Here is a 71,695-nt window from a genome sequence, read left to right as displayed (position 1 = left end):
TATGATTTGAATACTTTTAATTCTGTTCCAAGCACAAGAGATATAGCAGTAAACATAACAGAGCAAAATCACGGCTCCATGGGGCGTACGTTCCATTTGGTGAGTTTCTTCATACAAGCTGGACTGTTGTTTGTTTGTCTGAGAAAGCGTCCCTTTTCTGTCACATGCTACCCAGCATTTACCCCTGTTGAACTTAAGGATAGGGACCTTTTCTCACTCAAATTTGTTTCTCCAATGCCTAGGACAGTAGCTGGCATAGAAGTTGCATCAATTAGGAACTGTATTTGGTTATAAGTAACAGGGACCCCCTCTTCCCCAAAATACACTGGTTTAAATCAAATAATGATTCTTTTTTTCAATTATTTAATGCAGAAGTAGGAAGTGCAGGGTATCTCGTAGTATCTCCCCAAGACCATTAACGTGTGAGCCACCCCGGAAAACAACTTAGCTTTTATAAAGTTAATTATACATTTACCATATGACTCAGGAGTCCCAATCCTCGAGAAAAGAAAACTTCTGTTAACACAAAAGCCCAGAAACGAATGTTTCTAGCAACACTACTCATATTTGCCAAACACTAGAAACAACTCAAATGCCCTTCCGCAGGTGAATAAGTGGTACATCTACCCAATGGAAGACTACTCAGCAACGGAAAGGACAAAAGGATTGATGCACGCAACAACTCTGATGGCTCTTGCAGCCAATATGCCAAGTGGTAGAAGCCAGTCTCAAAAGTTTACATACCGTATGATTCTGTTTACATGACATTCTTGAAAAGACAAAGCTACAGAGATGGAAAACAAACCAGGGATTGCCAGAGGAAAGAGAGTCACCATAAAGGGACAGCACGAGAGAACACCTTGGGGTGAAGGAATTATTCTTTATCCTGATTATGGTGGTGGTTACACAAATCTATACATGCGTTAAAAGTTATACAACTGTGCATCCAAAAGAAAAAGCCAATTCTATTCTAGAAGCCTTTTTTAATGCAGAATCGCTGGGAAGGGTTTAACCTTCCATGTTAGCCCAGCTTGCAGTCCATTCAAGTGTACTGAATTAGGAAAAAATAAAGTTAAGTGGTTTCCTGCCTAGAAATCTTGTGTTCTCTCAAATGGGGAGTATTTACCTATGAAACACACACACTCTGTGTTGGTGGAACTTTGAGGGGTGACCGGCAGCAGACCAGAGGCCTGGGATGGACCTGGGACAAAGGGAAGTGGAGGCCGGCAGCAGTAAAGGGGGAAGGGACGAATATTTGGAGAGGGGAAATTTCCCTCTCCAAATATTTTAGAGGGAAATGACTTCTGCAAGAGGAGGGTAAAGGACTAGATCCTTCTGTTACCTGATGGGGGGGATGTCTGTTGACAGTTGTTTATACATATTTACCTGTCTGTCTACCCCACTAGGCTGTCAGCCCTCTGAGGGCAGGGACAGATCTCATTCACCTCTGAATCATCAATATGCCCAGCCTGGCACATAGCAGGTATCACCACTATTTGTTGGATTAAAAACAAAAAGAAGGAAGGAAGAAAAGGAGGGAGAGAGGGAGGGAAGGAAGAAATACACCTGATTCTTCCTTTGGTGATGAGGTCATATGAGGGAACCAACCAAAGCAGGGCAACCCCTGGGCAGACTATTACACAAGTCCACTTTAGACTTCACCAAGGCCCCACCCTAACTGCCCAAGGCACAGGAAGGCACTGCCATTTTAGCAGGAGAAACTGGGACACAGTGTAAATATTAACAGAAGAAGTGTTAAACACATTAGATATAATTTCTTTGGGATCCTTTCCAGTTCCAAAATTCTAGTAATAATAAAAAAAAATCCTTGGTTAGAACCCATTCTACACGTTCTAGATTGAATTCCTTATATTCACAACTGAATGCTTGGGGAATTCATAAAAGGAGAAATGGAAAACTTTATGTGTTCCTATGGTCTGTTCCCTCTGTCTCATCATCCCCTCTGATCATCACCCCCTCTCCGCCTCCACCTCCACCTCCGCCACTTCCCTCCTCTCCATCATTCTTTTTCTGCCTCCTATATGCCCTTCAAGGCTCATCTTAGCCATAATCTCCTTCAAGAAGCCTCTGCCTTCCTTCCCAGTTACCACTCTAAGATGACCCTCCTTTGTATTCTCAAAGCACAGCACAGACGTATCTGTATTGAAGTATTTTTCTTTCTGGACTGGAATTGTTGGTTTAGTTGCCTTTCTTTTGCCACATAAGTTGTACAGTTCATCGAGGTCACCTTTATTTCCAGTGCCTACCCTAAAACATGCCTGGCATATGACAGATCCACAGAAAATATTCGATGAAACGATGAATACACGAATCTTCTAAATTATTCATAAGCTAGAAAGTGATAATTCTTTCAGATTTTGAAACTGAGGAGACTACTTTCGGGAGATGGTATTTATCGGCAAGTATTGTGACGTTGACTTTTCCAACGTCAAGTTCAGTGTTAATTACCAGGCCAGAGGCCAATTGCTGGGCGAGGACTAATTGAACTTCAGATAGCAACACTACCTAAATCTCACCACTAGATGGCAGCCGCGCCCAAGGAGCAGGCAGCTCCTGCCCTCTGACCACACTCGGCCCCCCCACCCCCCGCCCCGCCCGTCCAGGTCCAGGTCCTGCTCCTTCCGGGGGTCTCAGACCCCCCCAAAAGGAGGGCAGGTCCTGGCAGGTATTGATGACCCTGGGAACCACACCCCAAAAAGATGTTCTTTCCTGCCCTGCTCCACTCCCACTTGTTCTCGTAAATGCCACCAATCACTTCCTCTTTCGTGTCCCCGGCTCCCCTACCCCCAGCCCCAATCAGGAAATTCCCAATGCCTCCAGGGCGTTCCGATTCCCCACGCAGGACCCGACCCGGCTGCCGTCTCCACACTGTCTGCTCAATTAATGCGTACTGAGAAAGAAAGGGGCAGTATCTCGAGTGTCCCCCAAGGAAATACGGCATCTCGAGAACTGTCATGCAGGAGAAACAGAAGCAGTCGAGGAAGAAGACCGACAGACAGACAAGGAACAAGAGCGTCTCAAGAGACAAGAAGAGAAAAGCAAAGATGCAGGTGCTTTAGGAAATGGCCTTGTGGCTTAGAGAGGGGGTGCTTGGCCAGCCAGAGAGATTGGTTAGGGAGACGCTTGACTTAACCGAATTTCTCAAGAAGACCAAGGGGTCAGACCAGGAGAGACTTAGGGCCAGAGTCCTATTTTCTTGGCCAGGGCACCCCCGACGGGAAAGGAAGGAAGGCAGAGGTTAACATAGGGGGCGGGGGAGCAGGTGGAAGGTGGTGGCTTAACCCTGGGGCTGCCCGATCTAAGCAATTGCTTGGCATGATTTCCCCAGGCCCTGGAAAGCTAAAAGGCTTCTCCCGTCTTGGTGGCCTGTCCCAGCAGTACAACTGAGAAGCATACACAAAATGCAGCCCTGCCTGTGTCACGGGTCTACTTTGAGGACCCAATAGCACGAGGCAAAAGGCCTCTGTACATTGTAAGATGCCTTGTGGATGTTCACTTGGCCATTTATTCCACATTGACTGACACCTCTTTGCCAAGGCCCTGTCCTAGGATCCCCGGCTGCAGCAGAAATCAAGACCCAGCCCTTGCAGAAAAGAGGAAAATGTTAAATGACACCATTTAAGATCTGTACTTTAGCTCAGTTTCCAATTTCCATTTCTCTTACAGGAAGTCTTCAGTTGTCTGAAGCAGCCAGCCAGGTCCGGAATGTGGGTTCTCCAACTCACACGACCTGGAATCTTCAGTAACTAAATGGTGTGAACAGAGGTGGGAGTGACTGCTACGGATGAGACGGAGCTTGGGAGTCACAGCACGGGCACTTGTGAGGACCCTGCTTTATGGAGACCTGACCATAAAAAGACGTTTCTGAGACCATCAGGGAAAGGCGAGTGAATGGTATTAACATTAAGGAACGTTTACATTTCAGGTGAGATTATGATGGCATTGTGGTTACTGTTTTAAATAAGAGGAAGAAAGGAAGGAAGAAGGTCCTTATCTGTTACAGAGATACACATCTCCAGTGGCAAGGATTCACTAAAGAAGAGATGTCTGAGATTTCCTTTAAAATACTTTTTAAGAAATGTAGAAGGGTGACAAATGAAAAAAAAAAAAAGAGATTGGTCACCCCGTCGTACCAGGGGTGATAGCTGGTCACCCCGTGCACCATGGGTGTGTGGACCACTAGGCTAGCCGGGTGAGGGGGGCAGAGCTAAGCCAGAGCAGCTGTGAGCGACAGGATGGGGAAGGGGGGTGCTGCCAGCCATCCCCCAGGCAGGGCCTGTGCCTGCTTTCTGCCCCCTCGATACCACAACTGCAGCAGCAGCCCTGCCCCCTGGGGACACTTGGTGTCGACTGTCCAGGGTCCAAGCTGGCTTCCCAAGCCCCCTCCTCTATCCTGCTAGGGAGGGGCCTGCAGACAGCACAGCTTCTACCTGGACACTTTCTCCTGGACCCAGATTCCCCCCTAATTTGCATAGGTACATATATACACTGATATCATATGCATACATACACTATATATAATATACACATTATGTCTAATATATATGTAATATATTAATCATATATCATGTATTATATGATTATATAATATGTGAATATATATCATACAGAATATATCAATATGTACATATATTCATTAAGCACTTGCTATGTGCATTTTCTTATACAATTCTTACAAAAACTCTCTAAGGTAGCAATGATCACATCCACTTAAATGAAAAAATTAAGGCTCAGGGAAGTTAAGTAATTTGTGCAAAGCCAAATATAAGAATAATAATATAGCTCACATCCCTAACTGATAGGAGTACGTGGGGGAGTACATGAACTACTGTATATATAAAGTACTTTACACTGGTGCCGGACATGGAGGAATGCTAAATACGGATTTGTCTTACTGATGGCTGTTACTACACTGCCTGCCACGCCCTGCAGAGGGTTGGGGGAAAGCACAGAAACCTGAACTGAGGGAAAAATAAATGATCTGATTATTTGCATTGCAAAATAATTCACCCCTGGGTTTCTTCACAAGCCAGGCCACTTAGTTTGACAGACCGATCTGAGTATGAAGGCAGAGCAAGCAACATCCTCAGAAGCCTTCAAGTCCAGTTCCCCTGGACACTCATCCCCTGAGCAGAGAAGGCTTAGCTTCCCCAGGAAGCCAGAGGAAAAGCCCCCTCAGCTCGACCCCCTCCAGCAGCTCGGTGGATGGCTGGCCCTCCCAGCCCTCTGCTTCTCTAGCCCTTTATCACCCATCAACCTCTGCAGAGCCTTCCCAGGCTGGAAACATCATGTTCATTTCACAAGCTACCAGGGATGGAAGATTCCCACTCCTGTCTTGGTCTTCGCTTCCTGGGGTCACTCCTGGGAGAGCCACCCCTACAGGACACATAGCCTCCCCTACAGGCCCCCCATGTACCGTTACCATAGCAGGGACCCCCCTTCACCCCGGAGCCCCCAACCAGCCAGAAGCAAGGCTTCTCATCCTTGAGTTGGTGTTAAGAATGGAGGGTCAGCCTGGCTTTCAGGATTTTAGGCAATCTTGTTGGCTTCAGGGTACAGACCCACATCTTGAGACTGGGCAACTCAACAGCTCACACCCAGCTTCCAAAAGCACAATGTGATGACTGTTAATAGAGTTGGAAACCCTGCCCCACCACTGCAGTGACGTTTCTCACTCGCTTCTTATCACCATGATCAGCAACACGAAAAATACAGGGGCACAGTCAGGAAAGCCGGGAGAAGCAAGGATGAACAAGCTACTTTGCCCCCAGTTCAGAGACGTCTGGGCCTGGGGTGGGGTAGGACCCTGTGTGCTCATCTGACCTTTGTCTGTGAGTTCCTGGTATTTTGTCACACAAGGCGCCCACCCATAGGCCTTGGGAATTTCCCAGAGGTATCCCTGCCATCTTGGAACCGAGGATGTTAAATAAGTCTACACATGCTTTCTCCAACATCCAGAACAAACAGGGCTCCCAGGTCTCATCGCCAAGGCCTGCACTGGACAGAGCTAGTGTAGACCCTGTGTAATCCACTCTTTGGCAACCTGTCACCACCGGCATCACCGTCACACACTCCACCATCCCCGGAACTCCAGGTCTCCCGATTTCTGAGCCTGGCTCAGGAGAAGCAGCCCTGGCCCAGACACCAGCCTCATGCACATCTCCCCGAAACTTGAAGACAGACTGCAGAGAAACTTCATTAATTTTTCACAAGATTCATCTAATAGAGGCTGAGCAGAGCTGAGCTAAAGCCCTATCGCAAGTACCTCTGCCAGCGGCCCGCCAAGGGTTAACCCATTAGCCCACATCCTGTGAGCTCATCATCCCCGCTGGAGCCGGTTCCTCGGCGGGGATTCGCTGCACAGCGGCTCCTGGATGGGGCCAGGGAGGCTTCCTCAGGCTGCGATGAGAACTTGAGCAGAAGCTCATTGCCGGCTTCCTCCTGGTGCAAGCTGTGTGCGAGCCCCAGGTCCCCCATCTTCCCCAGGGACGTCGAGGACAGTAAGTAAGGAGGGGACCTGTCCCTCTGCCCTTCCTTCCATTTCCCCAGAGGAACGAGCTGGTTTTAACTTTGCTTTAGAGTGTGTGTTGGGTCTGTGAACTGGAGTTAGGAGGCAGCTGTGCACGGCTGGCAAAGGGGAGGCGGCTGTGCCCTGGAAGGGCAGGGGGTGAGCCAGCCGCCAGCTGGCTGGAGGGGCTGCCCTGGGAGAACTGTGGCAGGGAGGAGGGTTTGTCCCGGCTCTGCACCTGGAGGAGGGGAAGCTGTGTGCAGGTGGCTGCTTCCGCCCTGCCGGACAGCATTTGGGCTTCACCCTTCACAGCCATCGGCGGAAAGGGCTGGGCAGGGACCACCCTCCCAAACCTCAACAGAGGCAGGAAGAAAAAAGCCAGACGTCGAGGTGCAAGGCCACCCTCAGTTCCCGGAGTGCACGGGCGGGACCTCACACCCAGACCGTCCTCCTGGGCATCCCACATCAGACCTCAGCATCTGCGGGTCCATCCCTCCCAGCTGCAGGTGTGGCAGGCAACCAGGGCAGGTGCCAGGAAAACAAGTCGCAGCATGCGGGCTGGGGCAGGCTCCATGTCGGAAAGGGGAAACGAGGCTGGTGCCTATAAACATGGACAAAACAGGTAGGGCAGACGTGTGCCACGGGGACCATACGCCCAGGTGAAAGCAGACGTTATCACCTGGCTATTTTTCCACCTCGTAACCGGGCAGGGCCCGGGCGCCGGCTGCGTGACGTGAAGAGCGAGGTGAGTGGCACTGTCTAGGTGGAGTGTGACCTTTAGAGAACTTCCCTTCCTAGAAGCACTGTGGGCAGGTGACAGACAGGGGCCCTGGTGACAGCAGCAGAAGATTCAGAAACACTCTGGCCTCTGCTTTACCAGCTCAGGCACTAGGCACCACTCACCTTACCAGAGGGATGGGGTCACCAACCGACTGTCTTGTTGGGGGGAGGGCAGCCACTCGCAGTGACAGCTGGGTGAGGCATTGTGGGGACTCCAGTGGGGAGAGAGCAAGACCCTCCACATCTCAGGAATTCCAAATACAAACCCATGCTTGGGGTCTTTCTCAGGAATCGTGTTACCTCTGTCACTTGTGTTTTGCAACCTGCCCCTTTTCTCCCACCAGACGACCCTTCCCTCTGGGCCCACCTCCTGGCTGTGAGACATGTGCCCGCTCTCCCCTGCTTTTGGTCCTTGTAATTCCCGGAATAGTCCAGCTCCTATCAGGGAGGAGAAGCTTGGGAAGGGAGAGATAACTCCAGACCCAAGCGCAGTGGGGCCTCTTATGATATCAGGGTTGCCAGATACATTACAAGGATTCCAGTTACCTTTGAATTTCTCATAAACAACAAATACATTTTGGTATAAGGATGTCCTGGGCAATATTTGGAACAGTCTTATAAGAAAAACCATTTGTTGCTTATCTGAAATGCAAATTTAACTGGGCATCTTGTCATTTTATTGGCTAAATCCGGCAAGCTATTAATATTGACGGTATTAAGTGAAGGGGAAGGGCAGGCTCCATCCTTGAGCAAGCAGAGTGCAGTATAAAGACCAGGATTTGGGGTCAGGCAGCTCTGAGCCTCAATTTCCTCATCTGTAAAATGGGAATGATAATCAGAGTACCATCGTAGTAGAGCTATTAAAAGAGATGCTCCAGGTGAAGAAGGTGGCAGGTACCAGGCACTTTGTGCTCCATTGGGATGATGGTGGTAGTGGCTTTGTGGCCTATGTCACAGGCCTCTTGCTGCTCTGCTGGCTGCAGCTCAAGGCCCCCAGCTTCAGCCCCCACGTCCTCAGCAGCTCCAGCCATCAGTGCCGGCCTAACCCCTCACCCAAAGCAGCCACCGCTGCAATTCTGTTCATGGCCAGTGCCCCCATTTCAAATATGCTCTCCATTCACTGTTCCTCCAGTTTAAAAAAAAAAAAACCAAAACCTCAAAACCGTCCCAAAGGGGAGCAGGATAGACTCGAACCCAGGCTCTGGAGCCAGACAGGCTCCAAAACTCCCCTTTCTAACCTGGTTCACTACTCGCCTGCTGAGTAACTTTGGGCAAGTCATTTAACCTCTCTGATCCTGTTTCCTCACCTGCAAAATGAGGTACCAACTGTCCCATCCTCAGTGACTTGTCAGGAGGGTTAAAGGACACAATGCAGATAAAGCACTCAGCCTGGTTCCCAGCCCATAATAAGAATCCGAGAAATGACAGTTATTGTTGCTGTATGAAAAGCGTCGGCCCTCCCCTAACGCACTGTGCGCTGCTTCTCCTTTGGAGAAGCTGCTTGGGGAACCGTGAAGACTTCAGGAAGGCCAGCCAGTGGAGAGCAACCAGGCTTGGTGAGGTGTGCATCCATCAGAGACCAGGGAGGGAGGGGAAGGGGACGGGGAACAGGTCAGAGGGGCGCCCTGCTCCTCACAGCTGCCTCTCCTGCTGCCTCATTAGCCAGTGCTGTCTGACCGCCCCCGCTCTAAGAACAAAGGGCATACATGACAGCTGGATGGGGAGGAACAGCAATGGCGACTTGACGCTGCCGTGCCGAACCTTCCTGCCGCAGCTCCCCTATTTATTGAATCATTTCACAAATGTTTGGCAAGTCCTAAGCCCCAGCCAGGCGCTGAGCTACCTGCTGGAGCGCATAGGTAGCTGAGGAAGCCCCAGGCCCAGCCCTGCAACTGCTGCCCCATTAAGTGGTACATTTCAGACACTCGAGAATCTACCGCAGGGAAAAGTGTTTGCTCCTTATTCTCCTGGACACTCACTGTTGCTTGCCAGCTTTCATGGTCCACACACCCCACCCAACCAGCTGTTGGCGGATGAATATATGAGTGCGTGAGAAACAGCCAGAAAGTTCCTGCTGTTCTCTCCCCTCTCATTTGAGATATCACTTTACCTTGTTTGTCAGAGACACCACTGAGCTGGGAAATGGGGACGCCTGGAGCTCCTCTTTGGAGAGGGACGTCGTCTCCTTAGTTGTGTCTGTAGCTCCGCGTCTAGCAGAGGGCAGACACGGGGGCTGCTCGGAGCGTGTCTGCTGCAGTGTTGGGGAGAGCTGTGAGCCGAGTGCTGTGTAGCAACCTGGGGAACACAAGGTCAAGGGGCAAACGCTCAATGGATATCTGCAGACAGGGTTTTCGAATACCTGGCTAATTACAAACACACGACAGATAAGGAGACCAGCTCTAACAAGATCAAGAGACGGTCCCTTCTGTATACACTTGTTTGGCCAACCAAACCCAGTCTTTGCTCTGCCCAGGGCCTCCTGGCTCCCTGAAAGTCTGTTTTCCTTCAAGGGATGGTATCTTTCCAGAGACAAGGTGAATATGGTGAAATTCTTGTTCTCTCTCTCTCCTCTCTCTCTCTCTCTCCCTCCATCTCCATCTCCACCTCCATCTCCACCTCCATCTTCATCTCCATCTCTACCTCTCATCTTCATCTCCACCTCCTTCTGAATCTCCATCTCCACCTCCATCTCTCACATCCATCTCCATCTTCATCTCCACCTCCATCTTCATCTCCACCTCCCCCTCCACCTCCCCCTCCATCTTCATCTCCACCGCCACTTCCATCTTCATCTCCACCTCCATCTTCATCTCCACCTCCATCTTCATCTCCCTCTCTACCTCTCATCTTCATCTCCACCTCCATCTTCATCTCCACCTCCCCCTCCACCTCCCCCTCCATCTTCATCTCCACCGCCACTTCCATCTTCATCTCCACCTCCATCTTCATCTCCACCTCCATCTTCATCTCCCTCTCTACCTTTCATCTTCATCTCCACCTCCATCTCTCATATCCATCTCCATCTCCACCTCCATCTCCATCTTCTGTCCCCAAATCCCAATTTCTCAAAGAAGCACCTTCTCTTTCTTTCAGGATCTCCTCTTCCTCAGAATCAGCACACAGTGTTTCCCATAAGGGCCAGGTGACTCTCTCACCTCACAGATTTCCCTTTAACATCTCTGCCCTATTCTGGGGTCACTCTGCCCCTGCCCACACCCCTACTTTCCTTTTCTGGGGTAATGTGTTTCCTGCCCTCACCTCTACTCTGGATCCCCAAGTTCCATCATATGACTTCAACCATTGTCAACATTCTGCTATTCTTGGTTTAACTATACTTTCACCTGCTCCCCAGCCTGACCCCCTTTATTATTATTATTACGATTTTTACAGTTCTTTTTTGCAGGGTATAATTTACACACATCACAATGCACAAATCTTAGTGTACTATATTGACAAATGGGTCCCCCATGTAACCCACACCGATATCAAGTGATAGAACATTTCCATCAACCCCAGAAGGTCCCAGTTAGTTCCTCCCCACCCCTACAACCACTGCTTTGAGATGTGTCACCTTAGCTTAGTTCCTAGAAGGTTCTAGAATGTCATATAAATGGAAACATACACTATATGTACTCGTTTATATCTGACTTCTTTCCCCCATCATGTCCATGAGACTCATCCATGCTGTGTGTGTATCAGAAGTTTGTTCCTTTTTATTGTTTAGTAGTATTCCATTGTGTGAATATACAAGATGTGGTCACCTTTCCTCCTGTTTATGGACATTGGGTTGTTTTGTGGTTTGGGCTATTATGAACAAAGCTGCTATGAATATTCTTAAACAAGTCTTTGGTGGACATAGCTTTTCATTTATCTTGGACAAAGAAATATCTAGGAGTGGAATTGCTGGTTCAAAGGGAAGGTGTATGTTTCACTTTGTAAGAAACTACTGGACCTTGTTCCCAAGCGGCTGTACCATATTACATTCCTACCAGCAGTACACAAGAGCTCCAGTTGTTCCCCGCTCTCACCAACATTTGTATTGTGAGATGTTTAAATTTTAGCCATTCTAGTGAGTGTGTGGCTGTATCTCCTTGTGGTTTTAATTTGTATTTCCTGTCGAATGTCAATCTCAAGCCCTTTTTCATGGGTTTCTTCTTCATCTATTTGTCTTCCTTTGTAAAGGGTCTGTCCAAATCATTTGCCCATTTTTAAAATTGGGCTGTTTGTGTTGTTATTAATCACATGTATTTCAGATGCAAATCTTTTGACAAACATGTATTTTGCTAAAATTTTCTCCCAGCCCATCGCTTGCCTGTTCATTTTCTTCCCAGTAGCTTTTAATGAGGCAGGAGTTTTAAATTATGATGAAATCTAATGTATTGATTTTCTTTTTCTTCCTCGCTTATTGCCTTCTCTGTCCTAAGAAATTTTGCCAACCTCCAGGTCACAAAGATATTCTCCTATATTTTGCCCTAAAACTTTATGGTTTTAGCTTTTATGTTCAGGTTACGTCCATGATCCATCTCGAATTCATTTTTTGTTGGTGGTATGAGGTGAAGACAAGTTTCATTTTTTTCCATATAAATATTCAGTTATTCCAGCACCATCTGTCGAAATGACTTTCTTTTCCCCATGGAACTGTTTTGGTGTATCTGTCAAAAATCAGTTGTCCTCAGTTACTGTTTGGCCTGTGGGGCTGGTTACTAGGGAAGGTGGTCTGACTTCCTGAAAGTCTTACTTACAGATTGTAGCCTGGCTCTCTGTGCCAGTTACTGTAGATAATGGGGTGACTACTTGGGCTGGTTGCTGCAGGTTGTGGGTCCGAGTTCTGTTCTTATACATGTCTGGTCATCGTCCATCTGTATATTCAGTGTCTCATTTATTACAAACATTTGCAAACATACATAAAAGTAGAGATCATGATATAATGAACTTCCATATATCCGTCACCCGCATTTTAGAACCTTTAACATTTTGTCGTATTTGAGCTGAAGTTCGGTGCTTTCATGTGAATCACGGCATCATGACCATTCATCTCTGTACCTGGTTTCAAGATGTATCTCCATATCTATAAAGACGTTTTCTTCTGTGTCCACAATATCGTCATCATACTGAATACAAATGTTAAATCCTTAGCGTCATCTAATATCCAATCCAAATTCAAACTTCCCTAAAATTATCCCGAAATGTACAACTGGTTTCTTCTAGTCAGAATCCAAATAATGAACATATTGCATTTAGTTGTATTTTAAATTTTTCTTTAGCAGTCATATCATGGTATACAGCTCAAATAGTACACACCCATGTAATTGGCTGTAGCCAGATCGATGGCACCCCGAAAGTCTCCATCACGTCCCCCTTCCAGCCACCACCCCCACTGAAGGTAACCACTGTCCTAACCTCTAATGGCATAGATGGTCTTACATGTTTTTGAACCTTCTGTAAATGGAAGAGGTGTCTGGCCTCTCTTGCTCAGTGTCATGTTTGGGGTCCTGCGTGGACAGGCGTGGGGTTCATTCTTTCCTCCTCGTGCTGTGTAGTCCCAGACCAGTGCTCCCTCATCGCGCCAGCCTGTGGCCTGTCTGTCCCTAGTTCTGTGCTACAAATACGTCTCTACCCACTACCTCTGCTTCCTGACACCCCAGACGTGGCCTCCGTGGGGAGAAGGACCCAATCTCCCTTCTCAAGTTGCTGCCCTGAGGGCTGAGCCGACAGGCAAATCTGCGTTTAGTCCAGGAGGCCCGAGCCCTGGGCCTTCCGCTGGCTCTTCTCAGCTCAGCCCCTCGGGCCCTCGGTCCTCGGCCACCCCTGAGGTGTGGGGACATTAACTGACAGTGAGTGTGTGCCTTTTTTAGGGTTTCCATAACAAAGTACCACAAACGTAGCCACTGAAAACAATGGGAGTTTGTTCTCTCACAAGGGAAAAAATCAAGGTGTCGTCTGAGTTGCTCCTTCCAGAGGCTCTGAGGAGAGTCCGTCCCATCCTCTCTCCCGCCGTGCGCCCTTGTCCTGTAGGGGGCATCACTTCACCATCGGCCTCCATCTGCACGTGGCCTCCCCTCTGTGTGCCACAGTTCCTCTCCTTTCTCTACAAGGACGCAGGTTCTTGGACTTGTCTGTTTGAGGATGAGCTCACCTGGAGATCCTTCCCTTAATTACAGCGGCAAAGACTCTTATTCCAAAGAAGGTTACTTTCTGAGGGTCTGAGTGGACAAGTCCACCCACTGCGGGAAGTGAGGGATCCTCTGAGACAGACAAACCAAACCCGCAGGAACTGAGGACCTGGAAGCGTGCTTCTTCTCGCTGAACCAGCTCCCCAGGGGTTACGTGCTCCCCACCCCCACAGAACTGCAGCATCAGGGCCACATCCTTTGAGCACCTGCTGAGTGCCAGTGGAGGGGGGCTGCTGGGTAGAGGAGGCGTATAAACCAGCAGAGGCCCTGAGGCAGTCTGCAAATTAGGAGGGATGGAAGAGCGCCAGGGAGCAGAGGTTCTCCACCAGATTGATTCTGCCCCCAGGAGACACTTGGCAAGCTCTAGAGACATTTTTGACTATCATGACTGGAGGGGTTTGCTACTGGCATCTAGTGGGTAGAGGTCAGGGATATTACTAAATATCCCACAACGCTCAGAACAGCCCCTGCAGCAAAAAATTATTGGCTCCCAAACGTCAATAGTGCCACTGTTGAGAAACCCTGGTATCAGAAAAAGAAATCGGATCTTTTAGGACTTTAATAAAATGTTATAAAACTCGTACTGCCCTGAGATGGTGATCTTCAGGAAACCTGGGTTCTCAGAATTTGAGTCTGATTCACCACCTATGGACCTATCCAGAATAGTTTTAGAAGTCCCTCAGCCTAACTTCTTTATTGTACAGATGAGAAAACAGGGACCGAGAAAGAAAATAACTATTGCAATAATAATAGCAACCAGGGCCATTTCTTAAATTCCTGTAACATATCACACAATGAAGTGGGGTCTTGTGAAATCTGACAGTCGCCGCTGCCCTATGAGGCAGATATGCCGTTATCCTTATTCTATATATGTGACTAGTGAGTCTCAGGTGGGTTCAGACAGCGGTCCCTCTGGTGTCAAAGACCTGGATCTTTCTGTCACACCAGACCCTGCAAGTAAGCTCAGTGACGTGCTGCAACCGTGAAGGAACCCAGCACGGCGTTCACTCCACAGCCAACCCCGCCTGCCCCTTGTGTTTAAAGTTGCCGCCACCTCCTGCCTGGTAGGGGCGGGGCTGGGGGGAGAAGGCACGGAGCTCAGCCTTGTTCAAGGGAGGAGAAGTGCTCTCCTTCAGTCACTGCCCAGAAGATGAACCCCCCGACCATTCACTATCCCAAGGCCCCGCCCTCTTCCTAAGTAAGTCCACTAAATGAAAGGTTCCCATTCTTTGGGATTTCGTGAGGTATTACAATTTACATAGATAGATAGATAGATAGATAGATAGATAGATAGATAGATAGATAGATAGATAGATAGATACATGATAGATAAAGTAGATAGACATCTACATAGGATGACTGACTTCTCATCTTGGCCAGTACAGATACCAACAAAACCAATGATCATCTTCCCTCACAGTCATTTCATAAAATGAATATTCCAATGCCAAAATAAAAGAAGGAAGGACATAATCTCAGAGTAAAAATAGTTCTTTAAATAAATAAATGTACCATTATGAAAAACTTAACATCAGTGTTATTTCTCCGTTGCAGAGTGAACCCTATACAGCTACTTATCTCTGTCAGTCCTTACTCAGTGAGAGGTTACTCTACTGCAGGATGGAGCCCTAAAGTGAAAAACTCAGGCCTTGTCACAGTGGAAGGACCCTCAGGGATCATCCTGACCAGCTCGGTCTAGTACAATGAGCTTTGAGTCCAAAGACCTTGGCCTGGATCCCAACACAGCCACCTATGAAGTTGGGGGGAGGCTTGGGCCACAATCCTAAATCTCACTGGGCCTCAGCCCCTGCCCTCCTAAGAGGGGAACAAACAAGCGACCTCCTGGCAGGGCCAAAGAGCGTGCGCGAGGTGCAGCCAGCAAGGCGCAGCTGGCCGCACCTCTCGCTCAGCATCCGGGAAGCCATCCTCCCTGCATCCGCCGTGGCTGCCTCGCACCCCAGGGGCAGCTCTCCCGGGGGCTGGTCCTTCCCCACCCAGCCCGGTGATCCTCAGGCACAGCTGAGCCTCGTGCCTTCCCACGAATACTCCTCCATCACAACACCCCGAACATGTGAAGGCAGCAGGCGCTTCTGCCCTGGGATTTGCTGCCAAGTGGGGGAAAGGGCCACCTGGAGAGACCATCCTACCAAAGACGGCAAAACCCCACAGGAGAAACCAGGTTGCGGTAACCAACGCCAGCTCCCCGGCTAGGATTTCACCACATGCATCGTAAGCCCTCCTCTCCCCACCGAGCCTGCAGGGGAAAAGGAGAGATCACTTTAAAAGTGATGACGTCACTTACGCAAATACTCCTCGGGATCCACAGGGCAGCAGCAGACACCTGTGAGCCCGTACTTATAAAAGCCCGTCGTCGTATTTGCCAAAGCCTTCAGAAGCAGAGATCCCAATATCCTCTCTCCAGAGGAGCACACACGAACGTAAATATCCACATTCTGAAGGCGTGGTGATTCTACAATTCCTATTCCCCCTGGGATGCAGGGAAGGGGTCTTGTTCGGCCAAGTGGGAGCGCTGGCCCAGTGGTCCAGGCCTGAGCTGCTGTGAGGGGTGAGGTTGGGGGGAGTTGAGGAAATTACTTGGAACTGAGCATTGCAGGAAGTGTGGAAGGAGAGTGCGCTCACTAAAGGACCCTTCCACGTTTAGAGGTGTCTTGATAGAGGGGAAGCAGCAGGTTCCAGAGTGCTGGGCTTGGGAGGCACCAGTTTCACACACCATCTCCTTTATCCTGATACCCTGATTTCCGAATGCAACCCCTCCCACCTCTCACGCCGTCTGGGGCGGGGAGGCGGAACCCACTGTGACGGGGATGAGTAGCCCACCTTCCCAGGAAACGTGCTGCTGTGGAAGGAAATCCCTCCCATCCCGCTCCCCAAAGAGGGATATTAGTAAATGCTGTTTGAGTGGGGCCTGAGGTGGCCAGACTGGAAAGAAGAGGAAGAACCTGGGGTCCCGGGAGGAGGGACTGGAGGGGAAGCCAAGGACCAAGGCCGTAACTCACGCAAGATCACACAGCAAGAAAGCGGCTGAGTCTGAAAATAAGATGCCATTTCATAAATTGTAGCTTTTGCCTGTTTTTTAAAAGGCCACCACTGTTCCCTGATTTAAATAATAAGAGTGGTTGATTAGAGTGATATAATATTTATCTCTCACAAGGAAAAAAAAATACCACCTTGAGTGGCTTCTTATTTATGTGGACCTCATCTGCTTTTCTTTTAGCTTCAGCACAAAAACCCTGTACTGCCCTCCACTGAGAGCCGGGCTGGAGACAGAAGCGGAGAACAGGAAGGCTGTGCGAGGGTTCCTCTGGCCTCGTCCTTGCTTCTAACCGTTGCTGGCACCAGGTGCCCAGTCCCGGGAGCCGTGACCATGGAGGCTCTCCCCAAGGCCCTGGAGGTCAACGAGAAGTCTCCAGAATCCAAGGACCTGCTGCCCAGCCAGACCGCCAGCTCCCTGTGCATCAGCTCCAGAAGTGAGTCTGTCTGGACCACCAACCCCCGGAGTAACTGGGAAATCTACCGCAAGCCCATCGTCATCATGTCCGTGGGCGGTGCCATCCTCCTCTTCGGTGTGGTCATCACCTGCTTGGCCTACACCCTGAACCTGGGTGACAAGAGCCTCAAGGTCCTTAAGATGATAGGGCCTGCCTTCCTGTCTCTGGGACTCATGATGCTGGTGTGCGGGCTGGTGTGGGTGCCCATCATCAAAAAGAAACAGAAGCAGAGACAGAAGTCAGTTTTCTTCCAGAGCCTCAAGTCCTTCTTCCTGAATCGCTGATGACGGTCTCGCCCTCTGTCCTCCCCACCACCCTGCCACCTCGACCAGCAGAAGATGTGATGACCAACATCCAACATCCCCGGCCCCTCGAGAGGTGGAGTCTTCCATGAAACTGATGCAGGCAAACACTCTTCTGGGCCCCGTGGGAAAGAGCGAGCTCGGGGCTGCGCCCTCCGAGCAGCTGGGAGGTACCGCTGGATGATCTCATTTAGTCTCTCTGTTATCACTGATGTTCCCTCAGATCCTGGCCGCGACCACCGCCTTTCATGGCTCTCATCCCAGCCTGTGCATCCAGGTGTCACTCATCTAACGCTCTCTGCCAAGTGCTGTGCATGTTGGGAAATTCCTTGAGGTGGGCTATGCCCCGAGAAGAACCTCCTGTTTACATATCTGAGTGCCTGAACTGGATTCTGCATTTGCTTCCTTCTAGAACCCAAACTGACCAACGGAGGTCCTTCGCAGAGGGAAGGGAAGTTCTGACCATTGGGTCTGCCCGCCCCAGCTCTCTCTGTGGGCAAGATGCTGGCTTGCATTTCAAGAGATTGGACAAGTCACAAGTATTAAACATTCCAAAGAGTGAGCAGTGAAAGGTGGCCGGGGAAAGACTTTCCAGGAAGGCACATTTCCCCTAGAAATGGCCCTGGGAGTCAGCCAGTGAAGAAATTTAACCCTTAGTTGTATAGAATTTACACCAGAGGCAGTGGGGTGCGCTAGGGGGTGTCACAGACTCCCCTTGACCTTCTAACTCCTTCTCTGTGACTACTCTCCCCTCTGAACTTGACACTTAGCCAAGGACAAGTGCATGTTGCCCTAACTCCCTCTTTCCCCCACCCCTGCCTCTACCCCATGACTCTAGCACAGCCAGGTGGAGAGTGGCTGCAGAGGGATGCTGTAAGATTTTTCTCTCCTTCTCCCCCATCGAGAATCAAAACCAAGAAGCTCGAATTCCACATCTGAGTGTCTGTAGGTTTCCAGCGATGGAATTTTCTTTAGAAAATCCCAACTTCTGCTCGCCCTGCCCCCACTCACCAACATGCAAACCTTCAGTGAGGGCCCTGCTCTGGGCCAGGCCCCGGGGTGAGAGCAAGACAGATGGTCCCTGGGCTCATCTTCTTTATAAAGTGAGAGACAGCCAGAGCACCAGGAGGCCAGAACACCCCAGGATGAGTACTTTCTGGGGAAACGAGGATGGGGGCAGGAACGCGGAGGGGACATCTGCCCCAGCCTTGGGAGAGAATAGAGGGCGTGCTGGAGGCTGTGCCATCCACACAGAACCAAAGGGAAGAGGAGAGCTGGCGAAGAGGGGAAAGGAAGGCACTCTAGGCGGGAATGGTGTGTGCAGAGCTGGGGCGGGAGGGGAGCGGGATACAGTTAGGAAACAGCATAGCAAGCTCCCTAACCTCCTGAATGGTCACCTGAGCCCCTCTCTCGGCCTGCCTCCCCCTGCTTCCCCAAGTGCCTTAGTGCGGCTTCATCGAGGGGCCTCCTGGGTCTGTGGCAAAGACTACAGACCTCCTGGGTCTGTGGGAGTTTCCAGGGGCCCACCACGCAGAGAGCACCCGTGAGGTTAAGTGCTCCCCAAATCTGGGGTTTCCTGCAGCATCCGGAGGCCCTTAGGTGACAGACCAGGAGGGTGCCTGCAAGAAAGCCACGCTGCCCTAGGTCTGAGGCCCAGTGGAGAGCATCTGATAACGAGGGGAAGGCTTCCTCGGCCTTCTGCCCCTGAGCCCGTCCCATCACTATGTCACCATGACAACCTTTCTTTCCCTCCTTCCCCCCCCCACCCCCACCCCCCACCCCCCCCCCGCCGTCTCTCTTTCTCTCTCTCTCCAACAGGCCTCCAGGTATCTCCATCCTACATGGTGGTTCCATATGCAAAGTCAGAACCCCACCTTGTTCCCTCTGCATCATGGGAAACTCCATGGAGGCAGGTACCTGTGACATGGGGACACCCCCTGCCCCACCCACCTAAGGAGCCAGAGTTTGGGGAGCTTCACCCAGAATGACCGTGTCTCTCATTCAGACAGCGTGGCCAGGTCCTCTAGCCCACCTGTCCCCTGCACACAGGCAGTCGGGACCAATCATGGGGGACGCTGCAAGTACTGTGTCACTAATTGTGGTCCCAGTGCCTCAAGTGACCGGGCTTGCAGAGGGTTTCCTTTTCTCCGACGTGAACGCAGATTCCATGTCAGCCCTAAAATGTCACTCTCACATTCCTCGATGCTTTCTTACGTGGGAGCGAACGGGGAGGACGCCCAGCTGGCTCTCTGGGAATCCACACTTCCAGGGTGTCATTTCCTCTCCCCACAAGCTTATCGAGTAGGCGCAGCTGGGGGAGGAGGGCCCAGGCTGATGCTGTACCACGCGTGTCCTGGCGGGGGGCAGTTTGGGGACGACACGACTCTAGAAAGTGTCCCAGGTCTGGACTCACCTTGGAGCCTCCAGCAATCCGGCCTGCATTCCCTGCTCCTTAACCCAGTGCTCAGCGAGAAAAAGGAGGAAAAACCCCCAAAGCATCATTCACCCCCGCCAGGATCCCTCACATGAATGTGGACCAAGGAACACGCCAGGGTCACACTGAGGGGCTTTTGCCAGAGACTATCGCCACACAGAAGCCTGAGGAATGGCTGTGCCCAGATCAGATGTCATGTTTCTGGAAAACAGCATCGCCACCACGACTCCTCCCATGCCGGGGATGGGAGGTCAGGACCAGCATCCGTGCGTTCGGCTACTGGACTGTATTATCCCACCCATGGCTGTTCTGTTTGGAAGGGTTCCATTTAATCTGAGTGCTAAAAGAATTGTTGGGATGTTGAATTGTATCTTGTCTGACAGTGTCTGCTGTGTTTTCATTCTGTTCCATCAGCAATTCCAGGCTCTACCACTGATTCATCCCTCTAAAATGCCTCCCAGCCCCGGCCCCATCACCATGTGCCCTTCCTCGAAACGCGCTGTCTGGGAGAAAGGGTTTCCCAGACACGTGTGGGTTGCACGCCTGGTTCCTCGGGTGCCTCATAGGAGCCGATGGCCCCACTCTGAGATGCTGACGGGGCAGACAGAGCAGGATCTCCTGACTCTTTTCCTCCCTACAAGCCCAGCACTGGGAGATGGAAAAAGAACCTTCCTGGATGAATCAGCGGTCCAGGGTGAGGCAGGCAGGTACCCCAGGGTCAGCCTGCCAATGTCCCCAGGAACCCAAGAGAACAAGCCCAAGAAGGGGTGGCAGTCCAGCCCCCAGGACCTCCATGGCCTCCCCCTTCCTTCCAAGCCCTTCTTCCTTCCCCTGGCCCAGCCTCTTCTGCTCCTCTAGGTCTGTAATCCTGACCCTCTCCTACTTGGCTCCCCACCAAGACTCCCCGTGTCCTTGACTTTCTGCTTGCTCTATCCTCAGAGGAAAAGAAAGCATCGTTCTGGATCTGGACAAGCCAGCTGTATTTCAGTCCTCCTCAGATTCCTGCAGCATTGCAGAGTCACGACGCCCCGCTCCCTCCCGTCCCCCACACCCATCACTTCGTCACCATCTCCAGCCCTTAGAGATCAGAGGTCCCTGGAAAACTAAAACTCAGAGCCCCAGATGTGTCTGATAGTAAATGGTGCCAGGGAATCGCCTGGGCACGTGCCCGGGGAAGCTTCTGGGCAACACCAGCTTGACGCCTTAACTCACTCAATCCTTTCCAGAAGCCTGCTGGAGGCGCTGTTATCAGCCTCCCCATTTTACAGATGAGGTAAGTGAGACACGGGGACACTGAGCTAGGACATCAAGCCACGATGAAAATCCAGGTGAGCTGGCTCCAGGGGCCACACGCATGACCCCCACCCGATTCACTCTTCGAAGGGGCTGAGGGGCAGCAGAAGGCACCAGGGTCGCCGTGCCGGGCTCCGGGCTGCAAGGCGGGGACAGCAGGAGTGGAGCTAGGGTCAGTAGACAGGCCAGGGGTGGGAGCACAAAACAAGTACGGACCCAGAATGCCAGTCAGGAAAGCGGCCAGGAGCCAGGAAGAAAGGCAGGAAAGAAGCCGGCATTCTGAGCACCTCCCTAGGTGCCTGGCGTTCGCGTAGTGAGTGTTCAGAGGCAGGAGTAGGGGTCTCCCCCAGCACAGGGTAGCTTTGTCGGAGCAGGTGGCCTTGGTAGAGTGAGCCTTCATCCCACAGGCCAGGCTCCTCTGCTGACCAGCAGGAGGATTTGGAATCAGCTGCCACTGGACTGAACTGACCTTTAGAATGAAGCCTAGCCAAGGGATAGCAAAGCAAGAAAGTCAGAAGATCCTACAACACTGATGACAACCGGGGAGCTACCGGACTGCCCCGCACCATCTCTTACAGGACATACAAATAACATCTTATTAAGTCACTATTTTTTAGGTCCGCTACTTGCAGCCGAATAAAATTCTTATCTACACAAGTGACAAGTCTGGGGAAAGAGTTCTTTTCCTCCTCTAAGCCCGAACACTATTTGATGAGATCAGAACAAAGACTATCATAAATAAGTTCCACATCAGTGCAGTGTATCTGTCCTCCAGATCCTTCAAAAGATTCTCTACGTCTCTAAGGAGAGAGAAGAGGGAGGGGTAAAGCAAGAGCGGAATGACCACGATGATGCCAGACAGGGACCTCCCTCAGACTGGGCATCGGGGTGGTGGGCGGGGAAAGAGTGGGGTTCATACAGGGCACCCGTCAGGCTCTGTGACCTGTCAGGCTGTCCCACCTACTCTAAGAGCTGAGGCAGGGGTGGGTGGGGGACGCAGGAAAGGACTGATTCTATAAAACTAGAACCACTCATGGGAGGAGACACCTAGACACGCAGTTCTCTTTCTCCCGGGTTTTAATCTCCTCATTTGTCAAAATTAAAGTAACCAAAATTCACAAACAGAGGATTCTGTATTGGTTGGGAGCACAGACTCTAGAAACAGTCCACCTGGGCTCACATCCCATCTGTTCTTCCCTGGTCTTCGACCCTAGACAACTTATTTCCTTTCTGTGTACCTCCATCTTTGTGCGTGTGTGCATGTATGTGTGTGTGTGTCCTAATTTTTTTATTCAGGTAACACTGATTTATAACATTATATTTCTATCTCTGCATACACTACAGTGCACTTAACACCAAAAATTTAAGTTTCTGTCCCTCACCATACAGTTGACCTCCTTTACCCATTTTTCTCTCCCACACGCCCCTTCCCCTCTGGTAACCACAACTGTGTTCTCTGTATCTACATGTTTGTTTTGCTTTGGTTTGGCTTGTTCATTTACTTTGTTTTTGTTTGCTTGTTTGCTTATGAGTTTTTTATATTCCACATATGAGTGTAAGCATACCATATCTGTCTTCCTCTGTCTGACTTACTTCACTCAGCAAAATACCCTCAAGGTCCATCCATGTTGCTGCAAATGGCAAGACATCATTTTTTTATGGCTGAGTAGTATTCCATTGTATATGTACCACATTTTCTTTATCTGTTCATCCAGTGATGGGCACTTAGGCTGTCTCCATATCTTGGTTATTGTAAATAATGCCTCGATGAACGTGGGGGTGTAGATATTTTGGGGGGGTTAGTGTTTTTGTCCATACTTCTATCTTCACAACTGCAAATGGGGTTAATAAAAGTGCCTGCTTCTTCCTCAGCATTAATTGGGATACTCCACATATGGCTTTTATGTATTAAGCCCTGAATATTAGTTATTACCAATGTTAAAGAACTACATAAGGCAGTATATTCTCCTGAATGGTTTTACATAAGGAAAGAATGCAAGTCTATACATCTAATGTGAGCTGATTGGAAAAAGAGAATTTGGGGGTGTGGGAGCTCACCATGCGCTGTGCTGTCTGGAGAATGGGGGCTTGGGGCCAGCCAACAGTTTCATTCCCACCCTTTTGACTCCTGCCTCCCCTCTGCCTCACCATCAGTCCCAATCCATCATCAAAGCCTATAATTTCTCTCTCTCAAGGATGGCCGTTCATCTTGAAGCCAAGGCAGCTCACTGTCGAGAAGAATTCATGTTTCCCCCTCATAGTGAGGAGTGAAGTAGCTGTCCCATCAGGTGCACATGTCGCAGGACCCCTGGTGTCCAGGTGTGACCACATGACAGGCTCACAGGGGCAGAAGTGGCACGTGACTCCGCTGGGCTGGGCCTTGTAGGAAGGGGGCTTTTCCTCCTGGCTCTGTGAGGGGGAGCCACTATGTGCCCGGAGCCTGGGCCTGAGTCACCAAGGGAAGTGGTATGGGCTGAATGTTTGTGTCTCTCCAAAATTTATATGTTGAAGCCCTAACCCTCAGTGTGATGGTATTTGGAAGCAGGGCCTTTGGCGGTAATTGGGTTCAGGTGAGGTCATGAGGGTGGCGCTCTCGTGATGGGATTATGAAAACAGGAAGAAACAGGAGAGCTCTCTCTCCACGCCCTCATACCCAGGAAAGGCCATATGAGTACACAGTGAGAAGGTGATCGTCTGCAAACCAGGAACCGAATCTGCCGGCACCTTGATCTTGGACTTCTCAGCCTCTAGAACGGTGCGAAATCAGTGTCTGTTGTTGAAGCCACCCAGTCTATGGTATTTCGTTACAGCAGCCTGAGCTGATGACGACAGTAAGGAAAGCCCCATGAAGACCAGGGACACCACATTGGACTGGTCTATAAAGTAGAAATAAACGTCTATTTTGTTTCGCTACCAAGATGTCGGGGTTTGTCACAGCAGCTAGTATTGCCCCACTAATACACCCACTGGAGCCAGTAATCCCGTCTTTCTGACTACTGGCAAACTCGTCTCCCCCTTCTGTCTTGTTCTCCTCTAATCCATTCTGCATCCTTCACCAGGGTGATCTTTTTCCCCAATGCAAAATCTTCGCAAGCCTCTTCCTTCCATATTCTCTCTTTGCAAAGGCTGAGCGTCTGTCAGACCCTCCTCCCCACCTTGCTCCTTCGTCTCTGCTCTTTGCTCAGGGCATTCTCTCTGCCTGGAAGATTCTCCCTCTGCCCCCCTCTCAGCTTGTCTGGCTTGCCCTCACTCACTCTTCTCTTTTTTCCCAGCACATTTTCTCCTTCCGCCAAACTGCTCAGGAGCCTGTATCACAATTGCCCAAGTCAAATCCAGCTTGGAAAGTAACCACTTATTTAGTAAGAAGCAGTTATGGTCACGGAAAACTTGGAGGCTTCGGCATTAAACAGACCTGAGTTTGAAATCTGAGTCCACAAGCGAGTTTCCATCCTCTGTGACTTTTTGCGTTTCTATCTCAGATTTCCAGTTATGTGTGAGGATGATAATTACCACGTTAGGTCCTTGTCAGGATTAAATGAGGCAAGAGGAAGTGTTAATATGGCACAATCACATACTAGGTGTTCAGTAAAAGGCAGATACTGTTATTATCTTTGTCACAGGAAGAGAGAATTTCAGGCTACAAACACAATGCAGGAATTCCCAAATCCTTGATTAGACTGGATTTATGCTTGAGCTTGTCAAGCCCTACAGAGTCTTGCAGGTGGGACTGAGGTATCTGATTTCAAACAAAGAAACACAGCATTTTGGCAACTGAGTGCAGGGCTCTCCCTGTAGCATTACTATAATTCCTAGAGAACCTTGTCCCAGACTAACACACAGGTGCACATTTTCACTTAGAATCCAGGTAAGAACCCCAAGTGAATAACTCTGAGAACAGCTGCCAGATATTCCACGGGTGCCCATTCACTGGGAGAGGGCAGAAGATCTCCATGTAACTGCCCTTCCTGGGGCAGAGGGCGTGTTCCCTGTCAGGCACTGTGCTGACTAATCGGACTAAAGAGCAGTGCCAAGTGTGCGTGGCCCACAGTCAAGGCCAGCGCAGCTGCTTTCAGGTCCAGCCCAACGAAAGAATGAAGGGAGCGCAGCCAGCTCCTGGGTGAGCAGAGACAGGCTGGAGTGGGTGCGGCTGCTGCTGGAGCCTGAACTGGGGGGAGGAAGGGGGCGCTGGACCAGGGAAGGGCAAGGGATGGCTCACAAAGCCCTTTGCCATATGGCCCGTGAAAGACAACATTGTCCCGTTCATCCATCCAACCAACAGCTACAGAGCAGCTCAGGAATGCTGCCCGGGCACTGGGGAGAAGGAAGTGAACAAAACAGACAAAATGTCCTGCTTTCTGGAGCCTTCCCCGGTTAGAGGCAGACGGGCCATAACAAGGACATTATCAAATGGACAAGATGGTGCCAAAGGGTCGTGAGGGCTGTGAAGTCAAGAAACAGGGCGAGGGGATAGTATGGTCACAGGAGGCTCCTCTGAGGGGGGACACCTGTGTTGAGACCTGAATGAAGAGAAGGAAGCAGCCATGTGAAGGCCTGGGGCAGAAGCTGCCAGCAGAAGGTGGGTGGTGGAGACGCCATGGCTCCTCTTCCCCACCCTCGATCTCTCCTCCCCACTGTGGTGTGACTTCCACACCGGTCCCATCCTGAAGGACCTGGTGGGGACACCATGCCTGGAGGCTTGCTGGGGGGTGGCTTGCATCTGCCTGTCGTCTGTTACTCTGGCTGCCCCTCCATCACACACAGCGTTTCTGGCATCCTCTTCCTCACGTGCCCGTTCAGCCCCCCATCCCTCTGTGCTAGTCACCCCTCCCCCAACCACCCCACTGCCCACACCCCACTCCCAGCTTCAATCAATGTCCCCCAAATCAGCGCTGCTGAAACGCATGCCAAGCTCTGGATGGACAACATATCCCAACCTGGATGGTCCTGGCATCTCCATCTGGATCATCCTCGCCTTGCATTCAACTGGTGTCAAAAGAAATTCCTTGCGTTTTCCCACAGTGCCTCCTCCAAATCCGGTCCCACGTCCCGTGTGTCAGTGATGGGTAACACCACCAATTAATCCAGAACACTGGGCTAACCTCCCTCTCCCATACCCTCTGTGTCCGGTCTAACCTCCCTCTCCCATACCCTCTGTGTCCAGTCTATCTCCTCAACACCTTGTGGAATCCTTCTCCTTTTCTCCATCCCCAGGGTCCCTGGGTTAGGTCACCAGCCTCCCCAGTGGTCTCCCTGCCTGCAGCCTTGTCCACTACAATCCATTCTCCATTTATTTCAAGCAGAGCATCTTTCTAAAAGGCACTTCTGATCATGTCACCACTCGTGGCCCTGCCCCTGAGTCGTTAGCTGCTCCCATCCCATGGCAGATGGAGCTCACACTCCTCCATCCAGCACAGGCCTCCCTAGGGAGGCCCACCTCTACCCCAGCTTCTCCACATTCCTGCCACCCACCCTTCACCCGAGACCTACAAATGAGGACAACCCAGTATATCATGCCTCTGCATCTTTCCACAGGCTCCTTCTTCAGCCTGAACTATGCTGATCTCTTCTTCTGTCTAGCTGACTCCTAGCTCAAGCACCACCTCTTCCAGGAAGTCTTCCTTGCAGCACCCTGTGGTCACCTTCTGGCACGGGCCTTTCTGATTCTCTCTGCTTTACATTTAGTGCATCCTCTCGCTGAAGAGCTCTGTGGTATATAGCGCTGGTTAAATGAAGGAATGAATGGTGACAGTGTGTCCTCACAGCTGTCCTGTGTGGGAGTAATAAGGGTAGGTACTACTCTCATTTTACAAGTGAAGAAATTGAGAATCAGAGATACTCAGCCATTTGCCCAAGGTTATAAGCAACTGTGTAAGAGGGAAAATGGGCACAGGGAGAAATCCGCTCCAACCTCCACCCTCATCCCATCCCTATTCCTCATCCTCCTTCTCCAGGGTAAAAGCAGCAGTTTGGCTTGGTGAGGACAAAGCTCTCAGGACATGGGAAGAGAGACTCCACAATTCCTTGTGGGTTTAGGAGAGCAGGTCCCAGAGAACTCAATGCAAGGCCAGGTGTTCTAAGCCTTGCCCAGGGCCTGGCACAGATGCCCAGGGAAGTTGAGGATCCACCCCTGGCAGGAAGCAGCCTGATCTGCAGATGCCACTATAGGCGGGTCTGAGCAAAGGTCCTGGTGCCCTTCTGCTTCCCACTGCTCCCTGCTCCTGTTTTCCCAACTTCCTCCTTGAGGCACTATCTGTCTGTCCTCAGACATCATCACTGGTGGAGAGCCCTACAGCTTCTCAGAGCCCACAGCACCAGTGTAGTGTGTAAGCCACAGGACTGGACACTGGGCCCTGGGCTGAGAGGGGGCAGAATTGGGCCAGAAGCTGGGTCTCTAGATCCTAATGCCAAGCACCCTCTCTGGAGGCCCAGGGCACTGAGGAGAGCCAGTTTGGACCCGGCCAAAGAGAGAAGGCCCAGCCCTTTCAAGAGACGGATGGTGCTGTCCAATATGGTAGCCACATCTGGCTACATACACTTAAACTTAAATTTAATAAAACTAAATATAACTAAATATTCAGTTCCTTGGCCACACTAGCCACATTTCAGATGCTCAATAGCCACAAGAGCCTACTTGCTACCATATTGAAGGAACAGATTATAAAGTATTTCCATCACTGCAGAAATTTCCACTGGACCGTGCTCGTCTATAATGACACAGTTGAGAACCCAGTGGAATTCTTCAGACTGACTATACTCCTATATTATACATATAGTATACTATATACTATATACGATACACTATATTTTATACACAGTTCCTATACTGTAGTCTTCTCATTGCCTTCTTGAATTTGGAAAAATAAAATTCTTTCTCCTTTCTATTTTTTTAAATTTCAGCATTTATCTTCTTAAAAATATTTATTTATTTATTTATTTATTTATTTATTTATTTATTTATTTGGTTGCACTGGGTCTTAGTTGCAGCTCTCGGGCTCCTTAGTTGCGGCTCACGGGCTCCTTAGTTGCAGCTTGCTGGATCTTTAGTTGTGTCATGCGAACTCTTAGTGGCGGCATGCATGTAGGATCTTAGTTCCCTGACCAGGGATCAAACCCCATCCTCCTGCATTGGGAGCGCAGAGTCCTACCCACTGGACCACCAGGGAAGTCCCTTCAGCATTTATCTTTATTTAGCTTTTCCTTTTCCCTACTTTCTCTGGTTCATGTTGCTTTTTTTTTTTTTTTGGCAATTTCTTATGATACATAGCAGCTTTTAAATAAAGTTTGTAAATTAAAATATTATAAAGTTTAGTCATGCGAGACGAATACGTTCTGGAGTCTGCTGTACAAAACGTGTTGCCTACCAGTTAGCGAGACTGCATTGCACACGGAAACATTTGGTAAGGTGGATCTCCTGTCATGTGTTCTTAACCACAATTTTAAAAACCATTCATTTTTTTAAATTAATAATTTATCATTTTAATTAATTACAATGTTACTTGGCCCTTCTAAGTCCTTAAATAACTATGCTTTGGCTATTATATCTGAAATTCAGAACTTTCAGTGGGAGTTTAAATATCCCACTATAGTGGTATTTTTTTTCAGGTCCTCTAAGCTAAGGCATTCGTCCCCCTGCCAGGTTTCCTCCCATCTCCTCAGGCACCTGCCCTCAAGGCCAGCACCTCAGATCTGTGAGTCAGGCTCTTCTCAGGGCCCCTGGAGTTGTGATTCTTGCTCCAGACTCTCCATCATTGGCTCCCCTGCTCTAATGCATCCTGCAGGTGAGAAATTCCCAGGCCATTTTCCTGTGGCCAGGCTCAAGGTACTTGCTGACCCCCTCCGGGTCCACCTGCCTGCAGCCCCAGTGGCCGTGGGCTCCGGAGGACAATAAGAAGGTGCCCTGCAGAAGGAAGAGGAAGACAAGGCCGTTCTCCCAGGGCCCTCCCGCCGCTGGGAAGACACGTTAGTGGACTTAATCTTCCAAGAGCACTCAACACAGCCGACCATTCATTTTCTTCTTGAAACACCTTCTTCCTCTGGATTCAAGACACAGCCAGCTCCTGGTTTCCTGCTACCTCTGCAGGTATTCTTTTTCTCTCTCCTAGTCCATGCAGCCGCGACATGTGGGAGAGCCTCGGGATCCGTCCCAGGTCCTCCCTTCTTACTGAGCTCTGTCTCAAGGAGTCTTGAGCCATCTCATCCCTACCACCAATTTGTCGCTGACTCACAGATTCCTGTCTCCAGCCCAGAGCGAGAGCCCCCAACCAGTGTACCAAACCCGTCGTGTCCCGAACTGAATTCATAACTTCTCAACCACACCTGGCCCTCTTCCTGTCCGTCCCATCTCCGGAGGCGCCCGGAGCATCCAGCTTTACAAAACGGAAACCTGGTCTTCGACAATGACCCCTTCCTTTCCCTCTTCCCCACACTGAGTCTGTCACCGTGTCCTGTCGATTTCAGTCCCTGGTTATCGCTCAAATCAATCCACTTCTTTCCATCGCCACTGTCACCAGCTTTACCTCTTCCCTGGTCTACGGCAACCACGCTTACTGCCTGCCACGTGCCCGTTGCTGGTCCCTCCAGTACTCTCTGGACACAGCAGCAAGAGTCCCCCTGAGAAAACGCGGGTCACACCACATTCTGCTCAACACTCTCCGCCGGCTTCCCAGTGCTCTCAGGAGAAAGTGTGAACACAGCGCTTTACTGCCTTTCCTCCTCTTGTCCCAGCCACGCCGGCAGGGCCACCTGCCACCTCACAGCTTTTGCAGACTCTCCTGCTCTGCCTAGAATGCCGTCACCTCCTCGTCACCCCTCCTCACCCAGCTCGCCTGCTCAGCCTTTAGGTCTCAGCGCAAACATCACTTCCTCAGGGAAGCCTGGGCCCACGTCTTCTTTGTCTCGTTCTCATAGGATGGGATCTCTTGTCCCACTGATCTCTTGTCATACTGATACATTAATTTACATGACTGATCAACACCTGCCCTCCCCAAGCCTCTTTCCTCTCTTCCCTGTCACCACCTGAAGCTCCCTGAAGGCAGGCACTGCATTTCTCTAGCTCACTTATAGCTGACTTTGCACCCAAAGATGTCTCAGCAGCTCAAGAGAGCTGAGCCCGGCCCCAGCGGAGCCCACGGTGGAGAGGCAATTAGACGTGGAGCCTGGGGGTTGAGGCACCCAAGCAGAGGCCGGGAGCGCGGCCCTGGGCCTGGCTGGAAGAGGAAGGGGGTCACGGACAGCCGAGCCCAGTGCAGCTTCACCCTGGAACCTGCAAACAGGCTTTGCAATTGACTGCTCCTGAGGCAGGCAAGGAAAATGGTGACAGAAGATTCTAGCACCAAACCCAGCAGATATCCTGGGGGCGATGCCTTTGGATTTATAGCTCTGATAAGTCTTACTATGTGCCCAGCACTTAATTCAGAGCTGAGTGCCAGCAGAAACAGATGGCAAAACTAAAGGGTGTGGAAAATAAAAACTAGAAGCACAGTAGACCATTTCCACTGTGTGATGAGACTTCACAGAATCATCGTGGAAGCATTTTGCTTCGGAAGGAGTTGTGGGAGCACAGCTTCCTCAGAAATAGAGAGGAAGCAAGAGATGAAAGCTATAAAGGGACACTGAATGGATCTGGGCAGAGTCGGAGGAAATCTGCGGAATCACTCTCAGCTTTCCCAATATCTGGGAGTGCCTGGGAGTTATAAAATGAATCTAGTCATACACAGTGCGTGTTGGATTACAAGGAGAAGGCAGAGCCGTTCCCTGAGAGGGATGCCCAGCCTAGCGAGGGAGATGGAAAACTCAACAAATTACCTCCATGCATGTGCCAGGTACTATAAAAGTAACCGTCCAATTAAGTAAGCATCTGCATCTTACTCATTAGGATGGCCGTGATCAAAAGAACAGAAAACAGCAAGGGTGGGTGAGGATGTGGAGAGATCAGAACCCTCGTGAACTGCTGGCGGGAATGGAAAATGGTGCAGTTTCTATCGAAAGCAGAACGGAGGTTCCTCAAAAAGTTAAAGAGTTACTATATGATCCAGCAATTTCACCTTTAGGTACATACTGAGAAGACTTGAAGGCAGGGGCTCATACAGATATCTGTACACTCATGTTCATAGCAGCATTATTCACAATAGCCAGAGGGTGAAAGCAAAACAAGTGTCCATCGACAATGGATGGATAAACCAAATGTGGTCCATACATACAATGGAATATTATTCAGTCTTAAAAAGGAAGGAAATTCTGACAGATGCTACAATACCGATGAAACTTGAAGACATTATACTAAATAAAATAAGGCGGTTACAAAGAGATAAACATAATATGATCCCACTGACATGAGGTCCCTAGAGTAATCAAATTCACAGAGACAGAAAGTAGAATGGTGGGTGCCGGGGGCTGGGGAGAGAGGAATGGGGAGTTATTGTTTCATGGGGACAGAGTTTCATTTGAAGACGATTAAGAGGTTCTGATAAGGGATGGAGGTGACAGTTGCACACAACAATGTGTGTGTACTAAATGCCACTGAGCTGTACGGTTAAAAATGGTTAAAATGATAAATACGTGTTGTGTATACTTCACTACAATTAAATAACTTTAAAAAATAATTTTTAATTAAATGGGATTAAGAATGGAACTAACTTGATTCTCCAAGGATGCTGGGGAAAGAGTTGGCATGTGGATTGGGAGCCGAAAAAGAGGGAGACGTGGTATTTGTATTTAGTGCGGACCCACCAACAGACAGGGTGCAGACACAGCTGTTACTTTCTGAGTGAACGTAGGCGAGTCTCTCAACTGCTCTCAACTCTGGAGCAGGAACAGGGCTGCTGGGAGGACAAGCTGATGCTGAATGTGGACGGATGCCATTGTACATGCAAGTGCAGCCCAAGTGCATATGGAAATACGATTCTCTGGTAAATAGGGGACAACGGCATCAACCTACTGAGACCGAAGGTGATGGGCAAGGGGGAGGGGTGATGCGGGACGCTCTTGAGGTCTGAGTAAGAGTGATGAATGGTTAGATTAGCCCTGTGGGGAATAAGATAGAAAGACCAGGGGAGAAAGCTAAAGGGTTTGCCAAGCAGCAGGAAGGGCTCCCTGAGCTGCATGTAGATGGAGTCTAGAGGCCCAGGCAGGACGCTCTGGGGAGCTCTCTCAACCCCCTCTGGTAGCCTAACAGGAAGAATGAAGATCTCTGAAAATTGTCAGATGCTCCGAAAATAAGAGTGAATGTTTTTCTGAAAATAGTGACCCTAGGCTCCAGCCCAGGAAAAAGGAGGAATACATGAAGATTCATTGGAGATCACCGATCAGCATCAATGTTTTTCCAAATTCCAGCACTGTACCTCTAGGGCTATATGAAATGATTCTGGCTGGCACACAGGTTCACGGCACAGTCACTTTAATTCTCATCCAGTCTTTCCTATGACTTCTGGGACTAAATCTCGCTCGAATGGGGACTGTAAATCTGTCCCCTCTGAAATCTGTGCATCACAGGCCTTCATTTGAGAAAGAGAACGGGCCTCAGGCTCAGCAGCTTCAATAGACAACTGTGTCTAGTTCGGGAGTTGATGAGTCTGGTCCACTGCTTAGTTTTGTAAATAAAGTTTTATTGGAACACAATGAAACTATGACCCCCTTGGCTACAATGGCAGAATTGAATCGTTGTAACAGAGACCTTATGGGCCACTAAGGCTAAAATGTTTCACATCTGGCCCATTACAGAAAAAGTTTGATGACCTCTGGGCTAGGTTAATTAGAAAGTTTGTTTTCAGTGTATATAGTCTTAAATACTTGCTGCCTGTTATAAGTAATATCAGTTTTCCACTGGTGGTAGCAATAATTAATTGAAGTTAAAATCCATTTAAAGAAAAAAATTAACAAAATATTATAATATTAGCAAATTAATATAGTAACCCATTAACAAATTAAAATGGTGTTCTATAACGAAGAATAGAAGCAGACTGCAGCTGTGGCAGAATCCTGGGGGCAGCACACAGATGAGGCTTGGTAAACACTGGGTTATGAGAGTAGGGACGGTGGAGAGATTTGCGAATGATAGAGATAAAGAGCAGCTGCAGTAGAGATGAGACTGGGGACTGGAAAGGCATTTCACGAGGCTAAGGCATCCATCAGGGGTGGAAATGTAGCCATCAAGGATGGAGGGGGGGCTCAGCACGGACCTAGTGGGGGGCGGTGGGACAGGGAGCTGCCATCAGGCGAAGCCAAGACTGATAAAGGGAAGAGGATGATGGTGCAGGAGAGTCGGTGGCAGGTCCCTCCCAACCTGGGGTTTTCCCTACAGAAGCATCGTGGCAGAAAGGATGTAACAAAAGACATCAGTGCCAACCACACGGTAACACTTGTCTATGTCCCAGAGTGCAGGTTCTAAGCACTTTACGCCTATGAACTCACTTATTCTTCACAGTAACCCTGTGAAATAAGGCATTATTTTACAATGAGGAAATCGAGGCACAGAGAGGGCAAGTGACTTTCCCAAGTTTGCACAGCTAATGAGTGGCACAGGCTCGTGTGGTTAGATCTGCTCAGCATCTGATCCCTGTCACTCAGGAGGTGACTGAGCCTTGGTCAGTCAAATAGTCAGGCCCGGAACCGTGACTCTGGGTCAGCTGAGCACCCGGCTGGCCTGTTCCTGTCTCGGTCTCAGCTTGCCTTTTAGGATCCAGGTCACGGAGAGGCCGTCATACTCATGACATCACAGGGAGATGACAGATCATGATGACTGTGCCAAGGCAGTGACGAGGTCCCAACTGCCAAGAGGGGGCAGCACCGTGTGGTGGCAGCAGGAGCACAGCCCTCCCGGAGCCACAGGGGTGGCTGCAGCCCCCAGGATTCTCAGAAGTGGAGGGGCAGAGGGGCCCTAAGAGACCAGCCCCGGGAGTCACTGGCCAGGGGTCCGGGCGTCCGGCTGTGCCCTACACACCACGTTCAGGGTTCAGAAAGCATAACAGATGCCTACTGTCTTACATTTCCCCATTTTGGTAATTTTTTTCCATCATATTTATCACTCTCTGAAATGATATCATTTATGTATTGTTTAATTATTCATTATTTGTCTCCTCCCTTAGAATGTTAACTCTGATGTCAGGTTCTGTAGTTGATGCTATTCCCTGCTGCCCGACATATAGTAGGTGCTCAGAAATACTGGTCTGATTTAAATCCCACATAGGCTCAGGCTTGTAAATGTGTTGAGGTCACTTGGGGTTACCCACTTTGGAGGATGATGAGCTCCTCAGTGATCAGGGGGAGGGGGGCAGCCAGAGCCCAGGCAGCAAGAAGGCCCTGCGTCCTCGGCTTCTCTCCCGGGGACCCAGGGACAACCAAGGGCATCTCGGTGCCCCAGGGGCTGAAGCACTCCTCCTGGTGCCTGGTGGCATGGTGGGCCACGTTTAATAGGGTGCTAACTTTGTCATGATGTTTCTGAAACCTTGGCTTGAGAGTCTGAATTTTCTATCTATACCACAGCTAAAGTCAAAGGATATCCCCAAATAAACAATCCTTTTAGCTATTGTTACAGGTTGAATTGTGTCACCCCAAATTCATATGTTGAAATCCTAACCCCTAGTACTTCAGATGAGAACCTCATTTGGAAACAGGGTCATTGCAGATGAAATTCTTTAAGATGAGGTCTTACTGGAGTAGAGAGGGTCCCTAATCCAATACAACTGGTGTCCTTATAAAAAGGGTAAATGTGGACACAGAGACATGCACACAAGGAGATGATACTTGAATATGAAGATGATGTATCTACAAGCTAAAGAATGACAAAGATGAGCAGGAAACCACCAGAAGCACAGAGAAGGGCCTGGAACAGATTCTCCCTCTGAAGGAACCCACCCTGCTGACGCCCAGATCTCCGACTTGTGGCCTCCAGAACTGGGAGGAATCAGTTTCCGTTGTTCACGCCAGCCAGTCTGGGGTTCTCTGTCACAGCAGCCCCAGGACCCTCAAGCCCCTGTTTCCAACCATGGAAAGGCCATGCAAGCTCCCTGGGGGAGGAAGAGGGTGGTGGCATCCTTGTTAAACTGAGCCTTTCAAGTGACTGTTTCTTGTATGACCTGCCCCTGATCTAGGCCAATCTCCATCCCCCACAAACCTAGTCACCCCCCCACTGCTCGGCCTCCCACTTTTCCGGCCCGTCCCACTCAGGGCCTGGGTCTCACCTGGCTTTCCATCACCCGTCCCATCTCCCCCAGCTGTGTGGACATCTAGACACCTCAACACACAGGAGATGGACGTCAGGGAACAGGAGCAGGAAGACGCATCGGGCGGGGGTGGAGGGCTCCTCATAGCCTGGCCAGGCTCCTGGGTGGCCCACGGTTAGACACTCGCAAGGAGGGCCGTGTAGTGTGGGAAGGAAAAGGCAGGCTGCAGGCGGAGAACAGGGTGGCCCATTTCCACAAGGAAGAGGAGCGATATTTGTGATTCTGGCGGATGAAGGCCAAGGGGAGGGTGCTGCCTAGCTCTGGATCCAGAAATGGTGAGTGCTTTCAGTCTCCTCCCCTTTGCTCGTGAATATGTCATGGTTTTTTCAGCTGGAAACTGTGTGTGTGTGTGTGTGTGTGTGTGTGTGTGTGTGTGTGTGTGTGTGTGTGAAAAATAGTAGAAATAAAAATTTGGAGGAGTTCCAGAACCTGAGGAACCCGTGTTCCCCTGGGATGCTGAGGGTCCGTGTTGAGTAAAGCTGACCTCAAGTGGGGTGGAGGGGAGACGACTTCACTCTTACTAGCTTCTTTTTTTTTTTCTTTTTTTCCACTATAGGTTATTACAAGATATTGAATACAGTTCCCTGTGCTATACAGTAGGACCTTGCTGTTTATTTTATATAAAGTAGTGTGCATCTGTTAACCCCAAGCTCCTAATTTATCCCCCTCGCACCAGCTTCTCTTTGACCCAGCATTTCAGGAGTATGATTACCAACCATCCCGGCTGGCTCAGGACTCAGAGACCTCCCGGCACCCAGAAATTTTCACACTAAAATTGCTGCTCACATTTACGTATGCAAGGTGCTGCAGAGGAGCCCAGGAACCTGTGCACAGCCAGGCCTGGACACACCAGCCTGGCCCTGCCCAGCCACACTAGGGTTTCTCCACCTGCCCTTGCAGAGGGCATTGCGGTCCTTCAACTGTTCTTCCCAAGAAACTCTCTCTAGTCAAAGCTGGGGGCGACAGATTGGAAGACTCATGGCTTCTCCTACCCGGGGAGGTGTTCTTGTGTAGGTACCTAATCCCTCCTGAGGACACACTGGGAAAATGATGCAAATACGGGGTGGCAGATTGGCTTTAGTGACTTCTCACTTTGAGATGCTCCGGACTGGCTAGCTCGTTTCAGTCAAGTCTTGTGTTCCAGATGCTCAAATCCGCAACTTATAAAATTCTCTCCCTCCCCGATGCTTTTTTTCTGAAAGTTTCTCTTCATCCTGCTTACTTTACATATAGGAAACGAAATTTGAACCCCTTATCCCTAAATTTGAACCCCTTCCCATCCACAGGAGAAGGCAAAAGAAAGAGTAGAAATTATTTTTCAGTTGTGTGGGGAAACAGAGGTCCAGAGAGGTCTGGTGCCCTGTTCAAGGCCCACGGTGGACGGGGGACGGAGGAGCGCTGCCTGCGCGGGCCCCGCAGAGACGGCTGAAGACCAGACCGCTGCCGCGCTGTCCTCAGTTGGTGTTCACTCAGCACACCCTGGGAGTGGCCCGGTGATAAGACCTGCTTCACACATAACCCCCCAGGATTGCGGGCAGTGTCCCCGCGACAGAAAGCAAACATGGAGTTAGTCAGTCTGGAAAACACACGCAGCCAGAGAACCAGGTAAACGTTTCTTGACTTTTGCCAGGAGTTGCCTTCTGGTCCATGCCCAGCCCACCCAGACAGGGGCACGAGTCCCCTCCCTCCCTGGCGTCCCTTCTCTGTCCTCTCAGTCTTTTTCATTGCTGTCCCTTCCCAGGGTCTGTGTTCATCCCAAAGGGCTGTGATGAGCTTTACTGTAGGAAGCTCGGGTCCTGGGGGCTTCAGAGCAGAGAATCTACAAGCCGCACCAACTTTTCCTGCTGCTGATGCACTTCTTACGGCACAATTTCAAAATCTATTTACATCAACAAACTCTCTTCCACAGCTTTTACATAAAACCTCCCATCCCCACCAGGAAGAGTAGGGCAGAAGCGGGTAGGGGAGGAAGCCCCGACCCTACCACACGTCTCAGGAGCCCGGGAGGACTTGCCCAGGACTTGAGAGGCAGAACGAGGGCAGGACAGCCCCTCCCCCAGACCCACAGGTCCCAAGTCCCCAAATCCATCCAAGGGCACCCTGACTCCTCTCCTGCCACGTCACTTGGTTGGCCTCAGTGATGAGGATGTCATTCCTGAGCCATGAAACAGTTAAGAAATACCCCGCCCCACTGGCTGCCATGCTCATAAAGGGAGGTCCCCGTGTACTTCCGTGTGGCTCCAGATGGGCGGCTCACTCATTTGCTCACACCCAGCGGGGAGCGAAGGCAGAGGCCAGCAGCACTGCCACCTTCCCATGCAAATCAGCCCCGGGAGTGCAGCTGGGCCCCTCCCGCTCCTGCCTCCCAGGCAATGCTCCTGGGGAGGCCTTGGGGAAGATGCCACCCTGGGCGCTGTGCTCTCTTCCTCGGCCTGGCCCTCGTGCTCGACGTTGTGGGCCTGGTCCTCTTGCTACTGGGCATCTTCGCCTCCCTCGACTTCTGGGACTTCTTGGTCTATACGGGGTCCCTGATCCTGGCTTTCAGCCTGCTCTTCTGGATCATCTGGTACTCCCTCAACATCGAGGTGCCTCTTGAGAAACTGGACTTGTAGTTTGGAGGCGGGCAGAGGAGCAAGGACTCAGGCTTCCTGGCAGGCGGAGGGGCAGGGGCATGCTGCGCTCCCACCCCAAATGCCCCGCCAGGGACCAGGTGAGTGCACAGGAGACCTGCCTGGAGGGGTGGCCAGGAGGCTGGGACGAGCAGGGGGAGGCTGGAACCCTCTGAGGCTACACAGGCAAGTGGCCCAAAGACTGTCCCCCAGCTGGGGATTCTGTCCACCTGGGCTCCAGCTGGCCAGGAGAACGTGGGGCAGGTACTTCTCCCCCGGGGGACCCTTTTCCTCATGGAAACTGGAAAGAGGGTCTCCACAGACCCCATGACTTCTGATCCACCACGAATGGTCCTGCCATGCAGAAGAGGAAGTTATCCCTTCAGCTTAAAACTTGGAGAAAGGAGCCTGTCTCGATCCTCTGTTGGGGAGAATCCTTGCTGGGGAGAAAAGCCTTTGGCCCTAGAAGAGGATGGAAAGTTCCCCAATGCTGCTTATGCCTTGCCCTGTGAGCTGCTTGCTGCGGTAGGAAACAGAGCAGAACCACCCAGCATGGCCCTTCTTACTTGCTTCCTCCCTGCACCTGCCCAGGTGGGACACAGGGGAGGGGGTCGGGACCTGTCTCCACGTCCCCGCTTAGTGCATCTGCCCCCCTCTCAGCAGTGTCCCCACCCCACGCCCCCAGCCAGCCAGCACCCCCCCAGCCAGCCCGGGACACTGGAAGTCAAGGGACCATGGCTGACCATTTCATCCCAGCTGGGCCAGAGCTCGGCTGACCATGTGTAACCAAGGAGGCAGGTAATTGTAAGATTTTTCACATGGGCATGGAAAGCAAAAGATAGAGCTAGTCTGGCCCCCACAAGCCTGAATTAGAGATGGCCAGCTCTCCCCAGGGGACTAAAGTCGGAGTCCTGGTTGGTTTGGTCATCATTCCCTCCTCCCAGGTGGGCAGGGACCTGCACTCAGGCACAGCCAAGCACTCCACTTTGAGTGCTGCGTGTGAGAGCAAAGGTCATTGCAGAGTTGGAAGGAGGAAATAATAATCGCGTCTCTTCTGGGGGATTCCACGCGACCCTTGGAAGTGAGAGACAGAGCAGCAGTTTGAAGAGGTTTCAGTAGGGGAGGCTAAACTGTCCCTGGCAGGTGAAAGGAAAGAGATGAGAAGTCAGAGCACCTGGGCCTTGCTCGGAGCAGCACCACTTGTTTGCTGGTGACATTGCACAGGAGGCATCATGCCCTGAGCTTCAGTCTTCCCGTCTGTAAAATGGGGATAATGTTACCAGCCCTTGTTGTTGCAATGGTCAAAAAGAGGTATGGCAGGAAGAGGCTCTTTGCACATAATGTGGTTCTTACACATGCCAAGTGTTGTTATAAACATACAGCAGAGGGGAGTAAACTGACCCAGAGTCCCAGCTGGGGGTACCTTGGTGTGCCTTAAATTGGTAGTGGTGGGGGTCAGCTTGAAACTTCAAAATGTGCATCATGAAACTTCAAAGCAAGAAGGGACCCCAAACTTGTTTGCTCATTCACGAGGATGCGTCAGGCACCGTGCAAGGCAGTGCGGGTGCTGGGAAGAGTAAGACACATGAGGTCTCTACCCTCGAGGAGTTCCCGTCAGGCGAGAGACAGACATTAACCAGACAGTCTGACTAACAAGGTACGATAACAGTCAGGTGAGGACTAGGAAGAAAAGGAACACCGCTCCTTGGGAACGTTCAGTAGAGAGGCTGACCCAGAAGGTGGAGTCTTACAGAGAGAGGCAATAGCTTGAGCAAACTTCCTGGGGTAGCAGGAAATAGAAGACAGCAGGGTGACTGAAGGGCAGAGGGCAAGTGCAGGACAGGGTTAGGGCCCTGCAGTGTGGGGAGGCCAGACCAGGCAGGGCCTAAAAAACCCTCTCAATGATTTTAGCCATTACTTTAAGAACAATAAGAAGTCAGTAAAGAGATGTAAGCAGGGGTGGGGACTTGACATAATTCGATCTCTGTTTCCAAAAGACCACCTTGGCCGCGGCACGGGTGACAAGGATGACAACGATGGCGACGGGCAGTTCACGCCCACTTGGGGGTCTCAGTCACTTGCCTAAACAAGCGGGGTCTCCAGTACAGTCTCCTCATCCCGCACATCCTCCCCTCATTGACTGGAAGGTAGTTCAATAACCCAGTAGTGAAGACCATGGGTCAAGGACCCAGACTGCCTGGTTTGAATACAGTTTTGTTGCTTACTAGCTATGTGGCCTGGGGCAAGTTATGGGCTAGTTATGGGCCTAGCTATGACTCCATGCCCTAGTTTCCTAATCTGTAAAATGGAGATGGTACTAATACTAGCCTCTGTTTCAGAGCTGATGCTAATAACAGCCCTGACCTCATAAGGGTGTCGCAGAGATTAATTTAACGTGCGTATAGCACCGTGTGAGTGACGACTGATAAAACAAGGGGCACTCTGATAAACCTCTGTCACGACGCAGGTAGCTGGTCCATTACAGGCGGGGTGGGACCTTCCTCTAGGACAGACATCCCTGAAGCATTTCGACCAATTCTTCAAGCAGCATATGGCATTAAGACTCCTCAGTGGGTGTAAGAATGAGGGCTGCCCCAGAACACCAGACTTCTGTCCAGGCTCAAAGAGACGTCAAAAGCTGTGGGTCCGTTGTAGCCTCCACTGAATATAATCACGCAAATATCTCCTTCACCTTTTCAGTCCCCAAACTCCAAGTTCTACAGGACCCTAGAGCCAGCTGGCCCTTTTCATCCAGCTTCATCTGGACCCTGCATCCCCGACAATGTCTGGGGCTGGCCCAGAGTGATGGGTTTCAGTGGACCGGGACCCGCTGTGCAGGGGCTGCTCACTTACAGGAGCTGCTCACCACCTCCTGGATGACCTCAGGCAAGTCATTTGACGTCCCTTTAGAGTAGGAGGTTTGGTCCCCAGGAGAGGTTTCATACTGTTCTCTGCAGAGGCCGCTGGGGGCTGGGGCTGGGGAGGGAGTGAGCAGGCAGGATGCCGGCAGCCCCGCCACACCCCCGACCTAGAGCCCTGTATGAAAGTTCACACTGAACTTTCACGTAAGGCTTCATGTGAACACAAGTTCCGACACTGAAAGATATTTCTGAAAGGCCTAGACTCAACCCCCTTACTTTGTACGACCTTTGGCCTGGGCATCATCTCCAACCATATTCATGATTTACAGGCAGTTTGTAACTGGCTCTGCCGGTTCCCTAATTCTCAGAGTGGAGCAAAGGGAAGAACACGGGTTCCGTGAATTCACAGCCCAGCACGTCCCCCAGTCTCAGCAGGATGGTTGCTAGGACCCCCACCCCCACCCCACCCAGAGAGAAGCAGGCCACATCCCAGGCAGGAGTCACGACAGGGCAGGGCCACCTGGTCACTAAACCTCCAAGTCCCCCCAGGAGTTTCAGGACTACTGGCTTGTTTTTATCGCTCAACTGTGTACCCAGCGATTTTATCACTTGGTCACTGTATTTCCCGAAGCTTTGTTTGCTCCACGCTCTACTGGCTGGGCATTTCTTGTAGATAAAGTCCCTGCAAAGGCAGGGGAGGGCGTTTGTCCTTTAACAAGAGGGTGTGAGACTACACTCCCCCCACAAACACACACACACACACACACACACACACACCACACATACATCCACAGCCCCGCCCTCCATACACATCCCCCCACGTACATGCACCCAGATTCCCTCCATAAGCACGCCCACCGACACACACACACCCTACACGCACACCCACCCAACATGCACACAGTCTATCACAGACACACTCACACACCCACACACGCCCACACTCCTCCCCTACACCTTCTACACACATCAACACCCTACACATGCGTCCCTCCCCCACTGCACACACGGTCACACGCACACCCTCACATGGCCTCACACTCACATGGCCTCCACACCCCATCCGCCCTGTTCACACACAAACACGCCCTCACACCTGCCACGCGTGTACCAGAAACACCCCACAGAAACAAACACTCCCGCTCCCCAGCAACCGAAGCCAAACGGCATGGGAGGCTCACGGCCTCGAGTCCTGGAAAGTTAACTTTTTCCAACACGCAGACTCTCCTCTCTGCCGCGGAGGGCCCAGTGGGGCTGCCGGTCGGCTCAGAGCAGAGCCAGACGGAAAGGCCTGCACCCCCCGCTCGGAACGAGCTGGGGCTGCGTGGAGGGCCAGACATTCCTCTAATCCCTGGAGGAATTTTTAACCTAGAGGGAGAGGTAAGGCAAGTACATAGGGCCTCACAAAGAGTACACGGAAGGAGCGCAGTCTCACATGGGGCTCTGAAAGCCCAGATGAGGAAGAAGCCCCCCTGGCTGGGCAGGAAAGGGGGTGGTGCGTGGCTTCAGACGTCTGGGTCCTGAGCAACAAGTAAGAACGTGACAGGCAGAGCTGGCGCTCGGGCAGAGCCAGAGGGAAGGACCGCAGAAAGGGAAGAGTGAAAGGGTGGCCCAGAAGGGGTGAGCAGACACAGGGGACCGGGGTTGGGGGTGCTCATTGCTGAACTTGGAGGATGCTGATAGCCAGATGAGGATTCTGAAACGTGGAAAGCAAGGAGGAATTTTTGATGACTTCACGGCCTGGAGAGCAACACGGCTGGGCTCCACTTGAAGAAGAGTAACTTGGTGTCACGTGCAGCAGGGGTAGAGGAGGAGAGGCACAGGGACGGGGGACCATTGGAAAGCAGGGGTAGTAATAAGAGAAAATGATGGCCACAGGGAGGAGGGGAGGGGGACAGAGAGAGAGAGCATGGTGGACAACAGACGGACGTCCTGGTGTCCCTCGGCGGGGTAGCGGTGTCAAAGGCTTCAGGAAGCACTGCCACCGTGGAACAAGGAGGTCAGGGGAAGGCAGGGGTTTGCTCAAAATGAGGTGTTTTCCTTTGCACGTGCAGAGCTGGGGGTGCAGATGGTATCGATGGGCAGAACTACCCAACTGGAGTTGAATGTGCAGACTTTCAACTCAGAAGGGGGATCAGGCGTGGAGATGGAGTTAGGGGCTGGAGACAGGACTGCGGACGAGATTGTAAAGGGTGGGAAGGAGGAGGGAAGGAAGGCAGGTCGGGAGCCCAAAGAGGATTTGGGCAGGTAGCAAAGAAAGCAAAGGAGGACACGAGACCAACGGTGAGGGGAACTGACCTTCAAACGCTGCTGAGTCGTAAAGCAGGGTGTAGCCTGAGGAAGGATGATGGGACTTGGCAATGAGCCTTTATCAGTGAGGCTGGGGACAAAAACGAGACTGGTGCGCCTCGTGGAGTGGCTGCCGAGATGTATAAAGGGGCGAGCCCATATCAGTCTAAAAAGTCTTTGGCCATGAAATGGAGGGGGTAGGCCAGTAGCCTGACGGCATAGCTGGTCTGAAGTATGGTTTCTTCAGAGGAAGGGGATGCAGAAGATGGAGCAGGATGGCAAGTGGGGGGAAGGAAGCCAGCAGAGAGGAAACGAGGACGCTGAAGTTACAAATGGAGAAGGATGTCTGGCTGTGCCTGGGGTGCAGGTGGGTGGTGAGGTCCAGAGGCCAGGGAGAGATTTGCTTGGCCTGCACGGAAGGATGGGGGAAGACAAACGGAGGTTTGGTGACTGCCTCGGTATTTATTAGGCCACTTATTTTCATGACCTCATTCAATCCTTACAGCTCTGTGGGTTAGGGGTTCAGATCCCCATTTTACAGGTGAGGAAACTGAGTCTCAAGGTAGTTTCAGGACTAGCCCACTGTACCTGTGCTGTCAAGGGCCAGCATTAGAATGCACAACCGAGTCCAGCGGACTCCAAGAACTACGCTTGTTTTGACAGATTCGAATCTCGGACTGATCCATCTCGTCTTCATTTATTCAGCCCACGTCCCATCTGGTGGAGAAGCAGCAAAGCAAGCTGATGCCCTGTTTCTGCAACACATCCTGTAACAGAACCCGGGAGGAACCAGAGGCTGTGAGGTGGAAGCTTTCAAAGCATCCGCTAGGCTGCCCAGGAATGGCCACGAGCGCCCGGCTTCCGGCGGGTTCCAGGCTCCATCAAGAGACCAGCACCCCTGCCCCGGGCCACTGACACCACTGCCGGCACCCCAGCCGTTTGTGAGGGTCTGGGGAGGCCCTAATGTTGGCACAGCGGGGCTTTTATGGCAATAAGCCCGCCGCTGTGGGCTTGCGCACCCAACGGGAAGTCCGTCCAAAGTCCGAATGGGATCTCCTGCTCGTCGGCTCTCTGGACAGACTGTGTGAGCCCCTGGAGGGCCCACCTCATCCACCTCTTGGTGTCGTCCAGTCGGCACGTGGTAGTGTATTTCAACATGCCGGTTGCCAAGGCAAACGCAGAGCTAGTGCTGAGTGCAGGAGGTGCCCCTCCTCGGTGCCGGACACCCGGAACCACCAGTGCCGCCCCCGACTTGCACGACCGGGCCACGCGGGGGGGTGTTCACATTGAGCTTTTAGTCAAATGAAACCCTCCGGGCATTTTTCTGACAGGTTTCTGACAAGCATTTTCTAGACTCTGCTGTGCTGTCCTTGCGTCATTCATTTCTTGATCCTAAGAGCAGGCCTCTATTTTTATCTTAATTCAATTGCATCTAGTCCAGTGCAGCCCAACCAGAGCACCTAGCGACCTTAACAGGCCCATCAGACGTGCTCATGCCTGTCACCTGTGCTCGAGCTGCCCCACTAATTTATATGTCCCCCAGCTTAATTCTGTACTTTTTATTTATATCTCACCCTAAATGTGTATGTGTTTCTTCCAGAAGCTGCCTCAGATCTTTTGCGGTGTGAGGTAGTTACCTAAATAAAGAAGCTGACTGGCCTTTTAACACAACATAACCTATTTCTGGGTCTGCGTGGTTTCACAACTACTCCCAAACTCCCGGCTTTAGGGCATCTTCTTCCCATTCGTTTAACCTGCCTCTGTGCAAATCCCGGAATTCTACATTCAGTACAGCCCCTCTTGGGAAGAAACGCACAGAGCCCAGTGGATGGAGACAGTACAAAGGTTACCCTGACACCGTGGAATCTTCTGGAAGCTCTGTGCTCGGCCACCAGGCCAGCTTCTCAGAATTAGGCTGGACTCAGGAACCTGAAGAGATATCATGAGAGAACACTCTAGATAAGGCACCAGAAGAAAGATTCCGCCCCTACCCGGAAGCTTCCTTGACCGTCATCACTTGCAATCCTATTGATCTTCCCAGTTGGAAATTTCTCGGTGTGTCAGACCTGACTCCATACATGGAGGAAACATTTCCCTTTACTTGAAATTGTAACGTTAGCACAGGAGGGAAAGTCACATATAATCAAAATCACTGAACAATTCCTTAAGAAGACACTTGTTGGTGGCCACGTAACTTCTCTTCGTGAGACCGAGACAGGTTTTTATTCTAGAAGTGGAACAGGTTTCTGGTTCTTTGGCTGGGAACCAAATGGAATCGTTGGCTGTCGTTTCACAGCAGCCATGTTGTTCCAAATATGCAAATCTTGAAAATCGAGGCTCACGCTCAGCCCAGAGCACATGTTCACATCTGCGAGAGGCTGGAGGGGCTGAGGCTGGCTGAGCGGCAGCAGCAGATTCCAATCTCCTGCGCCACCCTCACGAAAGGGAATCTCCCTCCTCACTTAACATCTTCCTCCTTAGCTCTTTCTTCTGCTGGTTAGTGTGCAATTTAAATGCGTGTATGAGACGGCTCTCCATAGAGAGCATTTGTTCAACTCCTAAGGTCTCCTGAGTTACAGGGCGTGCTCCTGCAGGGTGGGCACCGGACCACTGCTTTGGAGAATGCATGCAGAATAAATCTGTGATAAAAAGGAGGGGGCGAAGTGAATGCAATTCCAGCTGACGACCTGCTGGCCTTTGCATGAACCCCGTGGGAGAAAAAGGAGGTCCACATAGGAGGGCTTCCTAGAATTTAGCTTCAACCATCTGGAGACCCCAGTTAAGAGCTGGAACTGAGAAGGCACACTTAGGCAATGCATGTGCAAAGTCGGGGTGTTCCCTCAGAGGCGAGGCTTGGTCCACATCTCAGTATCTGCCAGGACAGGACAGTATCTCAGGGACCCCCGACGGCACAAGCACCAAATTCAATCTCAAAGATGATGAGAGCAGCATTCCATCAACTGGATGCAGATCACCTGGGGATCACATAAATGCAGACTCCAATTCAGTTGTCCAGGGCGGGGCCGGGGACTCTGCATTTCTAACAAGCACCCAGGCAGTACCACCGCTGCATTAAAAAAAAAGAAAGTGTCCTTAAGACAATCCAAAGAGTGAGGATCTTGAACAACCCTGTCATTTTAGAGATGGGGACACTGAAGCCTGCAGGTGAAGTGAGTTTCCCAAGTTCAAGCAGCTGCAGAGCAGCAGGTCCAGGACCGGGGGGTGCCCAGGGCTCCAGGCTGCCGGTCCAGCCCTCCTCCCCGTCCCCGCCCACCCCATGAGCTGCTGACGGGTTCTTCTGAGCCCTGCTGAGCCTTGGGCAGCACGAGCGAGTGAGCAGGGCAGTGGCCAGGGCAGGTGAGGCAGCTCACACTGCAGGTGAGTCATGAACCGGCGTGCCTCGCTTCAACCTGGCTGTGCCGTGTGCCCGTGAACGTGGTCCTGACCAGGCTTCCATGCTGCTCTGTGTCACTGCAGATTCCAGAGCCATGAGCCCATGAGCACGCATCATGCAAGGCAAGTAGGGTGGAGAGGGAGGAGGAAACAGGAGAGGCGGTGTTTCCACCAGGCAGAGCCACGTGGAACTGGGCTAGGTCTGATCTGGGCTCGTCCTCCCAGTGGGCTGGGCTTGGGGAGCCTCCTACCGCTCTCAGGGCCATCTCCTCGGCCCCTGCTCCTATCTGTTCTCTTGAACGAAAACTGGATTTTTTCAGTGACCTGGCTCAGTCAGCTCTGCCACTTACAAGCTGAGTGACGTTACAGGGGATCCTCACCTATTAGGGGATAATAATAATGACATCACAATCATAGGACCTAATGTGATTCAGCACTGGCTTTCTGAGACTCACAACCTCCTGAATGTAAATACCTTACAGTGTATTGTTCCTCCTTTGTAGAAGTCAAAACAGAGTGCTGTGAAGTTTAGGTCATCTCCTCAGACGCCTAATGATTCCAGGACTACAGGACCTGTCATTTATAAAGCTATTTACAGTCAAGTCTGCCGCTAATAATCAAGTCTACACTTCACACAACCTCATCCCCACACTTTACTGCAGAGACGACCCACCAGGACCCACAAAGCCAGGCAGATGGGCATTCTAGGGGGAACGGTGGGTTCACCCCGGCTCTGCAGCCCACCCCCAATCAATAGCCTTAAAGCTCCTCCGATTCAACTCATCCCTTGGTGAAATTACAGTGTCGTGGAGGAGGTTGATCAGAAGCTAAGTCCTCCAAGGTGGAGGCCAGCTCGGAAATGTATTTGCGTGAAGGACCAGAGAGCCCTCTGGGTAAAGACCAACCCTAAGGGAAAAGAGAGTCAGGCTGACAAGGGTGGCCCGGTAACAGATACTTAACACAGGCATGCTTGGCTTCCTGCATCTCCCAACAACCCTTGTTTGTTCTCAGGGAAGAAGGGCTATAAGAAGGATTAGGCCAGTTTGGGGTGAAACTGTATGAGATACCGGGGTCCATACGTTGTCATTTGGACACACCCAGCACAGACTTGGGTTGCGCTGGTTCCTGGTAGACACAATGACATCTGGCAGAAAAGCGACACAGGAGGTGCTGATAGCTGACTGGACTTGCTGGCGAGCTGAACTGGCTCTTCGAAGATCCCCAAAGTTTCTTGCCAGGTCAGACACACAAGGGGGCGAGGGGCCGGCTGGGAAAACGCAGATAACAGTAAATCACTCCTTGTCGGGGACACTTAGGTGAAAGGTGCAGACAGCTAGAAACCGCAAACCAGCCTGGGAATGGCAGGTATCCCTGGGTGAGAAGTGCATGTACTTCTCACTCCGACGACTAAGCGTGGCAGGCCTGGGGGTAGCTGTGTCTGCCTTCCCACCACCACACGGCCTCCTCCCTTCCTTCATTCCTTCACTCAGCACAGATTCACCTCTGGCCTCACTTCTCCTGGATCCCGAAGGCTGCCCCGACGGGGAGATCCCGGCTCCCTGGTTCAAGGACAGCAGACCTTGTCCACTGTCACATGGAGTCCTGGCCAGGCTGTACCGGCCCCAGGCGGCTCTATCAGCTCTGAGGGACCTCGCATCCTGGCCAGCCCGTACTGTCCCGAATCACCTGCCACAAGTGTCCCTTGCCGGCCAGGGGCTGGTTTTTTCCTCTTGTTTCTTCTGCGTTTCAGTTTTCAAGAAATTTAAGTTTCCCGTTGTTTCAGAAGAAAGTCAGGAGGGGGAAGCTGCTGGAGGAAAAAGGAGAGAAGAGGCAGGAGAAAACCCGGGGGGCGGGGAGGGGAAGGGTGGAAGGCACTGAGGAAGCGAGATGGTGGAAGGAGATGAAAGGAAGGCTGGGCTGGGGAAAGGTGAGAGGAGAGCTACGGGAGACAGAAGCTGAGACGGGGGAAAGTGGGGAAGAGTGTCTCCCACGGTGTGCTTCGTGAACCAGGAGTAGCAGCTCCTCACCTGGAGCCGCGCTCTACCTGCAAATTCTGCCTCTCACCCCAGACCTCCTCAGCCAGAAAATCTGGGGCTTTTAAAAGTCTTCCCAGTAACGGGGGTGCGCACTACAGCTTGAGAATCACTGGGCTGAATCGTTCTATTGTTTACTTAAGCAGGCACGCTGCCCCTCGATCCTGGATTCCAGTGTTTTTTTGAACTTCTGCCTGGGGCACGGTGACTCGGAAGAGTCCTAATGTGACTCTCCCTAATGTGACCCTCACACACACCACCTCTTGGCCTAACGACCTCCTGATTCCGCAGAGATGGGAAGAAACGGCTGTCACATCCTCCTTCTCCTCCATTCACTCTCACCGTACCACTGGAACCACCAGCCTCTGGCAGCTCTAGACTGTGCAGCCTTTTCCTGGGAGGTTTTGGGGCCTGGACAGGACTCTAAGGCGCCCCTGATCCTGTGTTACTGCCCAACCTATTCAACATCAAGGACCGCCTTTATTATTTTTCTCCCATTTCTCCCATATTGTCTGGAAATATGTTGTCTGCCAAAGAGACTAATCATGAAGGAATAATTAATTCAGTTCCCCATGATTTATTAATCAAACACATCCACAACTGGGTATGCAAAAAGCAGAAAACAGATGTATCATGGTTTCCATTAGAGTTTTTGAAACATTTAAAACAATGCATTACAACTACCGTGAACCCCTGGGCGTCTGGGGAAGAACAGATGAAACCAGAGATTCCAGATCTCAGCTGCCGGGGTGAACAAAGGCCGTATGAGGAAAGGGAAAACAATAAGCAAAACGTTTACAGGCTCCTGCCGCTCTCCCTGCACCCAGCCCACTCAGGACTTGGCCCCTTCCAGGAGCTCTATCCTCCCTCTGGTTCTGGCTTTCTCCAAAGGGCATCTCACAGACTCACCGACAAGGCCAGTCCTAACCCAGTGAGGCCCGCGGGCCAGCGGCTGCTGCCCCCGCCCCCCTCCTGCCCTGCCCCCCTTACCAGACCCCACCTCTTCCTCCTGCAAACGCAGGAGGTGGTTTTCAGTCTCCACCATTAAACACACCGGCGCCCCCAAAAGATGCCAGGCTAAAGGGGCGGGGAGGGGGGGAGGGGCACGGTGCACAGCGCGATTCTAGGTGCTAGAGAAATGATGGCTGCCATGTCTGCCTACGGAGCCCCCGTCCAGGCACAAACGCGTGGGACAGTGGAGCTGGATCCCTCGTCCCCTCCAGTGACTGAGGCTTTGCTACTGCTTTGGCTGGACGGGCCTGCCTCTCATTGCTCAGGACACCTGTCAACCATGGCATCTCAAGGCAGAGGAGAGAAGGAACAGGACTGGGGAAGGAGCTAGGAGAGGCCTGCCGCAAACAGCAAGTTTCTCGACAACTCCTTTCTATCCTTAAAATCTGTATGAATGTTGCCATGTTATTCCACAATACATTTGTGCTTGTTCACTGCTTTAAAGATGTTCCCAAATCTTCAAATACAATTGGCGTCGTTTCACCTGTGGGTTTGCTCTTCCCGGCACAAGGACACGGACCCCAGAGGGCCAAGCAGCCCAGGTGGGAAGGAACTGTCACCGCTGGCAGCAGTTCTTTCCCTTGAGGCTCCCCGGCCAGTCCTGGGTGGACGTCTGCCAGTTCCCCCGGCAGACAAGCAGGCAAGCCCAGCCGCGTCCAGACATCCCAACTGCACACCAGGAAGCACCACTCTCGTCCAGGCTCCGTGTTCCCACCTGAGAAAGCTGAGGCCCCAGCATGCTAAGTGACTCAGCCAAGGCCACAGCACCTGTCACTGACAGAGCCTGAACACGCATTTTCTGAGTCCTGCCTACTGCCCTTTCTGCCATCCCCTTCTTCCTCTCTAGGTGAGGACAAAGGGCTGGCGGTGAGACAGGGGCCGTCTCAAGGATGAGCACCTGGTCAGCAAGCCAGGTGGACCAGACTGCGTTCAAGGGAACTGTCCTGTGCCTCTCCTGTAGAACGGGAACGTTACTGCCAGCAGTAGACACGCCAGAGGACTGTGTGAGACGTGCGCTGGGGAACAGACATGAGGGCTTCGGAAAAGCGTGAACAAACTGGGGGGTGGCTCTTGATCCCGTGCTGGGGAGGCTTGGCTGAGGCTTTGTTCCCTCCACACGTGTCCTTCCTCTCGGCCTGTCTGCAGCAGCCCAGCACACACATGGGCTGAAGTGTGGGGAGCTGACCCTGAAATAGTGATGGCCGGCCTGCCACATGGACCACATCCCCCCAGCGCGCCTCCAAAGCCGACAGAAGGCGTCACTCAAGGCTCGTGTGACTGGGCCGCCGGGCCCGCCGTGGCCTCCACCCGGGGCCACAGGCGCCACCACCAACCCACTGAAGCTGGTTCCTGACAGGAAACCCCCTCATCATTCTTATCACCTACAGTTTATATGAGCCAGGTGTCATGGGTCAATGACGCGGGCGAACTAAGACCAGCCACCACGAGGGATGGACACCTACAGCCCACGCGCCCCACGCCCTGTGCCACAAGCGATTCAGACTGGAAAGAGCCCCGATTAATAACAAGCTTACTAATCAATGTCGTTCTGCAGGAAATCTATACTACTTAATACTATAATCTATAATATTTCCACTGTCCTTCATCCCAAATCCCTCTTGGCCTACTTGACTGGGTGAAGGTCTTCATGCTTTTCATATATAACTTTTTAAATGAGCTTGGTGGATCTGGTACTGAACAGAAAACAAAAAAACAAAAAACCAAACAACCCTGTTTCCCCATAAACCAATAAGCTTACAAAGAGAACTCAGAGAAGGTCTAGAGATGGAATTTAAAGTGTGAAAGCAAGAAAGGGTAAATGAAGAGGAGGATTGCTTGGAATGGGCAGTTAAATGCTTCCAACCTGAACCAAACAAGCCAGTGGCGTGGCCTGAGGCTGTGTGCTTGCTACTTACCCCATCCACAGATCCAGCTCCGTGTTACAAATAGCTTTACACTTGAAGAGTTTTTTGAATGTGCTGGACGAGAGCAGATGGGAGGGGGTGGAAGTGAGGGAAGTAGAAAGGGAGCCAGATGAGAAATTCAGAGTCCTACCCGCCCGCCCACTACCACCACACACGCTTCCAATGCCCTGAATCTTGAAGGCGGGGTTAGAGTCGCACAAGAGACAGCCACACACGGTACTCCAGCGATGGAGCTTTACTTTGGAGTGTAGTCTAGGAGTGGGCATAATATAAAACACCACAGTTTGATGGTAAACCCCCCAAAGTAGAAAGTTAATAGCTGATCTGACCCTCATGCAAAGTGTAATGCAAAGTTTCCCCTCATTCTTGCAAACACACACACACGCACACTAATACTCACACTCACCTGTGGTCCCTCTCCCCTCGCTGGTGATCCTCCACCTGTCTCTACCTTCAGCTGAGGTAAAGACAGCTTTGGACTAGAAGTCAGACCTGGGTTCTAGTTTTAACTCTGCAACGTGCTGGCCAAATGGCTTTGTCACTAAACCTCCCTTGGAGACTCCAATTTCATCTGTAAAATGGGCTCTTGTAACCATCAAGTGAGATACATACAGTAATAGCCAAAGAGGAAGGCAAAAAAGCACACGAAAAATGTTCAACGTCATTATCCATTAACAGGCGAATTAAACCCACAATGAAATATCCCTACGCACATATTCAGGTAACTAAAATTTAAAAGATTGACCTCACCAAATGCTGGCAAGGATGTGGCGTAACTGTAACTCTCATGCATTGCTGAGGGGAATGTAGAATAGTGTAACCACTTTGGAAAACAGTTTGGCTGCTTCCTAAGTAAAACAAACATCTATCATGTGATCCAGTCATTCTAGTCCTAGGTATTTACCCAAGGGAAAGAACGTATACATCTGTACAAAGACTTGTACACAGATGTTTATAGCAGCTTTATTTGTAATAGTCAAAATTGGAAACAACTGGGGCTTCCCTGGTGGCACAGTGATTAAGAATCCGCCTGCCAATGCAGGGGACACGGGTTCGAGCCCTGGTCCAGGAAGAGCCCACATGCTACGGAGCAACTAAGCCCGTGCGCCACAACTACTGAGCCTGCGCTCTAGAGGCCGTGAGCCACAACTACTGAAGCCCGCGCGCCTAGAGCCCGTGCTCCCAACAAGAGACGCCACAGCCATGAGAAGCCCACGCACCGCAACGAAGAGTAGCCCCCGCTCGCGGCAACCAGAGAAACGCCCGCGCGCAGCAACGAAGACCCAAAGCAGCCAAAAATAAAATAAATAAAATAAAATAAATAAATTTATTAAAAAAGAAAAAAAATTCTATGCTAAAATTGGAAACAACTGAATATCCATCAATCCTTCAACAGGTGAGTAGATATACAAATTGTTGCATATCCATACAAGGGACTAGTACTACTCGGCAGCAATGAATTATTTTTTTATTGGAGTATAATTGCTTTACAATGTTGTGCTAGTTTCTGTTATACAATGAAGTGAATCAGCTATATGTATACCTATATCCCCTCCCTCTTGGACCTCCCTCCCACCCCATCCCCCCATCCCACTCATCTAGGTCGTCACAGAGCACTGAGCTGAGCTCCCTGTGCTATACAGCAGGTTCCCGCTAGCTATCTATTTCACACATGGTAGTGTAGATATGTCAATCCTAATCTCCCAGTTCGTCCCACGCTCCCCTTCCCCCACTGTGTCTACATGTCTGTTCTCTACATCTACGTCTCTATTCCTGCCCTGCAAATAGGTTCATCTGTACCATTTTTCTAGATTCCACATATATGCATTAATATACGATATTTGTTTTTCTCTTTCAGGCTTACTTCACTCTGTATGACAGACTCTAGGTCCATCCGCATCTCTACAAATGACCCAGTTCCGTTCCTTTTTATGGCTGAGTAATATTCCATTGTATATATGTACCACATCTTCTTTATCCATTCATCAGTAAGGAATTATTGATACAGCCAACGACAAGGATGAATCTCTAGATGATAATGCTGAGGGAAAGAAGCCCGATGTAGGGACTTCCCTGGTGGCACAGTGGATAAGACTCTACACTCCCGATGCAGGGGGCCCAGGTTCGATCCCTGGTCAGGCAACTAGATCCCACATGCATGCCGCAACTAAGAGTTCGCATGCCACAACTAAGGAGCCTGTGTGCCGCAACTAAGCAGCTGGCGAGCCACAACTAAGGAGCCTGAGAGCTGCAACTAAGGAGCCCACCTGCCGGAACTAAGACCTGGTGCAACCAAATAATAAATAAATAAATAAATAAGTATTAAAAAAAAAAAAAAAAAGAAGAAGAAGAAGCCTGATGTAAAAGAGCACACGTTGTATGTTTCCCTCTATATAAAACTCAAGAAAATGAAAACTAAGCTATAGGAACAGAAAACAGTTCCCTGGAGGCAGGGCGGGAGGGAAGGGAGTTGGACAGGGAGAGAGGGATTTCAAAATTTAGCACAGGGATTAAGAGAGTAGCTGCTTATTTTACTCCCCATTCCAGATTCTGTAGCAGATATTACCAACTGACCACAATGCTTTCCTGCATATACAGGCATGTACCACACCCACTGATGTTTGTCCTGAGTCCTTCTCCTTGGGTCTGCCATCAGATGATTGAGCCCTTGGGCTAGTCCGTACTTCTGGCATTCATTTCTTCATCCTCTCTGCCAAAAAGTCAAATTTATCTGCTCAAAGGCTCAGTCCAGCTTGGGAAATGTATGGGAAATATACCACTTCCCCCATCTTGCTCACCACCCCTTGCTGTAGCTGCTTTCTGTAGTCCCAGCCTCCTAGAACAAGGGCACTGCCACGGGGGCATGATGGTCACAGTGGACTGCAGGGATAACAAAATTGACATGAGGGCAAAACAGACTGTGGGGGCTGTTTCTGGGGAGACGCAGTACAACTCCTTTGGTGCGCCCCGTGATGGCAGGGGTCTCTGTCCATCTGGTTCTTTGATATATTCCAAACACCTAGAACAGTGGTTGGCACATAGTAGATACTCAATAAGTACTCACTGAAAGAATGAATGATAAACATTCTAAATTCTTCTTCTTTCTCTTTTTCCCATCAAAAGACCATTTGTTTTTCCATCGATTTCTAGCTGTTTTTCCACTGAGAGCAGAGATCAATCTAGTATCACTTGTTCACAGCCTACTATTGCATTGCCAACGATTTCAAGTCAGAGCCTGGCAAATCTGGAGCCACTAGAGGCGTCTTACCTGAAACATTAGGTTGTAGCAGTAGCGGGAGGCAGGAGGGGTTTGAACAGAAAGTGCCAGACCTCTGGGTCCCAGGCAGGTCCACGGATGCTGCACACTGACTTCTGGGGAGAAAGATCCATAGATCTTTGAATTTCGTTAAAGAGTGTTAGTGCTGTGTTTTTGTGATTATGGGTATGACGTGAAAATTAAACTACATTAGTGTTGTTCATAGATTTTGGAGAACTAAGGCGGGGAGAAAAATGTATGAAAACTCATTTTAGCTGCATAATGCTAATTACCTATTTACACGAGCTACTTACCATTAATGCATAATTACTCTATACGCAAAGAAACTGCACATACGTTACATCTATGTCAGATGGATTCCGAGGCTTTATTTGAAACACTGGGAAGGATTTGGTCTCCTAAATGGCTTAAGCATTTGCCCGTGACTTTAAGAAGATTTGCCTCGTGCATTTCAAATCCCAGCCGACATTAGGATCACTTGGGGAGGTTTTAAAAAAAAGCCAATGAAAAATAACATGATATTTGGGATTTGTTTAAAATGATCCAACACAGAAAAGGGGGTGGGGAGCAGGAAAGATGAAACAAAATTGATGAAACGCAGATAATCATTAGAGCTGACTGATGGAGGTTCATTTATACAACTACCTCTATTTTATGTATGTTTTAGAATTACCTCAATAGAAAGACATGTGGGGAATTTCTTTGCACAGCTGTGAGAGGACAGAATACACTGACGCAGACCTGGGGATACGGATGTTTCAGTTACTGGACACTTCCATCTCCATTAGCACATTTGCTTTCCCTGCCACCAAAATAATTCCTACTTGAACAATTCTCGATGGTTCTATCTTCTATCTATCTCTCTATCTCTCTGTGTATCTACGTATGTATGTATCTATCTATCTATCTAATCTATGTATCTATCTATCTATGTATCTAACTATGTATCTCTATCTTTATCTCTCTATCTCTCTATGTATCTATGTATCTCTCTATGTATCTATCTATCTCTCTATCTCTATCTATCTATCTATCTATCACTCCCTAGACCAATTCAATCAGAACATCTGACAGAGGGGTCCCACACATATTCTAAAGTATCCAGATGACTCTAATGTGTGGCCAGGGTTGAGAAACACCAGGAAGGGAAAGTTTCTGAGGGCAAACCTCAGGTCAATTTTTTTTTTAATTAAATAAGCTGCTTTGACATGTCTATGAGAGCGCAGACTACACACAGGGAGGCCTGGGTGGCAATAATAATCACCACCAGTTACGAAGTTTCTCGTATGTGTCACTGGGTGAGTTCCTTTATGTACATAAACTCATGTACTCTCCACAGCTACCTTATAAAGAAACTGAGGCTGGAAGAGAAGTAATTGTCCCAGAGTCAATGGCTCCTACGTGGCTGAGCTGGGATTCAATCCCTATCAATCAAAACTCTTTCTGCTCCAGCTTCTCTGAGGGTCGAAACAGAGGAGTTAAGAGGTCCATGGCTCTTAAACCACCACCCATCTGTCAACCCATCCTCTGTTTATTTGTCTCCGCAGCCTCCCTGGATAGCTTATGTTCTCACTCTTGTAACCTACATTCCAGCTAAAGTGACTCCTTTCACCCTGCTTCTCCAAGTTTCCCCACTTCTGCTTACAAATGTTCAAAACCCTTACAAAATGATAGTATTCTGTTGCCCACACCCACTTTGGGTGGATCTATAAAAATCTGTCCTGGAAACGGTTTTCCTTTACTTAAAAAACATGTCACCACATTCCATGTGTCATGTTTATAGCCACATATTTGGTCAGGTCTCAGAGCAGTGTGACAACAAACCAACAGAGCTGAGTAACCAAAATTAATTCCAAAATAACTCAAGTTCCTGATGGCATGTTTAATGTCCGTAGGTGTAAGACGTAAGGTGACTACAATACAAGGGGAAAGGGCAAAGGTACCGAATTGTGAGATGGTGTCTACATTCTACTGGAAGTGGTGCAATATTGATTCTAAGTAAACTGAGAAGACAAAAAATAAAAGAGAACAAAGAGAAACAAATAATAAAATGGTAGCCCTAAATCCAAGACACAGATTAAAAGAGATTGTGCCAATGGATTTTTTAAAATTATTATAAGTTGCCTATAAGAAACTCACTTTAAAGATAATATTGGTATGTTAAAAGTAAATAAATGGAAAAAGATATATCATGCAAACTAACCAAAAGAAAGTTGGAGTGGCTATATTAATAACAGACAAAGCAGACTTCAGAGCAAAGAGAATTACCAGGGATAAAGAGGGACATTACATAATTATAAGAGGGTCAATTCACCAGAAGGCAGAACAATCATAAATGTATATACACCTAATAACAGATGCAAAAACTTATGGAACTGAAGGGAGAAATAGAAATAGACTAATTCACAATTTGTTAGGAGACTTCAGCTCCTCACTCAGTATTTGATAGAACCAGCAGAGAGAAAACCATCAAGGTTTCAACTATAAACTATATGGTTCTTCAGTCCTATCAGAACTGATAAACCATAAAACAATGGACTCTAACTGACCTTTATAGAACATTCCAGTCAACAACAGCAGAATATACATTCCTTTCAAGTGCACACGGAACATTCACAAAAATGTCTATGACAGATCACATGCTGGGTCATTGAACAAATCTTAAATTTAAATGAATTGAAATCATACAATATATGTTCTCTGATTACAATGTAATTAAATTTGAAATCAATAATAGAAAGAAAAATTTCCACCCAGGGGACTGCCCTGGAGGTGCAGTGGTTAAGAATCCGCCTGCCAATGCAAGGGACAAGGGTTTGAGCCCCAGTCCGGGAAGATCCCACATGCTGCGGAGCAACTAAGCCCGTGCACCACAACTACTGAGCCTGCGAGCCACAACTACTGAGCCCATGTGCCACAACGACTGAAGCCCACGCGCCTAGAGCCTGTGCTCTGCACCAAGAGAAGCCACCGCAATGAGAAGCCCATGCACCGCAACGAAGAGTAGCCCCTGCTCGCCGCAACTAGAGAAAGCCCACACACAGCAACAAAGACCCAATGCAGCCAAAAATAAATTAATTAATTAAAATAAATAAATAAAACTAGATAGCTTAAAATATATTAAAAAAAAAAAATTTCCACCCAGAAGTAGAAGAGAGAGAGAGAAAGGGCCTGAGAAAATATTTGAAGAGATAATAGCTGAAAATGTCCCTAACATGGGAAAGGAAATACTCAAGTCTAGGAAGCACAGAGAGTCCCATACAGGATAAACCTAAGGAGGAACATGCTGAGAAAAATCTCCAAACACTTGGAAATCAAACAATACGCTGCTAAATAATTCATGGGCCAAACAGGAAGTCTCAAGGAAAATTAGAAAATATTTTGAAGTGAACAACAAATACAACCTATTTGTGCAATATGGTTGAAGTAAGGATTAGAGGGAAACTAATAGCTTTAAATGCTTACATTTGAAAATAAAGAATAGCTCTCATGAGCATAGATGTAAAAATCCTCAATAAAATATAAGCAAGTTGAATCCAGCAATATATAAGAAGAACAATATACCACGACCAAGTAAAGTTTATCCCAGGAATGTAAGGCAGGTTAGACAAAAAGTACTTAGACATGGCAGCAAAAGACTGATTCATTCTTAAAGATTTATAAGTTGGACTTCATCAAAATTAAAAACCAGAAAAGGTTTTTGTTTGTTTGTTTGGTTTTTTGGCAGCGAAAACTGCAAAAGATACTGTTAAACAAATGAAAAGAGAAACTACAGTCTGGGAAAAAAGATTTTCAAATCACATATCCAACAAAATTCTTGTATCCAGAATATATGAAGAATTTAATATATACAGAATTCTCAAAATTCAGTAATAAGAAAATAACCCAATTTGAAAACGGGCAAAAGAGTTGAACAGACACTTCACCAAAGTTCACCATATGGTAGTAAATATGTTCAACGTCAATAAGCCTGAGAAAAATGCAAATTAAAGCCACCCCAAGACACCACGACATACTTATTAGAATGACTAAAATGAAAAATGCTGACAGCACCAAGTACTAGCAAGGATGCTGAGCAGCTGGAATGCTCATTCATCGCTGGTGGAAATGGAAAGCAGTCCAAGCCACTCTGAAAAACAGTTCGACAACTTCTTTCTTTTTTAAATTGAAATATAGTTGATTTACAATATTATGTTAGTTTCAGGCACAGCAAAGTAATTCAGTTATACATACATTTCAGAATATTTTCCATTATAGGTCATTACAAGATATTGAATATTGTTCCCTATGTTATACAGTAAATCCTTGCTGATTGTCTATTTTATATACAGTAGCGTGTATATGTTAACCCCATACTCCTAATTTATCCTCGCCACTCCCCTTCCCCTTTGGTAACAATAAGTTTGTTTTCTATGTTTGATAACTTCTTATAAAGTTAAACACACACTTAGCAGATGACCCATGAATCCCACTCCTGAATATTTTCCTCAACAAAAGTGGAAAGTTATGTTCACACAAAACCATAAATCTTTATAGCAGCTCTACTCATAATTGCCCCAAACTGGAAGCCGCCCAAATGTCCTTTAAGTAGTGATTCAATAAACAAACTGTGGTACATCCACACAGTGAAATACTACTCAGCAAAAAAAGGAACATGTTACAGACACAGCTTGGCTACGTCTGAGAGGTACTGTGATGAGTGCAAGAAGCCAGTCTGAAAGGTTACAGACTGTGTGATTGTAGAAGACGCATGAAAAGACAAATCCAGTGTGATGGAGAAGAGATCAGTGCTTAGCAGGGTTAGAGTTGGGGTGAGGGTATGGCTTCAAAGGGATAGCTCGAGAGAGGGTTTCGGGGTGATGGAACAGCTCTGTATCCTGATTGTGGTGGTGGTTATACAAATCTACTCATGGGTTAAAAGTCATAGAACTGTACTTCCCCCCACCCAGATGTCAACTTTATGTATGTTGATTTACAAAATAAAATAAATTAAAAATTCAAGTTCTTTGTGTTTTGTATTTCCCAACTCTGTCAAAGGGTCTACACTTGTGGGTCACAGCAAAACTTCTTTGAAATCTCCTTTCTCTCCCATCTATTCACACATTCCAGCTGTTTCTACACCTCCCTCACTCTACACTCGCAAACCTCCCCAGCTGGTGCTAAGGGGGATCAGGGGAATGCGAGTCTCCCCCACTCTTCAAGCTACCCCTCAGTCTTTAACACTGGCAGTAGACATGTCCAATGTCAAGTACAGTTTCACATTCCCCACTCCCAACCATTTTGGCACCCCGAAGCTATTCCCATATGGAAATTCTGGAGCAGGCTACTGCCCCCAGACCTCCCTTCTCTCCCTTTGCTTCCCAGTCTGCATTACAAAGTTCAAAAGAATCCTTCTAGTAAGGGAGGGCCTGCAATGACAGTGGGGAGACAAAATGGGAGAGGCCAGCATCCTCCTCAGGTGACGAGGAGAAGGCAGAGTTTGGAAACTCACCTTCAAGTAGCCACACGTGCATCCAAATGAGTTCTTTGAAATGGCCAAACTGGGAAGCTGTAGACTTGATATAATCGCGCTGCTGTCATGGCCCAAAACATTTCTAGAATTTTTAATAGCCTCCAAGCCAGTGTGTGCTGCACAAGGACTCCAACACTAACAATGAAGGTTTGAGCCCTTTATATGTATTAAATGTATATTTTAATCCTCACAGCAACTCTGTGAGGTAGGATCCCATTTTAGAGATGAGAAAAATAAGGCACAAAAGTTTAAGTAACTTGATCAGGTTTTCAGGGCTAGCAGTGGCTGTGGTAGAGGCTGGCTTGAACCCAGATGATCGAGCTCCAGAACCCATAATCTTAATGACTAAGCTAGGCCACCTATATGTACTTCAATTTCTTTATTTTGTACAAATTGTTGGATTTTTTTTTACCCCAAGTTGTATCGGTCTATGTTTTCCAATTGAATTTTAGTTATTTCTAAAAAGTAACCTATCCTCCAAAGAAAATTGCCTACACAATAAACTCAAAAGAATTTGTTGCAGGCTCTGGAAGTGGCTCCCGAGAAAGTTTCCCAACTGCTTGAGTAATGGCAGACTTCCAGGATGACATATTCTACCCAAGTCCCCAGAGTAACATTGCTGGAGCTGGTAAGTTGGTTAAAAATCGCCCACCACACTCCTGTAGAGTCATACCTCAAAGCAAGCTGGCACCTGTGTGGCAAGTGAGGTGTGCAGCTTCCAAAATCCTGCACTCCCTTCCTTCTCAAGGGTACTCAGTGAGTGTGAGACGGCACCTCAAATCCTAACTGCACTCCCTGCCTCACATGTGGGTGATTAACGACTTCTGCCCCGCCCAGTTTACCCCAGACGAGGAATAATATTTCTGCCCAATGTCTTGGGTGAGCTCAAGCTTTGGGGTAGGAGTAAGGGGGTGAACAAAACACAGCTCAGCTATCAGCCCCCCTCTCACGCCCCAGCCTTCAGCTGTGCTCACCTGGAGGCCCTGCCCACCCCCAGTCACTTGTTTCCAGGCAAAAGAATGCCTTTCAGATCCACGGCAACCCTAAAGAGACCCTCCCCCTAGGACAGGGAACACTCAAGGGAGCTGGGACGAGGTTGGAAATGGGAATAGAGGCAAGGTGGGGAAATAGCGAGGAGACCTGGAACCCAGATGGAAAAGTGTGAGTCCCCCCGGGAGCTGTTAAAATACACAGATGCCCTGGATCTCACTTCAGGCATTATGAGGTCCAAGCATTAAAACATTTTAAAAGTCTCCAAGGTGATTTTAATGTGCAATCAGGGTTAAGAAGCTTCTCTAGGTCAGGGGTCAGCAAACTTTTTCCATAAAAGGCCAGATATTAAACATTCTAGGCTTTGCAGGCCACGTATTATCTCATTTTCCCCTTCCCCCCCTTCCTCTTCTTCTTCCTCCTCCTCCTCCTCCTCTTTCTCCTTCTCCTCTCCATCCTTCTCCCCCTTCTCCTCTCCATCCTTCTCCTCCTCCTCTTCCTCTTATTCTCCTCCTTCTCCTCTTTCTTCTTCAACAAACCCTCTAAAAACATAAAAACTGTCCTGGCCACGGGCAGTACAAAAGCAGGCAGCAGGCTGGATTTAGCCCACAGGCTGCGGCTGGCTGACCCCATCCTAGGTCAATAATTCTCAAACATTAGTCCTTGGACCAGAGATGAGGAAGCATAGTGTCCTGCTGGTAAACTGGCTCTCATAAACCAAAACCCTCACTTTGCAGCATTTGCCAATTTCCATGGTGTAAGTCCTCCCACCGTGCCCAGTCTCAGACTACCAATGTGATGTCACTGAACCAGAGTTGTGAAGAGACATGCAGAGTCTGCCAGCCAGGACCAGGCAGCTCCAGCCCATCACTTTACCGGCATCGGCTGGGAAGCTGCTTAGCAAAGCACCCCTGGAAATTCTGGCACCAAGCACGGGAAACACTGTCCTTGGTTCTATGAGGTAGCAATCTGCTGATCCAGTCATTCAACAATGTTTATACAAGGCCCTGTACTAAGCCTTAGGAACGTCCCCACCCTCAAGGAGGCCAGAGTCTAGAAGAGACCTCACAAGCGGGCATTTATGACAACAGACTGTGATAAGTGGGTTCAGATGCTGAGACAGCACAAAGGAGGGGCACCTAACCTGTTTGGGAAAATTATCCATGACTTGGAAATAAGACAAAAAGATGACTGTGTGGCCATTTAAAGCTATGCCGGAGCATTTTCTAAGAAGCCGACTGGAGGGTCACCTGACCTCTATGGGAACATATCTTTGACAAATTCTTGATTAGGGCTCGGGCATAAAATTAGAAGTTAACTCGTATAAAACAGGTCAAGAGAGATTTTTTTTTTTTTCTGTCCAGTAAATAAGTATAGAAATAAAAACTGACACTAATACTTTCTAATTCCAGTATGATTAAGTTCTTTATATACCACAGCTAGGAAGGAAAATAAAGTGAAAAGAACAGGATCACCTTGCCTAGCTCTGGTCCCCTACATCGTGAAACCTTGGCTATTTCCCATAAACCTGCCATATCTCCCTAACAATATCCACGTACCCTTGATTTTTACTATGCTGATATCTGAAGATACGCCATGACCTTTAGGATTATGATAATGATCTGAGAAAGCTGGTGTTTTTCACCATGAAAAGGCTAATTGAAACTTGATAACCTTGGTGATTTTGCAGCTTTTTTCTTTAAATGCTCATTGTGTTTTATATTTGGCAAGCCAGCCCTTCTGAAGCCTCACTCCCTGACATCTTTGAAAGTAAACTTTTTGTTTCACTTCCTAAACACCATCATCTCTGAGTCTTTGATGGAAGATAATGCAATGGGTGACTTTTTATTGCCCTGTTGGATATTAACCAGTTTTACAATGAATTGTAAAAAGTGAATTGGTACTTTTATCTCAGCATTCTTTTTTCCACTGACTGCATAAATCCCAGTTTTTCATATCTTTAGTCAACCAGCTATTTTTCTTTCTGCCGATTCCCTCATGTAGTATCAGGTAGCTTCAGCTGTGTAACAAAACCCCAAACTGAATGGCTTCAAACAAGAGCCATTTATTCAGCTCCTGATTCTTCATGTTGGCTGGGAAGTTCTTCTGGTCTGGGATGGCATGAGTAGACTCTACTGGACATGATTATGCACCTGTAGTTAGCTGGCAGGACACCTGGCACCTGAGTGATCTAAAATGTCCTTGCTTACGTGTCAGGGGATTGGCCAGCTAATGACCAGAGCAAGAGGGACAGTTGGAACTGTGTCTCCCATCATCCAGCAGGCTAGCCCGAGCTTTTTATATAGCGGTTGCTGGATTCCAAGAGCAGCAAGTGAGGGCAAGCACCAATATGTAAGTACTTTGCGAGTTTCTGCTTATTCCTCCTTTGTTATTGTGTCATTGGTCAAAGGATGTCACAGGGTGGGAAGGTATAGATACAGGGAGGCGTGGATAAATTGGAGACCTTACTGTAACAATTTATCACACCTCATTCATGAGTTGAATGAAAGTTTGGCACGTGCTAACAACATCGTTAGAGAATTACGCTCTTACAGGATGAAGAGATGCCCAAGGGGAACCCTGTGAAAAGACAGGGGTCAAAAAAGTGAAGAAGCAGTGAAGGGAAGTGTGCTCCAGGCAGAGGGAATAGTATATGCAAAGTCCTAGAGGTGGGGCTGCAAAGCCTGCTCCAGAAAGCTGCACACTGTGGCTGGAAGGAAAGGCAAAGCTAGTCTACCTTGATTTAAAACTTCTAGGTAGGCTATCAATGGCCAGAGCATTTTAACATGAAACTTTAACTGTTTTTGCTTTTGTTACTTATCTCTGCCTTCTGAAAAGAGCTGTATGCCCTGGAAGAAGCGAGATGGTCTTCGGTTGGTTGAGGATCAAGGCGTAATGGGCCATCGTGGTCTACAATGAAACAAACAAAGAACAAACAGAGGGAAGGCCTTGCCTCTGGGGAAAGGAAGGATTACTCAGAGACTTCAAAGGAGGTTCCAGGAAGAAGGGAAGAGAAGCAGATATTAGAGGGGATTGGCAGGAAGCTGGGTGTGATCCCGGGGAATTTGCCCAAGAAGGGGGAGGCATGCACTTGGGAAGAGCTGGGGGTGGGGAGAACCTGGCAAAAGACCACTGTGAAGGGCCGTGTTGTAGAATCCAGAGGCTGCGTAGGCTACCAGCCTCCACCGTCTCCACTCAAGCTGTTCCTCCCGCGGTGGCCAGTGAGGACTTTGCTTTGACAGCACCCAGCAATTTCCCAGTGACCTCTCACCTTGGTCCCTATCCAAGTACCTCATCCTGGAAAACACACTCTCTATGTCCCCCAGGCTCCCACAAGCCTAAGAAAAGGACCGCTGGGGACCTGGCATGCTAGTGAGACAGTGGATTAAGGGGCATCCCCTTCCTTCTGTATCTGTTTTTTAGGGTCTGATGGAGTGAAGTAAGACTGCACTGAATCAGCCAAAGAATCCCGAGCCTTCCCTGCCATGGAAGATTTCACATGAGTACACTGACCAGCTCAAACACCTAATCCCCTCCCCAGAGGCAATCATTGGGAGTTGTTTCATGTGTGTTATTCCAAAAGCTTTGTGTGTATTTACACCCACTGGGCCTTGACATCCACAGCTGTGGATTTCAGATGTGTTCTCAAACAGTTAAAGAAAGAGGGGAAAAAGCCTAAACAAACAACCTAGGTTCTTATAAGAAAACTGGATGAAAGTCGCTGGGTTGGCTCTCTGAAAGGATTGAGTGATTTTATGCAAAGTAACCCATACGGGGTTGGTCGCTCTTCCTTAACTGCAGGAAGAAGTGTCAGTCAGCTTCTACAATTACCCCCTTGACACCTCCATCCCGCTCTCCTGATCACAGAGAGGAAAGAAAGCTGAAGTGACTTGCAAGGAATGGGCCCCTGGGAGAAGAAAATGAGATTCTCCCCCTTAAACGCCAGAGGGGAGGGAGGAGCAGAGACAGCCAGATTGACAGGGGAGCAGCTCAAAAGCTAATTAAGTCTTCACAGGAGCCGAGCGGGCCTCTCGCTGGTTCACTGCCAGCAAGCAAAGCTTTTCGATGTTGCTCTGAGATCTGGGCAGGCAGAGCCAACTCCAGGCCCCAGAATGAGGGCTGGTGTTACAGTTGCCAGAAATTTCAGGAAGGGAGGAAACTAAGAAAGGGCCCCTGGGCAGAATGAAGATCACCACCTAATTGTGCAAAGACAGCGTGAGAACGGCATTCAAAATCTTATCTTGAGGGCTGCCCTGGTGGCGCAGTGGTTAGGAATCCGCCTGCCAATGCAGGGGACACGGGTTCGATCCCTGGTCCTGGAAGATCCCACATGCCGCGGAGCAACTAAGCCCGTGCGCCACAACTGCTGAGCCTGCGCTCTAGAGCCCGTGCTCCGCAGCAAGAGTAGCCACCGCAGTGAAGAGTATCCCCCGCTCACCGCAACTAGAGAAAGCCCGCGCACAGCAACGAAGACCCAACGCAGCCAAAAATAAATAAATGAAATAAATATATTTTAAAAATCTTATCTTGATATGTAAATGATTCTGTCAGTAAATAACTGTATTGTAAGCAAAGGAGGCAAAACCCGTCCCCAAATGATACCCTCCCAGTCCACACCATAGATCAGGCACCACCTAGTGTCAGCTCCTGGAATTACAAGCACAAGCATTCCGGGATTTGGCTACCTTTTCAAAGCTAAATCACAGAGTAACCATGGTACGCGCCCACAACTTTTCTTTTACTCTGACCTTGCTGTAATTACACACCCACCTCCTGCCTCACTCTTTTGGTCTCTACAAAGGGCTAACACGAATAATGCTAATAATGTTTCCTTGCATTTGGGTGACCTTTCAGAATCTACAAAGCCCTTTCACATAAATGACCTCAAACCATGGGAAGGAGATAGGCAGGAAGGTGTAATGACCTCTGCCTTACCAAGAAAGAAAATTAAGGACCAGAAAGACAAAATAACCTGCTCAAAGTCAAAGATGATTTCACAAAGGAACCAGTGCTGAAATGCACCTCCTCACCCCACCCACACCTCCCACCACCGCTCTGCTCCAAGCTCAGAGCTGTTTCCTCTGGTCTCACTACAGCCTCTTGACTCACAGCTCACAGGAGAGTAAAGCAGGGAAGCCCAGGCCTGGCTGCAACCAGAGTCACCTGTGGAGCTTCAGACACACAGCAGGGCCCAGGTTCCATGTCTGGAAATTCTGATTTAACCAGTGTGGGGTAACACTGGGGTTTCAGTACTTTATAAGGCTCTCCAGGTGAGGTAACGTGCAGCTGGGATTGAAAACCACTGTGCTAAAGAAATAAAACAGCAGGAGAGAAAGCCATCATGCTTCCGTCTCAGAGAGCTTACAGCCACTAAAACACCAGACATGCCAGAGACTCCTGAATGTCACAGAGGCAGAATCCAGAGCTGCCCTTCTGATGCCCATCTCCTCAACACACATGGCTACATGGAGAGAGACACACAAGCACACAGAGATACACAGAGAGACACAGACACACGCAGACATACAGTGACACACAGACACAGACACACACATATGACAACTTGACAATATATCCGGGACACGTTATGCTTTTCTGGATTAGGACTTGCCCTCCTTTCTAAATAATTCATACCCAAACCTAAACAGGGGATTCCTAGGTTCCTACAGCCCCTCCAGGATTATGGGACCCCTTTGCATTTACTGAGATCATCACAGAAATCAGACCTCAGGAAACCCCCAAACTCCAGCCCACTCCCTGCTCTCTCTGCTCAGAGAACCACAACATCCACAAAGGTCTCGGGTCAAGCTGTTCATGCCACCAGGAAGAGGCTGCCCCCAGAGCTGTCCACACAGAAAACTGGAACAACTGGATTTCTTGAACTTCAAGCGTCACTTGGGTAAGCCATGCAACATTTTCTGTGCTTGGTGAAGACTGGGTTAAAGTCAAGGCAACAGTAAGATACCTGCCACCCCCTGCACCTGTCTGGCCACCTTGCACACCTGCATAGAAGCCAGTGATGTTGGGGCTGGGGGTGGCTCTGTGTTCAAACACAGCCTCCACTCCATTCCTGGGGCTAGGAGACAGCACCCCACTAAGGCTTCAGGTCCCCTGGGCGTGAGTACAGAGCACTCATTCATTCATTCAGTAAATACTTATCAAGCCCTAGCTATGTGCCAGACTCTGGGTATATAGCAGTGAACCAAACAGACAAAAAAATCCCTGCCCTCATGGAGGTTCCATTCTAGTTGGATGGACAGACAGAAAACAAGATAAAAAATAATATACACACACATTAGCTAGCATTAATGCTAGGGAAAAATGAGGTAAGAAAAGGGCAGGATGACTGTTGGAATTTCAGATGGATGAGAGAGGAGGTGACAGCTGAGTAAAGCATGAAGGCAGTGAGAGGGCGGCGTGTGGGTACCTGGGAGAAGACGAGAACAGGAGATGCAAAGGTCCCAAGGTGGCAGCAGGCCCGGGGAGCTCAAGAAACGGTAAGGAGATGAGTTCAGAAGGAAGAAAGCAAGCAGATCATTAGGGCCGTGTCTGCCTTACAAGAGCTTTGGCTTTTACTCTGAGATGGGAGATCTACAGGAGATGAGAAAGGGGAAGTGGAAAGGAAAGAAAAACAAACAGAAGAAAAAATATAAAGAGGTCTGTCTCTGAGAGGAAAGCAAAGGGGAGAGAGCATTGAAACCCCAGTGGGCTTGCTCTTCTCTCCATGGCCACCCTGTCTCCTCTCTGCTCATCCTTCCTGGTTGACCAGATGCCTGAGCAGGCTTTGCCCATCTCCTACTGCTGCAATGCTCATCACGGCCCCAGAGGCACCTGGTTACATCCAGAGCTGGACCTGTCCCATGGGCTCAACCTTTCTACTGATGGGCTGACTCCTGTCTGATGCTGGAAGGAAGGCAAAGATCCCAGGAAGTAAAGGGGCTCAGGGGTCTTTGCTGACCCAGCTGGAGCTCCAAAGGTTGGGTTTCTCTCTGCCTGTGAGACTGGGTATGAGAGACAAGGAAGGGCTTCACCCCACACCAACCTCTTATCAGGGCGTCACCCAAGCCCCAAGGCACCCATCAGCCCCTTCTCAGGGCCAAGAGAGAATCTGAGATCAGAAAAGTTGCTCCCCATCCATCTATCTCACCCAGAATGGAAGGATAGATTTGGGGCCTGGACCTGCTGACAGTGTCCCAGGTTTCCTGTCCTTTAATGTCCAGACCTAAACAGTTCTAAGGTCACCCAGGGCAGAATTAGACAGGTGGGACCAACCAGTGACTGAGGGCAGCACATCCGACTGAATCAGGGGTAGAAATAGATGCTGCCTCTCAAACTGCCCCACAAAAGCTGGGTCCCCAGTAGACCAGTAGCCTGATCCCCGCTCTTTCCATAGCCCAGCACTGCAGGGGGCCAGAGCCCCACTAAAGCACTCAGTACTGCGGGGCCTCTTCTGCCCTCTGGGGAGAGGGCTTCAAGCCTCCAGCAATCCCCTGACACACACTACATACAAGTTCTAACTCAGAAGAATGGACACTCTGCAAGAACACATTATAGATGCACCCTGATAGCTCTGTAATGATTCCAAAAGTGTGGGCTTTGGAGTTATCCCAAACGGGGATCCAATCCAGTTCTGCAGCTGTGTGTCTTTGGGAAAGCTACCTGACTACTCTGAGCCTCAGTTTCCCTAGCCTGTAAAGCATGGAAGGTACAGAACTGTTGTGAGGATATGATATGATATGTTCTGTATGTACAGTGCCAGGCATCAGAGCCCTGATGTGGCAGAGCCCAGCGTGACGCTGACAATGGTGCGGGCAGTGAGACTCCTGCAGAGAGGGAGGCTGGTACCACCTGGGCGTGCAGCTTTCTCCCTGGCCTTCTCTAGATCCAGCCACGAGAGCTCCTGCCCCACCCACCCCTGCCATGGCAGGGCCACACCTGTACCACGCCCAAGGCACAGCTCGCCCAGATGCAGCATTCCTAGATGAGGAGCCCTCTGTTCTGGAAGGTCGCCCTTCCACAGCAGTCCTGCGGCTGAGCCAAGGGGAGCAGAGGAGTCTGACAGGATTGGGTTAATGAGGTCATGGCCAGTGTGGCCTGCCTGTGTCTTAGATGGTTGCATTTTTCAGCTGGTGATTAAGAGGCAGGCTCTGCAGGATTCAGGCTCATTACTATGTAATTGAATCTCCTCCCAGACACCAGCTGAGGGATGGGGAAGTTAAGTACATTTCCCAAGATCAGGAAGCCAGTCAGGCTGCCAACAGAGCTCCGTGGGGACAGTGCCGGGATGCTGGGAAGTGGCAGGTCCTCTGGGGACAGCGCTTGAGCAGAGAGCTCTTTCTGTCAGCTGGTGGCAGCCCCAGCAGCTGCTCTGAGCAAGGACCACAGATGAAGTGCTACCCCCTTCCTCTCAGCATCCATCCCGTACTCAGCGCTGCCCCCGGGCCTCAGGATAAAAGCACGGGGCTCCAGAGTAATCACGGGAAGAACTTGGAGGTGGTTCTGGGGTCCTTCAGCCGAGCTGCTGGGGGGCTGGGGCTGAGAGGGGTGGGGAGGCAGCGTGACTAAGTGGTTAAGGGCGAGGCTGTAAAACCCAAGTCCACCATTTACTAGCTCAGTGACCTTGGGCAGGGTATTAACCTCTGTGTGCCTCAGTTTCCTCATCTGCAAAATGGCAATAATAAAATTACATATCTCATAGGTTTACGGCAAAGATGTAAAAAATAATAGGCATAAAACCCTGCGCAGGTGCTCGTGGCTGGTCTCTCTTGGCTTCTGGGCTCCCAGGGGCTCTGCCAGAGCACAGCTTTTCATGCCTTTCTCAGAACTCAGCAGGAAGAGATCAGCAGCATTAGGTGCACACGCCTGGGACTCCATGGGGATGTATAATAAGCCCTCACTATATTCTAGATGCTGAGCTAGGTATCTACTTATAAAGTCTAAAGTGCACTTCACGGCATCCAAGGTAAGTATATGTTATATGGAAACAGGCTCAGAGACTCAGGGAGGAAAGGGTCTCCCACCCACAGCCAGCAAGTGAGGGGACCGGGGTTTGAACCCAGGTCTTCGTGACTCCACTGTTCACGTTCTTACAGAGTGCATCTTGTGATGCTTTAACTGATGGAGGTCATAAGTTCCAGGAGAGAATCAATAGGAGGGTAGTTGAAGAGGCTCTTATTCCTCCTTGTCAGGGGAGCATAGAGGTCTCAAGACAGGAAAATAAACACTATACACTGCTAATGTGTCATTCGTGACTGCATTGCTTTTCCTTCTTTATTCCTTTTTCCGTGTTGACCCAGGCATCTATGTCCTTTATAACACTGTCTGCATCACTCTGTCTGTGGGTAGAGAATAAATTTACAGAGGCGTTCCAGAGGGATCATCACAGAGACCTTAAGGCAAGCTGTCTTTAAGGAGTGAAACTCTGGTTTGCAATGGAGTAAGTACAAAAAGCAAAAGGGATTTGCTAATTCCACTATTATTTAACAAGAGGCTTCTCAACCTCAGCACTATTGACATTTTGGGCCAGTAATTCTTTGTTGTGGGGGAATGTCCTGTGTACTGTAGAATCTTTAACAGCATCCCTGGTCTCTAGCTACTAGATGCCAGTAGCACATACACTCCTTCCCCAACAGGAGTTGTAACAACCAAAAATGTCTCCACACATTGCCAAATGTCCCCTGGGGAGGCAATAATGCCCAAGGCTGAGAACCACCAGGCTAAGTTGTAACTCTGTAGTTACAATTTATATAATATAATGCAATTTATGTAGTAGAACTCTGTAAGTTCTAGCTATGGCAATAATATAAGAAAATTAAAGTGAGTTAGTTATAAAAGGAAGTTAGTTCACTTACTTATGTAATACAACAAATTTCAAATGGATTAAAGAATTCAGATCTTTTAAAAATCAAAGAATTAAACGATATAGGAGAATATTTATCTAAACATAGTCTAAATATTAACACTTTTAAATCAAAGACAGCATAAATAAAAGATAAAATTCAACATGACAGGGCTTCCCTGGTGGCACAGTGGTTGAGAATCTGCCTGCCAATGCAGGGGACGCGGGTTCGAGCCCTGGTCTGGGAAGATCCCACATGCCGCGGAGCAACTAGGCCCGTGAGCCACAACTGCTGAGCCTGCGCGTCTGGAGCCTATGCTCTGCAACAAGAGAGGCCGCGATAGTGAGAGGCCCGCGCACCGCAATGAAGAGTGGCCCCCGCTCGCTGCAACTAGAGAAAGCCCTCACACGAAACGAAGACCCAACACAGCCTAAATAAATAAATAAATAAATAAATAAATAAATAATCCTTAAAAAAAAAAATTTCAACGTGACACAGTCTCTCTATATATTACTATATTAACCATCTATGTTCTATGTGACATATGAAGGATTAATAATCCTACATTAAAAATAAATGTTACATATAGATAATAAAAGACCATTGCCCTTGTAGAGGAAAAACAAAAAGCAAAGAGTATGAACTGGATATGCACAAAAGAAGGAAGGTAAGTAGTCAACAAACTTTAAAATGTCTGATTTTTTTAGTAACCAAAAA

The 71,695-nt window shown here is 49.4% G+C and overlaps 2 protein-coding genes across 2 annotated transcripts; both read left to right on the top strand.

Annotated features, from left to right (window-relative positions):
• Positions 1 to 16,867: 16,867 nt before the first annotated feature.
• PIRT (phosphoinositide interacting regulator of transient receptor potential channels) lies at positions 16,868 to 17,275 on the top strand. The gene has a single exon (XM_068529855.1). The coding sequence runs from the start codon at positions 16,868 to 16,870 to the stop codon at positions 17,273 to 17,275; it is 408 nt and encodes a 135-aa protein (XP_068385956.1).
• A 20,336-nt stretch (positions 17,276 to 37,611) lies between these two features.
• On the top strand, positions 37,612 to 37,851 carry TMEM238L (transmembrane protein 238 like). Its single transcript, XM_068531164.1, has one exon. It carries the CDS (start codon positions 37,612 to 37,614, stop codon positions 37,849 to 37,851), a length of 240 nt encoding a protein of 79 aa, XP_068387265.1.
• Positions 37,852 to 71,695: the final 33,844 nt, after the last annotated feature.

The sequence above is a fragment of the Eschrichtius robustus genome, chromosome 20 (assembly GCF_028021215.1).
Source record: "Eschrichtius robustus isolate mEscRob2 chromosome 20, mEscRob2.pri, whole genome shotgun sequence".
NCBI lineage: Eukaryota > Metazoa > Chordata > Mammalia > Artiodactyla > Eschrichtiidae > Eschrichtius > Eschrichtius robustus.
Note: the sequence above shows the minus strand (reverse complement) of the source record. Positions and strands in the feature narration are given on the sequence as shown.

What these genes read in the sequence shown, in the direction of transcription:
- PIRT (XM_068529855.1), top strand. Translation starts at nt 16,868, where the DNA reads ATGGAGGCTCTCCCCAAGGCCCTGGAGGTCAACGAGAAGTCTCCAGAA.
- TMEM238L (XM_068531164.1), top strand. Translation starts at nt 37,612, where the DNA reads ATGCTCCTGGGGAGGCCTTGGGGAAGATGCCACCCTGGGCGCTGTGCT.